We start from the raw sequence: 72,089 nt of genomic DNA, 5'->3' as shown, positions 1-72,089 counted from the left end.
ATCTTCGATTTGAGTCTATTTTATCATCCCTCTTCTCACATCCCCTTCTTCCTCTTCTTCTCCTCCTCCTCCTCCTCCTCCTCCTCCTCCTCCTCCTCCTTTCACTATTTCCCTCTATCATTCCCTTCTGTCACCGTCGCTTCCTCCTTCTCATCTCCTTCTCTATTTCCCATCCCATCTTCCCATATGTCGCTACCTCTTTCTCATACTATTCCTTCTCACATTTCCTTCGCACTTATTTACGGAAAATCGATTAATAAAAACCCATACTATATCTTTTCCATTCAATTCTTGTCATCCTCCTCTTTTACTCTTTATCACATCTTATGTTCCACGTCGCTTTCTCCTTTCAACTCCCACATCACCCTCCCCTTCCTTTGCTCCCCATATTTCCCTTTATACTCCCCCTCAGTGTAACACCCCCATACACCAAGGTGTCTTACCAAGACCACCTAATGTATGAGAGTGCTACCATCTCGGTTGCCCGAGGCCAAGTATATCAAATAGACCATCAAAGAACGTACTTTAGATAATTATTTTAAGTGATTACATTCAAAACCAAACGATAAGTACGATACAGGTGTTCCAATCCAAAAAAACCAACTAAAGTAAATGAAAATGTCTTGACACAATAGCGGAAGATTACTAGTTGACTCGTGGTGACTCATCCCAAGCTAACCCTCGCGCATTCAAGTCATACCTGCTCAATAACTGCTCACCATCCCCGAATGGATTACCACAGTTTTTAAAATAATTAAACGGGGTCACTTACTGCATACACAATATAAGATAATACAACAACAAGTACACTATCACAATTCTATAACACCGTCAGATCACCAATCATCTGACTAGCCTGAAGGTCTAGCTGTAATACTACGGTTTTATGAGTCTATGGGTACTCTATCGAGTGGGCCTTACTCTGTCGAGTAAGGGTGTTTTGCATTTTAAAATAGTTTCTGACCTGTAGGGTACTCGATCGAGTAGCCTTGGTACTCGATCGAGTAGGCGGCACTCGATCGAGTACGTCAGTTACTCGATCGAGTAGCCCGGTTTACGGGGAATGTTTTGTCGGGTTTTGTTAATAATGCGAATTAGTATTTAAACCTTTCCGTCACTTTCATAAAACGCTTTTACAAACCTAATTACATTGAAAAGAGATTGCAACCTACGTACTTCGCATCCTTCGCATTATTGACAAATCCCGGAGCTTGGGAGGTCGAAATTCATCATTCTTTACATTCTTGTGATCCTTGAGTCGAGGGTAAGATCTATGTACTGATTTTATGGTATTTCGTTAAGGTTGTTTAAACCCTAATTTGGGGGTTTGGGGGTTTTGTTGTCTTTTATGATTGTTAGTAATTGTATGATTATATGTTAGGAGGAGGATTCGTAGAGGAGGCCTTTTGATAACAGCTGTTGAGACCATCTGATTGTATTGCATTCCAGGTAGGGTTTCCCTACTCAGTATTAGTCACATGATGTGTTGGTTGTACTTTGTGATTGTTGAATATTATCATACGAGTATTGTGACGGTTGTTGGTTTTGATTTTTGATAGTAGTTGTGGTTGATTGTATCTGTCTGTGTTCTTCGGGGTGCGTCCCTGGCTGAGTGGAGTCACTTGCGGGAGTGGCTTCACGCCCATTATTCGCCTTCTGTGGAACCCGCCACAGAAGGGATGTGCCCATTAATGGATTTGGGTTTATCGCTCGACGGAGATGAGCGGGGCTTAGGTGGGAACGGCTGCGGTCCCCCACTGGCGGCGAGGAGTAACCTGTTGCGATGGGTACTCTGGCAGGACTACACACTTTAGTGTGTAGTCAGTATTGTGGAGTTGATGATGGAGTTCGGAGTATATCTGTGACGATTGAGCTGTGTTGTTTGTTGTCTTGTTGAGTTATATAAATTGTGTGATTAGTACTGACCCCGTTTATTGTTTTAGAAACTGTGGTGATCCATTCGGGGATGGTGAGCAGTTGTTGAGCAGGTATGAGTCGAGATACATGGGATAGCTGGGATGTGTCACCTTCAGATGATAGAGTCTTCCGCTGTAACTTGAGTAGTTTGTCAGACATTTCTTTTAGTTGATTAGACGGTTGTTTTGAGAACTTGTAACCCGTATTTTGGGCAGTTGGTTTTGGATTGTATTTATTCACTAAACTTATACTATTTAAATGTTGTTTCATTATTGTCTTATGATTATCATTGCCTCGGGAAACCGAGATGGTGACATCTTTATACCTGAGTGGTCCTGGTAAGGCACTTGGAGTATGGGGGTGTTATACTAGCCCTGTCAGATTACCAGTCGCAACCAGTAATCCACACCGCCAGTGGAGGGACCGCAGCCTTTCCCTCCTAAGCCCCGCTCATCTTTACCGAGCGAAAACCCATGTTCCTTAATGTGCACATCACCACTTGTGGCGGGTTCCACAAGGGGCGAATCAAGGGCGTGAAGCCACTCCCGCAAGTGACTCTACTCAGCTGAGGGCGCATCTCGCGAACCACAGACAAACAACAGCAACAACCAATTACAATATCAACAATACCTAACCAATTACGATATAATCAAATGCCAACAACCAACAACCAACAACCATCTCATAATCATGTATACAATAACTAAGTAGGAAATCCTACCTGGAATGCAATCACCAATATCGACACAAGCAACGGATCAAAAGCGTTCCTCTACGAAATCACCTCATATAATCAATTAATCATACAATCACAATCTATAATCATTAACAATTCCAATAACCCCCAATTCACTCAATTAGGGTTTAAACAAAACTAACAAATTAACATAAAAACTGTACTAGGATCTTACCCACAATACGACGGTCTCAACGGTATAAAGAACTCTGCAATCCGACGAATCTAGCCCTTGAATTTCATAGTAATGAGAGAAGAAGAATCAACGTTGCTTTGTTTTCTTTGTAAAAAGGTTAGATTTTAGGAAAAAAGGTAAAAAGAAACGACGTAGGCAGTTTATATATCATTTCACGCATTGCTATCAGAACCCGGTAAAACCCGTATAAAACCCGACTTACTCGATCGAGTAACTAAGGTAATCGATCGAGTATACCCTACTCGATCGAGTACCCAACAGGCAGAACACTCTCCAGAACGTAAATCTAACTTACTCGACAGAGTAAGCCTTACTCGATAGAGTATCCAACAGCTCATAAATCCGCAGTATTACAGTCTTCCCTCCTCAAAAACGAACTTCGTCCCCGAAGTTCAAACCCAACCTATAAAATATGAACTCCTAACACTAACTCCACCAACTATACCTACCTCCACAACATGGCTCACGATATCGTATCAACTACATTATAGCCTCTCGACACTAACTCCATACACTATCGAATACTATCCACAAACGTCGCTAGCTCCGTCTCACTAACATATTATCCACTAGAAAATCCAATATCAAGACAATCCACCAAGCGAGATCAACCACCAAACGGAATGTTACACTCAGCCACCATCCATTTCTCCTTCCTTTACTTCTCCCGACCCCTTCCAATCAGTTATCACCTATTTCTGTTTCTCCTTCTTTTCCTATTCCACTTGTCGTCGCCTCACCCTCTCAGAACCTCCTACTCATGCATCCTCATTTTCATCCCTTCCCATTCATCTCATCATCCACACCCTCTTCTTCATCCTCTCCCCCTTTCCTCGCTCCTTAACTTTTCTTGCCCCCTCTCCTCTTCCTCTTCATCAAAGTCTCCTCTATCCCCATCCTCTTCCTCTTCGGTGTTTCCGCCTCCTCCTTTTCATTATCCTCTCCTTTTTCCCTTTCCTCTTCATATATATCTTGTTCTCCTAATTTCTTCAAGTCCCCTCAATCGTCGCTTCCTCCACCTTCTCCTCTTCATCTCACTTCATTTTCCACTCCACTTTCTCTTTCCCCCCTCTCATATCCTTATTCCCTTCCTCTCTTCTTCCCCTTATTTCCCTCTCTCATTCCCCTTCTCCAATGTCCTTAACTCCTTCCCTTCTCTTTTCTCCCTTTCTCATTTGTCATCGCTTCTTTTCCTTCCTCATCCTTCTTGCTTCCCCCGTCGCCTCTTTATCCTTATTCTATTCCCATTCATCATCTCCTCCTCTTTGTGATTTTCATCCCTTTCTATCCACTCCTCCTCCACACCTTTCATTTTCTCCATTTCCTTCTCCTCTGCCTCCTTTACCACTCTTTTTTCTCCTTCACCAACTTTCCTTGGCCCATCCCTTCCTTATCTACTTCTCTTTCCTATTTACTTTTGCATCCTTTGTAACACCCCCATACTCCGAATGCCTTACCAAGACCACTCAGGTATGAAGACATCACCATCTCGGTCGCCCGAGGTATGATAATCAAATAGACAAAACAGAAACAACATTTATTGTAAATAGTTTAATGAATAAATACAATCCTCGAAACCAAACTGAAAGTGCAATACATTATTCCAAACTATCTGTTCTCAACTGAAATGTAAATAAATGCTAAACTACAGCGGAAGACTCTATCGTCATGTCGTGGCCATCCCAGCTATCCCAGTACTCATCTCTATACCTGTTCAATATCTGCTCACCATCCCCGAATGGATCACCGCAGGTTTTACAAAACAACACCGGGGTCAGTACTAATCACACAATCAATATAGATAACAACAATAAGACAAACAGACAATTTGACCTGTCATCACACACACACACACCACCAACTCCCATCATCTCAATATCGACCGTCCCTTTGGACCAGCCCGCCCGATGGGGGACCGCAGCCCGTTCCCACCTAAGCCCCGCTCATCGTACGAGCGATAACCCCGTCCATTAATGTGCACATCCCCTTCCGTGGCGGGTTCCACGAAGGGCGAAACTAGGGCGTGAGATCACTCCCGCAAGTGACCCCACTCAGCCGAGAACGCATCTCGAGAACCATCAACAAACACAACCACAATCACAATCACAATCATCATATCAAACAACTAACTACAAAGACATCACCAATATCCCATTATGGGACTAATACCGAGTAGGAAATCCTACCTGGAAAGCACAACACGCAGACGGTATCTACAATTTGTATCAAAACGGCTCCTCTACGAATTCTCCTCCTATCATACAACACATAGATGCTACTATTCAAATACTACTCATAAAAACCCCCAATTCCTAAATTAGGGTTTCATCAATCTTATCAAAACATTATAGAAATTATATTAAAAGCTTACCCTCGACGCAAGGAATCCAACGACACGAACTACGATACGAACTGACCGTCTGAACTCCGGGAATTGTCAAGAACGCGATTAGGAAGAAGACTAGTTGCTTTCTCTCTTAAACAGGTTTTAGGTTTTGTAAAAAGTGATTTAGAACAATTACGAATATGTTTAAATACCTTAATCGCGTAATTAACAAAACCCGAGAAAACTCCCCGTAAAACCGGACACTCGATCGAGTACCCAAGGTACTCGATCGAGTACTTCCCCTACTCGATCGAGTGCCCCACCTACTCGATCGAGTGCCCAACAGTCGAAACTATTTTGCTTCGCCACTTACCCTTACTCGACAGAGTAAGGCCTACTCGATAGAGTACCCCCAAGACTATAAATACGGAGTATTACAGTCTTCCCTCCTTAAAAGGAACTTCGTCCCCGAAGTTCAAACCACTACTAAAACAAAGGTACTCCAAAACATTCCCGACTCAACAACCAAAACAAAACTCAATCTAAAACACGCTACTTACCCAACTCATCCCGACAACCTACCGACGCAACATATAAAAAGGTGTATAAAACTCTTAGAAACTGCTCGCGATCATCTCCTACCCCCCTAAAAGAAACAAGGTTACGTCCCCGTAACCATACATACCTGATCAAAAAGGAAGGGGTAACGCTCTTTCATGATATCCTCTGCCTCCCATGTAGCTTCCTCGGTCTCGTGGTTAGACCAAAGGATCTTGAGCAAAACTGTCTCACCACTCCTGGTCTTCCTAACCTTTCGGTCTAGGATCTGCTTAGGCACCTCAAGGTATGATAAAGACTCATCCAGCTCTAAGCTCTCTGCCTCCAACACATGTGACGGGTCACTCACATACTTCCGCAGCTGCGATACATGAAACACATTATGTACTCTCTCTCTAACGCAATTTGGTAAAGCCGACGATAAGCAACTTCCCCAACTCGCTCTAAGATCTCATAAGGCCCTATAAACTTCTGGCTTAGCTTGCCTTTCTTCCCAAACCTCATAACCCCACGCATAGGAGACACTTTCAGAAGAACCTTGTCCCCAACCTGAAACTCTATGTCCCGACGGTGTAGATCTGCATAACTCTTCTTCGTCGATCCCGGGTCGCTCTCATCCGTTCCTCGATCATCTTAATCTGTTCCACCATCTCATGTACCATCTCTGGTCCTAAAACCACGCCTCAAAGACTATCGTCCCAACAGATCGGACTCCTACATCTCCTCCCATACAAAGCCTCAAACGGTGCCATACCAATACTTTGGTGTGATAGCGTTGTTGTAAGAAAACTCTATCAAGTCCAACCTCTCGCTCCCGCCTACCACCAAAATCCATCACACAAGCTCGCAACATATCCTCAAGAGTCTTGATTGTTCTCTCGTCTGCCCGTCTGTCGCAGGATGAAATGTGTACTCATCTTGATTTGTCCCCAACGATTCCCCGCAACTCCCTCCAAAACCTCGATATAAACCTCGCATCTCTGTCGGACACTATGTCCTTAGGGACTCCATGTAACTTAAGCACGTTCTTTCGATAGGCCATAGCCAATTGTGCCTTAGTCCATGTATCTTTCATTGGAACAAAGTGAGCTGACTTGGTCAGACGATCCACTATCACCCAAATCATATTGTTACCTTGTTGACTTAGGTAAACCCACAATGAAATCCATGGAAATGGATTCCCACTTCCACTCAGGCACCTCCAAAGACTGAACCTTACCTTGTGGTCTTCTCTGTTCCCCTTTAACTCTCTGGCATGTCAAACAACGGGACACAAACTCAGCTGTCTCTTTCTTCATCCCAGGCCACCAAAACGTTTTCTTCAAATCTTTGTAAAGCTTATCTCCACCGGATGCACCTGAATATGGTGTGCAATGTGCCTCTGTCATGATAGTCTTTTTCAACTCCTCATCATTAGGAACACACCATCTACCATCAAACCTCAAACTACCATCTGTATGAATGGAAAACAGGGACACCGCCCTTTCTCTACCCCCTGACTCTCCACTCCACTATCTTAGGATCCAAAGCCGCTTATCCCGAATATCATCATAAAACTCAAGTCTGATCTTTGTCATATCACCCATGGCATCTCCTTTCTGCATCATATGTATCCCGAACCTTGCTACCTCATCTCTCAGCCTCATCAAAGATAGAGCTGTACACAAAGAATGTACACTCTTCCTACTCAAAGCATCAGCTACAACATTGGCTTTCCCTTCATGGTAGATGATTTCCATGTCATAATCGCCAATCAACTCCATCCACCTCCTCTGTCTCATGTTCAACTCCTTCTGCGTGAAGATGTACTTGAGACTCTTATGATCAGAAAATACCTTAAAGATTGCTCCATAAAGGTAATGTCTCCAAATCTTGAGAGCAAACACCACCGCACCCAACTCCAGATCATGAGTAGGGTAATTCTCCTCATAAGGCTTCAACGCCCTAGAAGCATAGGCAATCACTTTACCATTCTCGCATCAACACACAACCTAGCCCATTCTTCAAGCATCAAGTATAAACCTCAAAATTCTCGCTCCCTTCAGCAATGCGAGGACGGGAGAGCGTGGTCAAACGCTCCTTTAAGGTTTGGAACGCCGTCTCACAACTCTCATCCCAACGAAACCTGTTCTCTTTCCTCATCAACACTGTCATCGGTCTAGCTATCTTGGAGAAATCTTTCACGAACCGCCTGTAGTATCCAGCTAAACCCAAGAAACTCCTAACCTCAAGAACATTCTTGTGCTTCCCACTTTGTCACCGCCTCAATCTTCGCCGGATCCACGGCTACCCCATCTTTAGAGATTACATGCCCCAGAAAAGCAACTTTCTCCAACCAGAACTCACACTTGGGCTTAGCATACAACTCATGATCTCTCAAAGTCTCGCAACACGATCCTCGATGCTCCTCATGCTCCTCCTTAGTCTTAGAGTAGACTAAGATATCATCGATAAACACCACCACGAACTGGTCCAAGAACGTCAAGATCCTATTCATCAAATCCATAAACACCGCCGCGCATTAGACAACCCAAATGGCATCACCACATACTCATAATGGCCATACCTCGACGTGAAAGTTGTCTTCGGTATGTCCACATCTCTAATCTTCACCTGATGGTACCCCGACCTCAAATCAATCTTAGAAAAGAGATGTTGCACCGCTCAATCGATCAAACAGGTCATCTATCCTTGGCAAAGGATACTTGTTCTTTATCGTCACACGGTTCGGCTCCCTGTAATCTATGCACGACCTCAAACTCCCATCTTTCTTCTTCACGAAAAGAACTGGTGCTCCCCAAGGCGATACACTTGGTCTAATGTATCCCTTCTCTATCAAATCATCCAACTGCTTCCTAAGCTCCTCCATCTCCTTAGGACCCATACGGTACGGTGCCTTAGAGATTGGCCCCGTCCCTGGCTTCAACTCAACGGTGAAATCTATCTCCCTCTTCGGTGGCAACCCCGGAATCTCCTCGGAAAACATCCGCAAACTCTCCCACCACCGGTATCTCGTCAACTAGGGCTCTCTATCCGGTCATCTCTCACATGGCACAAAATCAGAGGACATCCCTTCCTCAGATACGACTTCAAGGTGACAGCTGCAATCAACTTAACTTTGGGTTTGACTAGAAACCCACGGTAAGACACACTAACACCCTTAGGACCTCTTTGTAGGGTAATATCCGTATAAAACCCTCTCTTTATAGGATTATAACGCAAATTTTATACATGATTTATAGTCATAAACGAAAAACAATAATGAAACGATAAAGATTAGGATTAACCTTCGGTCCTAGTGCAAATTGGCAATGAGAGATCAAAGTAGATCTCCTCCTAAACGATGCACCCAAGATTGTCCGAGAAATGCCCTTGTGCTAGAAGGAATCCTCTAATTGCCTTGCAATATTGAGAGGATTGTTTTGTGAGTTTTGGTTAGATGAGAGATCTAGAATTTTGAGAGAGACAATTCCCAAAACCCTAATTATTTTTGCAAAATGAATGATTAGGTTAAGCAAGAGAGGAGACTCTCTTTTGTTCTCCTAATCTCGGCCAAACCGAGTGGGTCAAGGGGGAGTGGGCTTCCACTTCCTCTTAGCTTTAACTCGTGGTCCGGTTCATAACTCGCTAAGTGTATATGACGCGGTTTCATTATAAACTGTCATCGGTTATCGGAAATTAAGGCATCAACTAATGATACGGGTTAGTTGAATTATTAATACATGTCCGACAAAACAGTATTGTATAATTATATTCAATATACATTTAATTAAATATAAAACGCTTATATTCAATTTTACGAATTAACCGCTTAATTTGTCTTAGCTATTATTATTTAATCCGTATTAAATAAAATATCTCAACATCACATTTTAACTAATTATTAGTCAAATAACTCAGACTAACTGGTTAGTCAAAATTGGCATCTACATGACTGTATTTTCATACCGTCACATCTCTCAAACGTATCCTATAGGTGTGACTTTTAGGGACCAGTTGATCACCGCCATCTGTATGACAATAACGTCAAACTTATCTAGCAAGCCAACCGTTATTGATAAACGTGGACCAACTGATTATGATACAAAAAAGTATACCCTTTGATCCTTTTAGAGATTTATAAGTCCTTGCACTAACTGTTAAGGACACCAGCCCCAACAAGCTCCCACTTGTCCGTACAAGTGTATGTGCAATGACGTTATCCGCACTAACTGGAGGACACAGCTCCAACAAACTCCCACTTGTCCGTACAAGTGTATGTGCGATAACCGATTCTCATATTCATTTAAAATTTCTCCCACTCAATGTAAAACAATTTGCAGATCTGGATCCACAAAGGTCGTATTTTACAATTGATCCGGATCAAGAGTGGTTTCCCGACTAGAGAGTAACTTAACCGATAAAACGAATCCGTATCCGAGCATGGCCATGCATTTCGATTCTGACTCCTCGAGTGGCCCTGAGAAATATCGAGTACCTGATAAAGGCTGAATATTTCCTTCAACTCGAACTCCTTCCGATCTAAGCACAACATGAAATGACCCAGAAAAAATCTACTTGGCCCCCTGTTACGGATGACCGTGAGAAAGAAACCAAAGTCACCCAAAATCTGCCTTAGTCTCAAGAGACAGTCGATAGTCAAAAGAATCGACTCTTAGGATCACCATGGAAGTCCTATCCACGACCGGGCACCGAATGTTATAAAACATTTAGGACTCCACGTCGATGTCACTATTGTGTCCTACGAGATATCCGTATAAATCGCCTCTGTGATTGGTCAGTCAACCTGTTGACTTATGGCTAGTTGAACCCACCATCAACCAACGTCACAAAATAATTGCCAGAGTTATCAGCTCATGTGGGCAATTAAGGACTGAAAAATATAATGTTCGTTCAGTTCACTTTGTGGTGTTCAAAATTTGTCGTACAAATCCACATGAAAAACAAAATATATAAATATCAAAACGATGATGTTGTATAGAGTACAAAAGCGAATGAATCTAATCCATAAAAGAGTACTACAACTTAGGAACACGTTTAATTCCCATGGAATTAACGTGCCCTTCATGCTTATCTTGTCGTAATGCTTTAGTGAGAGAACCTGCTATGTTATCATCTGTAGCAATCTTTTCTATCACTACTTGCTTTTGAGGGCCTCCATAAGTCAATGCCCAATCTTTAGTCCTCCGTAGGTACTTAAGAATGTTCTTGACAGCCAGCCAATGTGATTCACCTGGATGCTGTTGGAATCGACTTGTCATACTCAATGCATATGCCACGTCCGGACGTGTGCATATCATGGCATACATGATTGATCCTATAGCCGAAGCATAAGGAATCCGTGCCATGCGCTCTTTCTCTTCGGTGTCTCTCGGTGCCCGAGACTTGCTCAAATGCACCCCGGAGACATAGGAAGGAACCCCTTCTTGGAGTTAGTCATGCTGAATCTCTCTAGGACTTTGTCTATGTAAGACTCGATCGAGAGATAGCATCCGTCGTGATCTATCTCGATAGATACGGATGCCTAGAATTCTTTGTGCCTCTCCCGGATCTTTCATCTGGAAATGGTTTTTCAACCATACTTTCACCGAAGTTAAGAGAGGTATGTCATTCCCAATCAGGAGTATGTCGTCAACATACAATATTAGGAAGACAATCTTGCTCCCACTCGACTTGATATATAGACATGGTTCCTCGACCGATCGAGTAAATCCATTTTCTTTTATCACTTGGTCGAAGCGATGATTCCAACTCCTTGATGCTTGCTTAAGTCCATAAATGGAACGCTTAAGCTTGCACACTTTCTTAGGATGTTTAGGATCGATGAAACCTTCGGGTTGTACCATGTACAACTCTTCCTCCAAAAAGCCGTTTAAGAAGGCGGTTTTCACGTCCATCTGCCAAATTTCATAGTCATGAAAGGCGGCAATCGCTAAGATAATCCGAATGGGAACGCAGCATGACTACGGGTGCAAAAATTTCATCGTAGTGCAAACCTGGCACTTGGGTGAAACCTTTAACAACTAGTCGTGCTTTGTAGATATCTTGTTGACCTTCCACAGAATGCTTTATCTTGTAAAGCCATTTGCATTGAAGGGGACGAACCTTAGCAGGTAAGTCAACGAGATCCCATACGTTGTTCTCATACATAGAGTCCATCTCGGATTGCATGGCCTCAAGCCATAGCTTTGAGTCGGAACTAGTCATGGCACCTTTATAGGTTGCGGGTTCACTACTCGTTAAGAGTAGAATGTCATCTATGTCATGTTCCTCGACCATACCAATGTATCTGTCCGGAGGAATAGAGACTCTTCCCGACCTCCTAGGTTCCTCAGGAATGTTAACCGCAGCCGGGATTGAAGGAATAGGTTCCTCCAATAGTTGCTCGGTACTTGGTTCTGGAATCTCCGACAGTTCGAAGGTTCTATCACTCTTTGCATTCTCGAGAAATTCTTTCTCTAAGAATGTCGCACTAGCCGCAACAAAAACACGTTGTTCGGTTGGCGAATAAAAGTAATGACCAAGCGTTCCTTTAGGATAACCTATAAAGTATGTCTTGACCGATCGCGGGCCGAGCTTATCCTCGTGTCTCCACTTGACATAAGCCTCGCAGCCCCAAACCCGTATAAAGGACAAGTTAGGGACCGTTCCCTTCCATAGTTCATATGGAGTCTTGTCATGAGCTTTAGACGGACTTCGGTTAAGTATTAGAGCGGTGACGTAAGAGCATAACCCCACAACGAGTCGGGCAACACGGTGTGACTCATCATGGATCGAACCATATCAAGTAGTGTTCGATTTCTCCGTTCGGACACACCATTCATTTGAGGTGTTCCGGTGGAGTTAATCGTAGGGCAATCCCACGTCTTTGTGGTGTTGATCAAACTCGTGAGAAAGATACTCGCCACCACGATCTGAACGTAGTGTTTTAATCTTCCTACCCAACGGGTTCGTATATTCGGTATTCTTTGAATTTTTCAAAGGATTCACTTTTATGCTTCATTAAGTAGACATAGCCATATCTACTTAAATCATCCGTGAAAGTGATGGAATACCTATAGCCCTCTCGTGCGGTGATTGACATAGGACCACATACATCCGTGTGTATGAGTCCTAATAGGTCAGCAGCGCGCATTCCAACACCTTTGAAGGAAATACGAGTCATCTTACCGATGAGACATGATTCACACGTGCCAAATGATTGAAAATCAAAGGCCGAGATAGCTCCATTCTTGATGAGCTGTTTTACGCGTTTCTCATTAATGTGTCCCATACGGCAGTGCCATAGATACGTTTGATCTTTGTCACCAACCTTTAACTTTTTATTCATTACGTGTAATATTTCGGTGGTCTGATCTAAAACATAAATTCCGTTCATGGAGACTGCCTTGCCATAAATCATATCGTGTAAAGAGAAAATGCAAGTATTATTCTCTATTACAAATGAAAAACCAAGTTTGTCAAGTGCAGAAACTGAAATAATGTTTTTGGAAAGACTAGGTACATAATAGCAGTCATATAACGACAACTCAAATCCGCTAGGAAGCTGGATCACATATGTCCCCTTTGAGATGGCAGCCACTCTTGCTCCATTCCCAACACGCAGGTCCACCTCACCCTTTACGAGGGGTTCGATGTTTCGGAGCCCCTGCACATGATTACACAGATGAGAACCACAACCAGTATCAAGTACCCAAGTTCCGTAACTTGCGTGGTTAATCTCAATCATATGAATAAAAGTAGAAGAGAGAGAAGACATACCAACAGGTTTAACACGACCTGCCTTTAAGTCCTCATGATAAACAGGACATGTACGCCTCCAATGCCCAGTCTTGTGGCAATGATGGCACTCCATGTTTTCATTCTTGCTCTTTGTCACGCCTGATGAGGTGCTCGACTCACCAGGCCCACTCTTACCTGAACCCGACTTCTTGAACTTCGGTTTACCTCTCGCTAGGTTTGCCTGAGCTTTGCCCTTACCTTTCCCCTTGTTTGACACAACGAGAACATCCTGTTTCAAGCTCCCACTGAACTTCATGTCCTTCTCGGTCTGTACGAGAAGGGAGTGCAGTTCATGTGGGGTTTTCTTCAAATCATTCATATAGTAATTCGCTCTAAATTGCGAAAAACCATCGTGGAGTGAATGAAGCATGCGGTCGATAACAATGTTCTCGCTGATGTTACAATCAAAGGTCTCCAGCTTCTCGACATTCTCAATCATGCTGAGAATGTGTGGGCTAACCGGTTGGCCCTTCTGGAGTCTCGCATCAAAGAAGCGAGTGGTATGCTCATAGGTCACGATTCTCGGTGCTTTCGAGAATTCCTTAGTGAGCGTGGTGAAAATCTTGTTTGCACCATGGGCTATGAAGCGTTTCTGCAAATTGGGTTCCATTGCAAAAATGAGTACGTTTTTAATCGCACCGCTTCCATACGAAATCATCAAACTTGGTGATTTCAGCAGACTCTAGCCGTGGGACTGGGTTTGCCGGGAGGGGCTCTAATAGATATTTGAGCTTCCCGCGCCAGCGGCAAAGCATTCCGTAATGCCGCCTCCCAGTCTCCGAAGTTTGATCCATCATTCTTCAGTCGAGTAGACTGATTCATCTGATTCATGAAGATCCGAAGCCAGGACTCACGGTCCAATGTGGCACTTGGCATTGGGTTATCAGTAGAACCAGCCATTTGTTATTAGCAGTTTAAAAGTTCGTGATCTACACTGAAAAAGAAAGAAAAACAAAACGAAATAAGCAACTCATCGAGGTGATTTAACTCTATTTAAAATTCATTTTAACGTGTAGACTCAATGCACCTGCATAATTGATCTCCCTCAAGAATGATACTAGTGATCCCAAGACTCAATTTCTGTAAATTGATAAGCCAACTGTTTAGCTAATTCTTCCGGAAGAACTCTTGGTCGATAGATTTCCGTAAATCCTATCTATAGTCCACCATAGTCACAGGATCGTACGAGTGACCATAGTGTTGAGATAAAATAGGTCAATCGGTTCCAACTTACCCGACGTAGAAGGGGTCATATTATGCCTACCGACGAAGAAGGGACTCATTGGAGTTTGACCTATAAAGACTATTCTCAATTTTTGTTTATACGAGGAAGATCCCATCAACTAAATTATAATTCATATTTAAGTGAACGAATAACTAGCGTCTGCGTGAATGAATTAATTTGGGTGATGGCTTAAATAAAACGTGTGACATGAGAATGTCAAAGAAAACTAACTCGTGACCTCTATATGTGTCAGTTTTCATGCAATAATTAGGTGGTTTGGTTTTTAGGCGAAAAATGATGCATATTATCGTTACGAACATAAATAAAAAGAATGCAATACGTAAATAAAAATTCCTAGTGTGGCCTATCCTAGTAAAAAGAACATAATACAACTTTGGAATCCACCGTTGGACCCGAAAAGCTTGTCTTGATGTTCCATCTTTGTCCATGTAGCGGGAGTGAGCATCCGGTCTCCTTCTTTAGTCTTCTCAAAATTACAATTAAAATTTACAAAATATAAACCTATTTACATTCTAAATAAAAACTGTAATTAAAAGAAATAAAGGAGATACGAGATCTCAAAATACAACCAAGACCGTGTTCCATCATTACGGTAACACGTTCTACTAAGGCCACACTAAGTTACAACCGTTTGCAAAATAAAATAAATACGTAATTAAAAGCATTCAAAGTATTCAAAGACGATAAATAAAATGCATCAACTAAAATTAAATTTATTCGTGACATAATTCCGTAATTATGTTAAATTTATCCAAACCACCAAAGATAATTAAAATTGTATGACAAAACCGCTTTAGTCAAGTTAATTTTAATCCGAGATAATCCGTTACTTTAAATCGTTTTAAAGTAACTTAGTTTTACGTGGGTGAACCGTTTCACTATCAAGCGAGAGCATAAAAACCGTTTTATGCATTAAAAGGGCCGAAAAAGAAAAAAAAACAAACAAATTTTTTTTTTTTTTCTTCTGTACTGCTGTACGTGAACAGTACCAGTAAAAAAATTTTTTTTTTTTTTTTTTTTTATAAAGCTGCTGAACCGTGAGCAGCAAAACAACAACAAAAAAAAAATTGAATTGCTCAAACCGTGAGCAACAACAAACAATGCCGAGACGATTTGACAAAACTCAACTTAACTTTGGGTTTGACTAGAAACCCACGGTAAGACACACTAACACCCTTAGGACCTCTTTGTAGGGTAATATCCGTATAAAACCCTCTCTTTATAGGATTATAACGCAAATTTTATACATGATTTATAGTCATAAACGAAAAACAATAATGAAACGATAAAGATTAGGATTAACCTTCGGTCCTAGTGCAAATTGGCAATGAGAGATCAAAGTAGATCTCCTCCTAAACGATGCACCCAAGATTGTCCGAGAAATGCCCTTGTGCTAGAAGGAATCCTCTAATTGCCTTGCAATATTGAGAGGATTGTTTTGTGAGTTTTGGTTAGATGAGAGATCTAGAATTTTGAGAGAGACAATTCCCAAAACCCTAATTATTTTTGCAAAATGAATGATTAGGTTAAGCAAGAGAGGAGACTCTCTTTTGTTCTCCTAATCTCGGCCAAACCGAGTGGGTCAAGGGGGAGTGGGCTTCCACTTCCTCTTAGCTTTAACTCGTGGTCCGGTTCATAACTCGCTAAGTGTATATGACGCGGTTTCATTATAAACTGTCATCGGTTATCGGAAATTAAGGCATCAACTAATGATACGGGTTAGTTGAATTATTAATACATGTCCGACAAAACAGTATTGTATAATTATATTCAATATACATTTAATTAAATATAAAACGCTTATATTCAATTTTACGAATTAACCGCTTAATTCGTCTTAGCTATTATTATTTAATCCGTATTAAATAAAATATCTCAACATCACATTTTAACTAATTATTAGTCAAATAACTCAGACTAACTGGTTAGTCAAAATTGGCATCTACATGACTGTATTTTCATACCGTCACATCTCTCAAACGTATCCTATAGGTGTGACTTTTAGGGACCAGTTGATCACCGCCATCTGTATGACAATAACGTCAAACTTATCTAGCAAGCCAACCGTTATTGATAAACGTGGACCAACTGATTATGATACAAAAAAGTATACCCTTTGATCCTTTTAGAGATTTATAAGTCCTTGCACTAACTGTTAAGGACACCAGCCCCAACAAGCTCCCACTTGTCCGTACAAGTGTATGTGCAATGACGTTATCCGCACTAACTGGAGGACACAGCTCCAACACTCTTAGGGACACTTTCTTTTGATGACAGTCTATCTTAGCTTTATACTTTCCTAACCAATCCATCCCAACTATCATCTCAAAACCATTAAAAGGGAACTCTAGCAAGTCTACCGGGAAATCGACTTGCCCAACTATCAAAGATACATCTCTAAACAACCTCCCACACGATACAGACTCACCCGAAGGTATGAAAACTTGCTCCCTAACAGACTCATATACTCTCAAACCCAACTGTTTTACATGACTCGAAGACACAAACGACTGAGAAGCCCCCGAATCAAACAAAACAAACGTAGGGATACCATTAACAAGGAATGTACCGGTGATAACGTGCGCATCTTCCTCAGCTGCCTTCTTGTCCATCATGAACAACTTCCATCGGTCTTCCGCCCACCTCCTGGACAAGATCTTGGTCGAAGCGGTCGGCCGAGCACCCGACCCTTGATTGTTGTTGTTGTTGTTCGTCGGTGTCTTCTGATAAGAATTACCGCCGTTGCGGTTGCCTCCACTCGGTAGCTCGACCTCCCGGTTTGGCCATGATCCAGCTGGTCTGTTGCTCGCAAAGCTCTGTGCAGGTCTCTGAAAAGATCCCGGTGCACTCGTGCACTCATGTCTCTTGTGGCCTACGCCACCACAACCAAAGCAGGTCACTCCCCAGCTATTGCTCACACTCCCACGGCCTCGCCCAAAGGAAGTTCCAAAGACTAAACCCGCACCCGAGAAGAAAATCCCTTAGATTGATTGTGGTTGCCTTTCTTGAAATTAGATTGGCCACCACCCTCGCTCTCAGACTTCCTCTTTTCTCCACCTGACCTCTCCTGAGCCATCTCCACTAGTCTCTCGGCTCTCCCAGCCCTCTCATACGCTTCCTTTACATCAGTAAGGACTCCCACGGGTAACTTATCCATAATTTTCGTGGTTAGCCCTCTCTCAAACCTCAAAGCCAGATTCTCCTCACTCAAACCCATATCCTCAAAGATATCTAGATTTCTCATTGAACCGCCCGTAGTACTCAGCCCACGACATCTCAGCCGTCATCTTAAACTTATCGAACTCCTCTCTCAACTTACTCCTCACATGTTCTGGTACGAACTCCTTCCTCACAGCCCTACGAAACTCCTCCCAAGGTATAGCAGGTAACCCTTGGTTGGTATATATCTCCTTGGCACTCACTTTCACGGAATCCCACCACTTGCCACTGCATCCTCGGATAGAATGCAGCCTGATCCACTCTCATCTCATCAGGACAGCGAACTAAATCTAGTATGTTCTCCATCTCCCTCAGCCAACTATCGAGATGGTTAGGCTCCTCAACTCCCTTGTACTCCTTCGGGTTAAACCTCGCAATATAGAGGCTGACTTTAGCATGGTCAACCTCCTTCTCCTTACTCTTATCCTTGTCCTCATTCACCCTCTTCGGGGTCTCGAAGAGCATCCTGGTGTTCCAACATCTTAACGATGTCATCCGTGGTCATAAGCTCTGCTCTCGCGTACAAAGCATTTCTCTTTGGCGGCATCTTGAAACTATACATATATAAGAAAAGGGTAGATATGAACATACGTACTAAACTTCAAAACACGAAAACACGCTGCCCAGAACCTACTCGATCGAGTATCCAAACCCACTCGATCGAGTAACGGGCTACTCGATCGAGTGCCCCCATGTACTCGATCGAGTACCCAAAATCCAGAACCAAACAGACTTTCGATCTCTAACCCACTCGATCGAGTATCTAGGCTACTCGATCGAGTGACCTCCTACTCGATCGAGTACCCCTAGTTACTCGATCGAGTGCCCCAAAACTCGATTCGGACTCAAAATCGCCATAAACCTACCCGATCGAGTCAGCCTCACTCGATCAAGTACCACCAATACGTAAGAGCTTCCCGCATAATACGTCACATACTAACATTGCTAACTTTATAAATCACATTATATCATAACATTCATGCTATTAATTGCCACGTTGTAAAACATTCCATCATGCTATCATTTCATCAACAATGTCTATATATATAACATCACTTTTCTTTCATCTCATCAACTTCCAATTCGAACATCAACACATTCCATCACATTGTTACGCAAGTTACTAAGCACACACATGACTCAACACACATTTCCCCCATGTGACCGGTTCAAAGTTGTAGGGCGATCCCCGCGACTTTAGGACGTCTCCCAAGCCTTTGCACTAGCTCCTACAACTTTTACCCCGGGTTCATTTTAATTGACTCCCTATGTTCATTAAGTTCATTGGTTACAGGTTTCAGGATCGTCGCTCTGATACCATTTGTAACACCCCCATACTCCGAGTGCCTTACCAGGACCACTCAGGTATGAAGACATCACCATCTCGGTCGCCCGAGGTATGATAATCAAATAGACAAAACAGAAAAAACATTTATTGTAAATAGTTTAATGAATAAATACAATCCTCGAAACCAAACTGAAAGTGCAATACATTATTCCAAACTATCTGTTCTCAATTGAAATGTAAATAAATGCTAAACTACAGCGGAAGACTCTATCGTCATGTCGTGGCCATCCCAGCTATCCCAGTACTCATCTCTATACCTGTTCAATATCTGCTCACCATCCCCGAATGGATCACCGCAGGTTTTACAAAACAACACCGGGGTCAGTACTAATCACACAATCAATATAGATAACAACAATAAGACAAACAGACAGCTGAACTGTCACACACACACACACCACCAACTCCCATCATCTCAATATCGATCGTCCCTTGGACCACCGCCGCGATGGGGACCGCACCGTTCCCACCTAAGCCCCGCTCATCGTACGAGCGATAACCCCGTCCATTAATGTGCACATCCCCTTCCGTGGCGGGTTCCACGAAGGGCGAAACTAGGGCGTGAGATCACTCCCGCAAGTGACCCCACTCAACCGAGAACGCATCTCGAGAACCATCAACAAACACAACCACAATCACAATCACAATCATCATATCAAACAACTAACTACAAAGACATCACCAATATCCCATTATGGGACTAATACTGAGTAGGAAATCCTACCTGGAAAGCACAACACGCAGACGGTATCTACAGCTGTATCAAAACGGCTCCTCTACTAATTCTCCTCCTATCATACAACACATAGATGCTACTATTCAAATACTACTCATAAAAACCCCCAATTCCTAAATTAGGGTTTCATCAATCTTATCAAAACATTATAGAAATTATATTAAAAGCTTACCCTCGACGCAAGGAATCCAACGACACGAACTACGATACGAACCGACCGTCTCGAACTCCGGAATTGTCAAGAACGCGATTAGGAAGAAGACTAGTTGCTTTCTCTCTTAAACAGGTTTTAGGTTTTGTAAAAAGTGATTTAGAACAATTACGAATATGTTTAAATACCTTAATCGCGTAATTAACAAAACCCGAGAAAACTCCCCCGTAAAACCGGACACTCGATCGAGTACCCAAGGTACTCGATCGAGTACTCCCCTACTCGATCGAGTGCCCCAGCTACTCGATCGAGTGCCCAACAGGTCAGAAACTATTTTGCTTCGCCACTTACCCTTACTCGACAGAGTAAGGCATACTCGATAGAGTACCCCCAAGACTATAAATACGGAGTATTACATCCTTACCCCATCTTTCCATCTTCCATCAAATTAGCACCAAGAAAACACCAACTTATAAACTACTCCTTCCGATCCAGACAAATGGTAACATAAGTAAAATGGGTTATTTAAGAAAAAAGTGGAAAAGTGAGGGGTAAAGTTGGAAGTTTTGAATAAGGTCACAAGAATATTAATTGGTTTTTAATTGGGTTTAGGTGGCTTAAATGGGTGGTGGCTGAGTGAGCCATAGAATGACAAATTTGTAAATAGGTAATGGAAACAAGAATAAGTTAGACATATTTTTTGCCAAATATAGTATGTTACCATTTGTGTGGATCGTCCATTTTAAGTAAGTGTTACCATTTATCTGGATCGAAGAGAGTATGTTCCTTGCAAAACTTCTTTCAATCGTCCTTTATAGACACTTCCCTTTCTCACATGACACATTGACTTATCAATATCATGTTTTAATCCCTTAACATGACATACTGTTCATCTTCTCGTAGATTTCTTAGGAAAGCCTTTGGGGATGATCGATTACATATACGCAATGGTCAAGTATATTACTCCCTCCGTCCTAGTTAGTTGCCTCTTTACGTGAAGGGAAATTCAAATATAGATAATAATTGACTAAAACGAAGGTAATACTTACATATAACATCTTCTATCCCGATCATTTGCTTACATTTTTATTATTCTGAGTAATTTTTATTTTAATCAAAGATAAATAAATACTGGGACAATAAGGGAGTATAACATAATTAATTCATTTGTATGTTGTAAATATGTAATTTAAAAGGTCCATAGCACATACATTCATAGATACTCTAATCCTCTATTTACTAAATGAATAGGCGAAGCTCCAAATTTTCCCGCCTAAACATATTTCCTAAAATAAAGTTTAGTTATTTTTAGCATATTCTATAAGTATAGTGCACTATAATACACATAATTTTTCAGATTTATATATTTATGTCATTTAGAATTTTACGATTTAGACTTTGATTTTTCAAATTAAAATATAACGATAAGAAACGTAAAAAAGAAAAATTAGCTAATTTATATTTTATAAGTATAATATTTTTAAAAAAGTAAAACTCTATATATACCGTGCATACATTGCACGGGAGCTAAACTAGTTATGCCATTAAAGATAAAGTAAGGAAGTGGAAGCAAATAAGTAAAAACGAGGCTTCACAAGGTGAGATGGATCATTGTTTGTCATTTTAAAATTTTAAGATATTGACTCCATTTTAGTTAAGTGACATTTAATAAATAATTACTCGCTTAAGCAATGCATCTCCTCACATCAGCTGCTGTCCACGACAATTTTAACTTATTGAATCATTTTAACATCACTATCACTAAAAGACACAGCAAAGCGTCTTGCTTGTGACGGGCTAATTCCGTCATAAGCTTGTGACCTCTCACAAAAAGAGAGAGGGGACAAGGTGGGGCACCCCCCATGTGCTTCCCCACTCACCTCTCATGGATATTTTGTGAGAGGAAATGGTATTCGTCACAAGCTTGTGACGGATATCGCCGTCACAAATGAGATTTTGTGAAGACACAGTACTCCACTTGAGACTCCTATACTAACATATATCCATCGTCATATCTTATATGACGGCATAACAAATTCATTCAATTAAAAATAAGCAGGCCAAAAGATAACATAGGAGTTGGGTAATGAAGGCTTGACACACGTTCCAGTAAAAGAGGCCCTCGATTCCATTCTACCCCATGCTAGTGCAACAGCAAACGAGCAAACACTATCACGTAAATGCTTTAAAGAGAACATGAATGACAACTCCGAGATTATATGTAAAGGCAAATACCAACAGGTAAACATTAGTAAAGGAAAATAAGCAATTAATATCCTCTCCATTTCTTTCTCTCCATTTCCTCTCACAAACCATTTAATAATATTTTCCCCTCTACACCCTATTAAACCTTTATTTTCTTGCATAAATCGTGAACCGTTTGATATTAACAAGATGCAATCCGGTCCGTTGATAGGAAATGGCCTCTCCATTTCTTTTTAGGAAATGGAGAGGATCTTGACTCGAAAATAAGTGAGGCGTATCACATTTGATCTCAAGTGGTGTCGTCTCATACATTAATAATATAAATAAAAAATAATAAGACATTACACAGAACATCGACGTCCAACTATGGCTACTGATCTTCACTTAACTCTTGTGCTTTGAAAATGACAAGTTTATCATGAGAATTTGAGTAATTTCGATATTCAATTACCTTTCAAGAACTTTGGGGTATGATGGTAAAAAACAAAATGGTTACTCCCTCCGTTCCGGTCAATTGTTGTCCGTTGATTTTGGCACAAAGACCAAAGAAAGAGGATGAGGCCAATTATTAGAAGACAGGTGGACTAAATTGAGTATGGTAGATCAAATTGCTCATCAAATGCAATCCTAAAATAAAAAGGAAAACAATTGTCTAAGACCCTTCAAAATGGAATAAGATAACAAATGACCGGGACATAGGGAGTATTTGCTAAAAGTAGTACATGATAGGTGGTCATCAAAAATTTTTCCATTCGTTTAGTATGTTACATACACTAACAAATATTACAATTTTTTTATCAATGATAATTACATAGTGGGTTGTCATCAACCCACTTCTTTGTTTCTTAAGCCTACCTGATCCTGTATTCGCTGGATCTGGTTGTTTCTGTCTCTCATCTGTGTACATCTTTACCATCTTTAGGGTTAACAATCTCTGGATTCAACAGGTTATCAACCTAACTTGGGCCAAAATTGAGGCCAATTTGTGAGCCTATTGGGCCATGCTTCTGGGTATCATTTGAAGTACAACGGTCTCGTTCAATAAGATTCTCAAAAGCGCTTTAGCTTTTAGAGTCGGGATTTCGTAGACGAGCTTGAAAATTTGTAGTCATCCTTTTTAGCTCATGACCATGTTTCTGCCAAGCATATTGATTATTCTCACCGGCGCTAGGGGCAGAATAACATTACTTTACTGGCCTGATCTTCACAGTTTGCAGCTCCAACAACTGCCTCAGAATCTGGTTGCGCCGCCCTGCCTGAATATTCTCGCCATAGATCTAATGAGCCAAATTCTCTACAGCCTGAGCGGTCAAGATCACTGAGAATGGGTTCCTTAGAAATTTTGTAGGCTGAAGTCTCCATGTGTTTATTCCTGCTAGTCGGGGTAGAGTTCTTCCTTTATTTTGCCTGACTTCTCAATCACCGTATTGTCATTCACAGTGTTTCTCAACTCTTTGAATTGGTTTCCGCAGCATTAAAGGGCAACCATAGGCGTAATTTTTGAAACATAGTGCCCACCTCGATACTATAGTCGAATTTTCACATGGCCACAGATAACTTCCCCACCTGAATTGTCCTGCAAAAGGAATGAAAAAAGGACGCATGAATCACAAATATGAATGCGAACAAAAGGGCATGCATTTCACTAAAACAATCCAATCCACCTACATCACATCAATATCATCAAAATAACCGCCTGAAGGGAATGAGATCGCCTTATCGATCAATTCAATACCAAAAAATGCCATAGAAAGTTCAACTTGACAACCTGAACCCTATATAAAACAATTGAACATTGTGTTTGCGAATGAAACATATCTGTTAGCAGCTATAGCAAGAAGGCAGAAGCTGCTTCTCCTCTAACCACTCTGGCAGCCTGAAGCTGCAACTTGAGGAGATATACTTGGCTAGAGCAACCTACTCCAAATTACAAGAAACTCACAAGTACAATCTTGTTCCAAGCATTTAAACAAACATGTCCCCGACAATCGATTTCATATTTTCAATATAGCTTAACAACTCAATCTATGAGCTACAGTCAGTGTATGAAATCAAACAATAAAAGGTCGTAAGACTCCTAACTAAGGCAGGTGAATCTAAAAAGTAATCTGTGCAAACTCCTATATAACTTCCATAGCATAAGCTATGGATCATCCTGCCTTTGCGTCAAAAACAGTTTCAGAAACAATTGCTCTATAAAGGATGCCCAGGAAAAAGAATAAGGTACATACAAATGCAACAGTAGTTTATGCATCACGAATAGGGTCAGAGACAACATACTTGTTAACAACCATGTTACAAGGCATACCATCTTTCCTCCACCCTTTGCATACACCATAATCAACAGGGGTGACAACCTCCAAGATTTGATTTGCATTAAAAACACTCACTTGGAAACCAGAGGACCCTGCAAACAAAGTGAGAAATTAAAACAATGTTCAAATAATATAGCAGCTAACTATTCCCAGGATTAAATACTATGAGATGCCGCAAATTCACTTTCAATTCACAGTCTAGGAAATTATAATGGAATATGTCTATACTATACATTTACAGTATACTAAACATATTCATCCTATAGTTATCTGGGAAGGACCATAAGTGTCTTTTGGCAAAACACCTAGGTTAACTCCTTAATGTCTGATTGAAGTGGCAGAGGGTCGACAAACAAAATAAAAAATCGCAATAATAAGAGTTAACCGAATAATCATAATATTCCCTTATCCTCAATCATTTGTTTACCTATCCAAGACCAACCAGCCGCCACCACCACACCACTGAACTTACCCCAACCCCAGTACCGTCCCCTCTTCATTTATAATTTTATATAATGCTTAAAGTAATGGCAATGTTAAGGTAGATAGAACCTACCTTGAGTCAAACTTAAGACATATCAAAGTTGATAATGAAAAGGAATGAAATGCAGCCAAAAGATAGTTCTTACAAGGCTCAAAAGGGAATACAATGAGTCACATTCAGAATTATATTCTCCCCTTGCATTGAGCGGTTCATAAATTACTGCCTCGGTTTTTTTTAAAAAAAAAAAAGACATAAGATGAGAATTTACCTGACTGAAAAGGGAATATCTCTATCTTTTCTGGAGCCACATTCAGAATTTTAACGGATCTAATGGACGCATCACCTCCAAAACCAGGCTTGAATAGGTGCTCAAATACATCTAATGGGTTGTGAGGACTTCATAAGCTTCAGCCAATTCCTCAGACTGAACTAAGAGCCATCAAAAGAAAGATAAATGATGTCAGAATGCAGTAATTCAGAAAAGATTATCACAAGTCCTGAACTCACAACACTCGATTTCTAAAAGGCACTAAAGGCATAGGTAGGAGAAACACGAAATGAGAACTAAGGTAAGGTCATTCAATTGATGACCAAATGATAAAAATTTAGAAATTGAAAAACAAGATCGAATCGCGTGAAACTTGCAAAACAAGGGTTAATCAGTAGAAGCGAGATTACTAAGTTCCCCCAGAATCATAAACCCCAGTAACACGAAGAACAATTTGTGTACATACGAGAACTCCTAAACATACATCCTAAGATCGTTGGAAGAAAGACAACAGCTTTCTTATTTATCGAAGTTTTGTTCACCAAGGTAGAGAGAACCTGAGTACAAGGTAGCGGAGGAGACTGATCCAAAGAAGACCCCGCCACAGCCTGTGAGTGACGAAGTGTACATCTGCAAATGAGAATAAACAAAATGAACAGTTAGTTACCATGCCCAAGATGAATCTACCTCAAACACACAAAAACCCAATAGACTTCTAAGTCTGATGAGTCATCTCCTAGTTTGACGAATTTGTTGATGGGAGTGAAAGTATTGCATCAAGCAATTATTGATTTACTTTTGGACACAATGGTCGAGTGTTGTCGGCCTTCGGAATGAAGTTTTAGCGATGATGTATATGATGCAACCTCAAAGGCCTCTCAGGAGTGTAGTACAAGTACTTCTTCCCTCTTCCCTGCAGCTAGAGACGGAGACTGAAGCGACTGAGCAAATCAAACATCCTTTATTTGAGAGACTTGATACTGAGGTCAGTGTGGCTGTTCAAAGCATGAAGGTAAGCACACGTACAAGTGACACTCAAGTGCTTGAACAAGTTGTTCCTGGACAGCCAACCTGCCCACCTGAGACTTTTGCTGAAGAATTGTCTGAAGAAGCTTCTCTTTGCTCAAAGGTACTCTGTCCTATACACAAGGATTTTTTAAATTTTTTCTTGTGAAAGGGTTGGGGACGAGGCTGTCGAGTAGTGAGGAGGCGACGCCAGTGTCAGTGAGTGCGAGGACGGAATTAGTGGTTTTCACGGAGGATGAGCCTAAGGAGTGGGTTTCTCAGGCTGAGCCTGGTGTGCTTATCACTTTCGTTTCCGTCCCTTAGGTGTGGTAATGATCTCAAGCGCATTCGGTTCAGGCATAATCGCTTTTTTGACGCTGTCCTTTTTCTACAGCAATACCTAATTCACATTGAATTTCCACCATTTCTTTCGTTTTCTTGGAACTGAAATGTCTTTATTGTCCAAATCCAGATGAATATTCCAATATTACCTGAAATTCCAATAATAATCCTACTTACCGAACTTCGTTTCAGTAACCCCCTATTCGAGCTTATATTTTCTTAACAATATATTTCTCAAGTGTTGTGCTAATCAAACTCAAAAATCATTGTGAATGGTAAGGACTATCTGCTTGAGTTCTTGCCTCTTTTTTCTCTAGACTAAATGGCCCGAGCAATCTGAGGAATTGTTAGGGTTAATAGTGAACTCTTTACGAGCTCTGGATGGAGTTGTCCCACAAGGCTGCCCAGAACCAAGACGAAGGCCTCAATCAGCACAAAAGATTACTCTTGTTATGGATAAAGCTCCTAAGCATTTATATCCTGATCTTGTTGCTCTAGTTCCAAAATTAGTTGAGCCTTCAGAGCATCCTCTTGCAGCTGATGATCTTCTTGGTAGACTTCAGAAGGCCGATGCTGAACCGGCATGAAGGATACCTGTAAGACAACAGTCTTAGAATGCTGTAGTTCTTTAATTGTGGCAGAGTATACTTTACTTAGTAGATACTCTCTTACATGTATAGCTTTCAAACACACAAAACCCCAATAGACTAAGAAGTCGCAATACAAAACCAATTGAAAAATTCAATTTACCAAATTGAACAAAAAACACCATTATTATAATTGCTAAACCTGTAGAATACCTCATACTTATTTAAAAAATGAACCCAAACGAAAAACATATCAAAACCCTAATTAAGCGGTCGAAATCAGTAGATGAAAAAAACGGAGATGACTAGATGAAATAACGACCTTTGATTAAGCGCCGCCGATGTGATTATCAATCTTCTTTGATTCATCCCCGAATTTCTTTGTATAACTGCTCATCTGAACAATCAACTAATCAATCAAGCATGAGTCTCCAAAAATCAATCCTTAACATTTCAGTTTATTGAATTTGATATAATTGTGAAAAGAAATGGAGATGGAAATGATGATAATACCGGACATGAAGGAATCAACAAAGGAAGCGACTTAAATAAAAGAACGATATTTGTGCTAGGGAGATCGAACTAATGGTGATCAACTGATGTATGAACTGGTGAAGCGATTTCGAAGAGAGACAGGGAAAATGAGTGAAGAAGAGAACACCGTAGGATTAAATGTGATATGTGTGGCTTAGATGGGAGGAACAAAGGGAATGAGTGGCTCAGATGCAACAAAATCACTATTCCTTACTATTCATAAGAGTGTGTACTGTTCATAAGAGAACCAAAATGTGAAGTTCACACATTTTAGTAGTTAAGGATACTCTTGTATGTGCCATCACAATCAGGAATTTGAAAGATACAAATCTCACGGTAATACCTATGAACACAAGAAACTTTTTTGTTATACTTGTGAGTGAAATACAAAATTCACTTGGGTTCTATTTTCAAACAAATTAAATAGCATTTGGAAATTTTCACTAACCATGACCTTTGATGCAATGTTGAATGTCTCTTCATAAGAATAGATGTGACACAAATTGTCAATTACGACAGCCACCTTTGGTGACCCACCAATCCAGATGGTAAATGTCGGTATTTATTAACAGATTGGAGGCTCTGGAGCTGCTTTTGAAATCGCAAAGGTAAAGGTCCAATAACTTGACGACATCCTTCACTGAAAGTAATCAAGTGCCGGCAGAAATGTCACCGTTACTAATATCAACGACTTGGCTCTCCGGCATCAGGCAGTTCAATTTTAGTACAAGTCGCTATTTCAATCAGACCCCTGAGTTTAAAAGAAACGTTTTAGCTTCTCTTCTCATAAGCTTGAATGTACAACCAAGGTGTTCATTATTTTCACTACATGCACCATATTATAGCCAAACCTCTTCAATAACATCAACACTGATGCAGCAAAAGAAAAAATATACATAATTTTTGTATACAGTCTAACTTTTCAGTTTCATAAGAAAATCGCAGCTATGCGAGAGGAATTCATTCTCCAGTGTTCAGAAAACTACTCAAAAGAAAATTCCAAAGCAAAACAATAGAGTTAATGGTGAGTACCTAAATTTTACTTTTGTTAAAGGGTCTAAACTATCAAACTTCACCATTAAGGGACTAAACTTAACACCGTCAACTAAACTGATCAAACAAACCCATATCAATATATATCATACATACAAATGGCAGGGGTACTGACAGAACCCCAAAAATCAGACCTCACACCAAATCCGAAAGAGAGAAAAATAATAGAAAATCATGCTCTCTCCATTAAAGCACTAGATAACCCAAGAATACCTTCAATTAAGCCGTAATATTGATAGAACATCACTACAAAATTCATCCTTGATTACTGAACAAGATCAAGAACAAGATTCAAGTAAGTGGTTAATTTTTGTTCTAGCTTGGTGATTTATCTCTTTTTATGTTAGGGTTAATAAAATGCCTAATATAATTAATTTTGATTTCAAATAACTTACAGCTAGTTGTATAATTGGTTGCTGGCAGAATTTAACCACTTGCTTGAATCTTGTGACATAAAAAATATAAATCTTGTACTAACTTCAGATTGTTTTTTTCTACAATGATTTTTCGATTTCTATGTTAATGGTTGCGTCTAACTTACAAACTATGGGTTTGTTTTCCAGAATTTGAGTGGTAAAGATCTGTAGCATTTTTTGAGTGGCTGGAAGAAACCAAAAGAGAAAGCACATGGACATGGGTTTGTTTTTGTTGGATTGTGTTTTGGATGAACAATATAACTGGATTATCTCTTTGTGTGTTTCAAAAGCATTATGGGTTGTTGTAATTTGATTTAACGGTAAAGTTAGATAGTTTAGACCCTTAACCGGGGAAAAAAGAAGCAAAGTTTAGGTACTTATTTTACCACCCTTAATCAATACTCTTAAATCACGAGATTTATACTTATGTCATCAATATTGCAAGTTTTTTTTTCTTTCTTTTACAGAAAAAATATTTCTGTGTTTAGAAACTAAAGACAAATGTGTTTCTTTGTCAAATATGCAAAGCATGTCTTGGTCTTACCTAAAAATTTATGCATGATATAAAGATACCGAACTCTAGTCGACCACAACAAAAAAAAAAAAAAAAAAACTTTTTTTTTGTGAAGCGGTTTCGAGTCCCACGAGACACAACTCCCCAACAACTTTAGAAAAAAGAAAGCTAATTACCTTTGTTTAGTGGCTCAAGAGTGAGGTAAGTGTTATGGTTCCCTTCTCCGATGAAAAGCCTCTGAGGATCTACGCAACCCCTCCGCGAGTACAAACTTACGGCATTTCAACTCAGCCCATTGTAGAAGACAAAATAATGCAGCCTTGCGTAAAAGTTAGGAACAAAGCATCACTCTTAAGTCTTAACTCCTAACTGAACTCAACGACTCAAGAACGACATCAAAGGCCAGTAGGACTAGTACAGAATAATCAAATAATCAAATTAGTAAGTCGCCAAATTGGAAACCCAAATCAGAAACCCGGTTTTCTCCAAGTTACAAGCTGTCAAAATAAGATAATGGTGCTCCCCTTCCAACTCCGATACGATAAATTTTGCACCCAGTATAACCAAAAGGACAGAAAAGTAGTGATAAACTACTAGTTGGACGAACTAAAATGAAATACATAATTTACTAGCAGGGAAAGAGGATTACTTAATTACCTGTTGACTTTTGCGGAACAATGTGCCTTAGAGGTTGATCTTACGGTCTAATGTATTTAGACCTGCTCCCTCTTCTTTTACTTTCTTGATCTTCTATTTGATATACCTCAGCATTAACACTGATCATAGTAGACCGCTTCCTCCACTTTCTTCCCCACATATGTCAAAGCTAGCTGTACAAACCTTTTTATTTCATCCATATTACCTTCCACCAAGATTCGCAACTAGAGCGCCAGTAAACTTTGTCCGGTGGTCGAAGAGTAAGGTTAGAGTTGTGGCTCCCCTCTCCAATGAAAAGCCCCAAATGATTGAATTCCCGTAACCCGGGACACAGCCCTGTCAGAGGTTAGAAACACAGCCCTACTCTGACTCCCAACTGAACTCAAGAATGATTTGAAGACCAGTTGGACAAGTAGTAGTGTAGTACGTAATATAAAAAAGAAAAAAGAAAAAAAAAACGATCGAAATAGTTATAAGCCAAATCACAGCATACAGTCACTGACACGGCAGTGACAAGCACCTTCAGCTAGTAAAGAAGTAAAAACAATCTCGTCGAACTTCATTTAAATAAATAAAATAAAAGTATCTAACACAGGGGGACACAAGGTATCAGTCACACACTCATGCCTAGCCATATTTACAAGAAGACCAGCGCAAAACATCAGTGAAACGTATTAAGAGAGCAGAAGGAATTTTATCATAGGACCTAAAAAGGTATGCATGATGCAATGAAGCACACATTCACAGTACTTTGAAGAGTTACAGAAAGGACAGTTTTCAAATATCCAAAAACCGAATTACAAGCAGAAATGATCATCAAGTCATCATTTCGAAACTTCTGGAAAAACTGTGGGTTATCATGCGATAATTGTTAAGGAACAACAAAAGAGTGTAATTATCAGCTTCAAAGCCCTCTTAACCATTATATCACAGTAACATAATGCAGTTTGCAAATCCTCATTGACAATGAATCCTCGGATAATGGTATTGTCAGTGACACTATCGGGAGAGCATCCATTATGCCTCCTTTTGTTTAGGAGCTCTATAGCATCAGTCATAAGACCTTTTTTGTTTACAGAGGCCTTTGATCATGATATTGTATGTTTTAAGATCTGGCACCAAACCCTTGGACAGAAGATCAGAAACTAGGTTATTGGCATCTTTAACCACCACACACACGCCGGAAAATGCATATACCCTCTGAAACCACCATAACCCCATCGGAAAAGGCCTTACACGAAATCACCACCACCCCGCCGGAAAACGCCCCCATACAAACAAATCACTATCATACAACCGGAAAAAGCTCCCCGCCCACTGAGAAAATGCATTTACCCCTGAAACCACCATAACTTCGTCGGAAAAGGTCCCACACTTGCCGAAATCACCACCACCCCACCGAAAAACGCCCCCCATCCATACAAATCACTTCCATACAACCAAAAAAAATCCCCAACCCACCAAAAAAATCACTTCCATACAGTCGAAAAACTCTCTGGTTTATCATGCGATAAATGGTTACGTAACAAAGAAAGAGTGTTAGCATTAGCATCAAATCCCTCGTTAACCATTATATCACGGAAACATAATGCATTTCGCAAATCGCCGTTGAATATGAATCCTCGTATAATTGTATTATAGGTGACATCATCGGGAGGGCATCCCACTTGCTTCATTTGGTTAAGGAGCTCAATAGCTGTATTCATAAGACCTCTTTTGCAATACCCCTTAATCATTGTACTATAAGTTATATGATCGGGTACCATACCCCTTGATAGGAGAACAGAGACAAGGTTTTCAGCATCTTTAACCCGATTGACCTCATATAAACCGCGAATTAGGATAGTGAAGATGACAATATTAGGCGCAACTCCATTAGACTCCATCTCCTTGAGCAATGCCTTCGCTTCATCAAGCTGTGCATTTTTGCATAACCCGTCTAATAAGGAACCATAAGTGCAAACACCTGGCTTAATTCCATATATTTGCATCTCATTGAAGAGCTGACGTGCCACAATCCATCTATGAGTGTGGTATAAGTCACGACATCAGGAGAGCATCCAATTTGCTTCATTTTGTTTAGAAGCTTCATAGCTGTATTCATACGACCTTCTTTGCAATACCCCTTAATCATTGTCGTATAAGTTGTATGACCGGGTACCATACCCCTTGATAGGAGATCAGAGACAAGGATTTCAGCATCTTTAACCTGACCAACCTCACATAAACTGTCAATTAGGATAGTGTAGATGACAATATCAGGAGCAATTCCATTACACTCCATCTCCTTGAGCAATGCCTTTGTTTCATCAAGCTGTGCATTTTTACATAGCCCGTCTAATAAGGAACCATAAGTGCAAACATATGGCTTTATTTCATAGATTTGCATGTCATTGAAGAGCTGACGTGCCATTGGGATCCTACCAGATTTACACAACCCATCTATAAGAGTGCAATAAACCGCTGCATCAGGGGCAATCCCTCGCTCAAACATTTCTTGCAACACGTTGAAGGCCTTGTCAATGCTTTTAAGTTTAACATATCCATTGATCAGAGTACCGTAAGTCACAACGTTAGGTTGGCAGTGGGTTTGAATCATTAAATCAAATACCTCTCTTGCCTTGTCCATTTGGCCACACAAGCAGTAGCCATGCAATAAAGTATTATAAGTAAATACATTAGGAGCCACACCTTGTTTAGTCATTATCTGTATAAGGGCTTGTGCTTCATCAATCATATTGTTTTTACATTGCATGTGAATCAACATGTTATAAGTATAAACATCGGGTGCAATGTTGTTCTCAATCATCTCACGCAACATTTCCTTAGCCTCAGTAAAGAGTTTATCTTTGCCGAGACTATGGATAATAGTGTTGTACATGATGAGGCGAGGCTTACAACCCGAGGGGCTAGAATTCAGTTGGCGGAGCAAGTGGAGAGCGCCGGCATTGTCTCCAATCCCGCAAAGACCTTTCACAATGGTATCATAGGTAACTATATCTGGCTGAATGCCTAGCTTAACGACAACTACGTCAAACAACTCAACAGCTTGTGGAAATTGGTTATTGTGCACAAGGCCTTTGATTAAGGTGGTGAATAAAACTAAATTAGACTCAAAGGGATAACCAAGCTTAAGGGACTTGGCAAGGAGAGAATACCCAAAATCAACACGGCCTAAGTGGCAGTAACAATTAGCGAGGATGCTAATGGAATACAAATCGGGTCGGGTACCGGATAACTCGAGATGCGAATTGAGAGAAATGACGGTTGTGTGAGGATATATTCGTTTGATTTTGAGCATGGCGGCAAATAGCCTGCTAAAATGGATAATCGAAGGTCGCCGCACCAGAGACATCATTTGGTGAAATATATTAAGGGGAAAATAGAGATTAGTAAAACCTAATTGACATTGTTCTCTAACATAATCCAGAAAGATTCGAGAATCATCAATAGGAGTAGCCTTAAAATGAGCAGAATTGCAGAAATAACGGCAATTAAATTGCAAATGAGGTCGAAATCGAAACCCTAATTTAGAAAAAGGGGAAGACATTTTTTTCCAGAAAAGGGAGAAAGAGAAGAAGAAATAAATACTAGAAAACTAGAAGCTCACCAAATGATTCAAGAAAATTACCAGAATGCAATCGTTGAAGGAAATGGCGAGCGATTAGCAGATCTGGAACTGGATAGCGATGATAACGATGATGATAGTGAGTAATCGGGTATAGCGATGATAGTGAAAGTGTGAGCCTAAGACCATCACACTTTAGTATTAGGGAGGCTGATAAAGGTAAAGGTCGTGGCATTAAAGATTTGGCCCGTGGTTTTAGGGCCTCCCTATTAGAGGAGTATATACTTTTTTTTTTTGAGGGGAAAATGCCAGCTTTATTTATTCAAGAAAGATATCCGAGTTTGACTCGGAAGCAACGAGTTCAGCCAGAGATTCCGGCACCATACTTACCCATACTCTAGTAGTGTAAAGTAAGGGAAGTAAATGAGCTATACAATGGGCTACTCTATTTCCGTCTCTACGTACAAAACTAAATTCAATAACGTTAAAATGAGAAGCTAAATTCTGAATCGATCTTCCAATATTACCCAAGTAACTTGACGGCATGTTTCCGATTTCAAAGCATGTTCACCGAGTTTTGCAGTCCGATTCCGCGATGATTCTCACAATACCCATCTGTAAAGCCATTCTTAACCCATACTCCATTGCTTTTGCTTCAGCAATCTCCGCCTCCCATCTCTCTCGTGTTTGCTGAACTCCTGCTCTCTCAACATGGCCTTCGTGGTCTCGAATAACCACTCCCAAACCACAACCCATCGCACCCAAAACCGCAGCATCAACATTTAACTTAAAGAAACCCTCCCTATGTGGCTTCCATCTCTCCATACTCTCATCCGTCCTTCCCTGTTTCCTCCTCTCCTCTCCCTGTGCTCCATTCCACGCCTGCCAGTACCCCCAGGCCGCTTCAACCACACGTCCCGGATCCCACACTTCTCCTCCATGGAACACTTTATTTCGTTGGTTCCAAATTGCCCTGACGCAGGATGATTAACTTGCTTTGTTCCATCCCTGTTGTTGGTAATTATCATCTCAATTAGGTCCAGTAACAATAGTATTCGATCCCGTGTCTCATTCACTTCAACTCCAGCTTTTCCCCACACCGACCGAGCATATGGGCACCAAACAAGCGCATGTGACTCACTCTCCAACTGTCCCCGGCATCGAAAGCGAGGTTGGGTCCGCGTCATCAACCCTCCGGTGAATATTCATGGCACAAGGCAAAGCTCCTCGATCGCCCGCCATATGAAACTCTTCACTTTTGGTGGGACATGTAGCCTCCATAAATTGCCCCATAATTTCGATCCCTCACTCGCATCTCCCCTTCCTTCCATTTGTTCTTTCTCCCAGGATAAAGTGGTAACCCGTCTTGACTGTGTACTTACCCGACTTCTCATAATGCCATATCAGTTTGTCCTCCACATCTCCGTCACACAGAGGTATTTTAACGACGTCGTGCACCTCAAAGTCAAGGAGGTTTTGCTGCAATTTGTCTACATTCCACCTCCTCGGTCCTTCCATCATCCACTCCGCCACTTTGCTTCCCACTTCACCTCGAGCTGGTGAGATTAGTCTGAGAGGGTGTCCCCTATTCATCCAAGGATCCGTCCAGAATCTGACCTTATTTCCGTCACCAATTAACCATCTACTTCCCTCCTTAATCACCCACATAGCCTCCATCAAACTCCTCCAGATGAACGATGGGTGATGTCCCAACACAGCAGTGGTGATGTCGCCATTAGGATGATACCGTGCAGCTAATAGCCGAGCAACCAGTGAGTTGGGGTTGTCATGAAGCCTCCACACTTGTTTTGCAAGCATAGCAACATTAAAGGATTCGAAGTGCCTATACCCCAGCCCCCCGTCCCGCTTAGACTTACACATTTTGTCCCAGGCCACCCAATGTATTCGATGTTTCTCCTCTCCATGCCCCCACCAAAATCTCGCCAAGCTTCCTTCAATTTCCGAGCAGAGCTTCAATGGAAATTTAAAAAGACCCATTTGGTAGGTAGGGATCGATTGGGCCACCGCCTTAATGAGGACCTCTCTACCCGCAAATGAGAGCAATTTCTCTTTCCATCCTTTAAGCTTTTTCCATATTCGTTCTTTCAGTGGAGTAAACGCCCGAGTTCTATTCTTTCCTATAGTGGCAGGAATATCGAGGTATTTTGATGGTACTTGGACCACATTAGCATCCAACACTTCTTGCACTTCATTTCTCGCTTCTTCCGGGGTATTAGGGCTGTAAAAGATCTCAGATTTTTGCATATTAAGTCTTTGCCCTGACGCTTCTTGATAAACATCAATAATCGATCTGATGGTTTCTGCATTCTTCTTATTTGCACGGCTTAAGACAAGAGTATCCTCTGCAAAGAAGAGATGGGTCAACACCGGCGCCTGTCTGCAAATTCGAATTCCATCAAGGCTTCTCCTCTCTACCTCCTTTGAAATTAACCGAGAAAAAACATTCGCACATAGGATAAATAAGTAAGGCGATAGCGGGTCGCCTTGTCTCAGTCCCCGTCGAGGATAAAAAGCTGCCGTTGGTGAGCCGTTTATAAGCACAGCCGATCTTACTGTCCTAACGCATCTCATTACCATGTCAATCCACTTGGCCGCGAATCCCATTCTAACCATAATCCGTTCTAAGAATGGCCACTCAACTCGGTCGTAGGCTTTGCTCATATCAAGTTTGAATGCCATATATCCCTGCTTCCCTTGATGGTATGATTTTATATAATGGAAAGCTTCAAATGCTATAATAGCATTATCCGTTATTAGTCTTCCCGGGACAAAAGCGCTTTGTTCGCTGTCCACCAAAACATCCAGATAAGGTTTTAGCCTGTTGACGATTACCTTGGCAGCCAACTTATATAGCACATTGCAAAGCGATATGGGTCGGAAATCCTTCATATGACAAACCTGCTTCACTTTTGGGATTAAAACAATAAAAGTATTGTTTATGCTAGCTATATCCTCCTCTCCTTCAAGACATTTGATTACCAGATCAGCTACTTCACCACCAATAATGTGCCAATATGTTTGGAAAAAATTAGCATTGAACCCATCCGGACCTGGGGCCTTAGATGGCTTCATCTGACTAAGAGCCTGAAAAACTTCATCCCTCCTGAACGGTCTTGTGAAGTCTGCGTTCATCTCGCCTGTCACATTCGGTGTGAGACATTGTACCACTTCGTCCATTCTCGTTGGGTTCGATGATGAGAAAAGATCACTAAAATATTCCGTCGCCAAATTCCCGAGCCCTTCCTCATCAGTGACCCAATTATCCTCTTCGTTTTTCAATCGGTCGATTCTATTCCGTCTCTTTCTATTCGAAGCCCGTAGATGAAAAAACGCAGTATTCCTATCCCCCTCTTCGAGGTAATTAACCCGGGAGCGCTGCCTCCAGTATCCTTCCTCAGCCATTAGAAGATCATCCAATTTCAAGCACACCGTTTTCCTTTCCTCCACCACATCAATTGAGGGTGCACAATTGTCTAGAAAAATTAATCGCTTCCGTGTCTCCTCAATCTGCTTCCGTAGGTTTCCAAATCTGTTTTTGCTCCACTCCATAAGCTTCAATTTGCATTGGTTCAGTTTGGCAAGGGCCTCCATCCTACCCCCACCATACGGTTCCCCCATCCACGCTTCCTGAATCACCCCTGCACATTCTTCATCTTTCGACCACATGTCCTCAAAACGAAACTTTTTGGCCTTTGTGTTTCTTGGTGGTTTATATAGGGCAAGTTTGATAGGGGTATGATCAGACTTATCAAAATCCAAGTGTTGTAGCATGATAGTAGGGCAGGTTTCAACAAAGGATGTCGAGGCAAGGGCACGGTCAAGTCTTTCATAAACCGCCTCTGGATCTCCTCTTTTGTTCCACCACGTATAAGGCTTTCCCACATAGCCTATGTCCATCAGTCCGCATTCGTCCATTGCCTCCCTAAAACTGTCCATATCCGCTTGCTCCCTAATAGCACCTCCCAATTTCTCATGTTCGAACAAAATTTCGTTAAAATCACCTATCACCATCCAAGGAAGTTCCGACATCACTTTAAGCTCTCTCAACAGTTGCCATGAACGCCATTTATCTTCATGTCTTGACCACCCATAGAACCCGGTCAATCTCCACTCATCAACTCCAAACAGACCGCTTATAGACACATCGATATGGTGAGCTGTGGTTGAGATAACATTCACCTCAATCCCCTCCTTCCATAGAATAGCTACCCCGGCCGAACGGCCTATTGAATCAGCAGCCACACCATGAAAACCCCCTATTCTCGTAATAACACTTTGCATCTCAATAGCACTCAGTTTTGTTTCCATCAGAACAACAACATCCACATCCTCCCTCCGTAGCAACCCCCTCAACCTAACAACTGCCGGGTCGTTGCCTAGCCCCCGACAGTTGTAACATAAGAGACTCATTGGGCCCGGCGGGGTTGAGCACCCTCAACCTCCGCCTCAGGTGGCAATACACCCATAGATAGTTTGATTTTTTTCTGAGCCTCACCAGTCTCCATGTCATTTTGTCTTCTCTTTTTGTCCTTCCCTTGAATCCCTATCTCCTGTATTGTCCCTTCTTTTGACACCCTCTCCAGCTTCTTCCACTTAGCTGGTTCCTTTTCTCCTCCTCGCCCCACACTATCCACCACCATCTCAGCCTCTCTTTCCCTTGTTAACACTTCCTTCGACATCCCATGCTTAATCCCTCCAATTCCATGAACCCCTTGTGCTGCTCCTCCTGATTCTATACGTCCCACACCTTCCTCCCTCCCAATACCCCTTCGTGCGGTAATGTCCTCACCCCTTCCCTCCCCTCTGCTCATCTGGCCATCCACCATCCCACCCTGCTGCCTTGCCTCCTCGCCCTTTTTCCCCCTAAACTTGATTGATATTGCTTGTAGTTTATCAATCATCCCCGCTACCGCTTCCTCTTCTTTACGCCTATGCTCTTCATCAAACTCCCTACTTAACGATCTCGACCCTTTCAGGTGTCCTTCAGTCACAGTTTTGATGACCTTCCACGGCGATGCTCGGAGTGTCTCATCATATTTTAGCTCCCCCTCCTCGTACGGACCCTCTTCGCAATCCTTCTCCCCATGCCCTAGGATCCCGCACCCATAGCAAAATGTTGGTAGTCGTTCATACTTAACCCCAAATTCCACCAGATTTCCCGAAGGCATTCGAATGCCCACTGTTGCTTTCAAAGCCTTCCTCACATCATGCACAATACGTATCCTAACTGCCCTCTCCATTTCCGGGAACGGTGATTCATCAACACTTATAAATCTACCTAACTGTGACCCTAGCCGACGCATATTTGCTTCATTCGATCTGCCTTGTATTGGTAAATCATACACCCTCGCCCATATTGGTACATGAAAAAGCGGCGTGTCAGAAAGTTTACCCTCCACACAAGGGTCATTGAAACACCATACAAACTTATCGAAGTGCCAAGGCTGTCCTTCGATAACTTTCAACTTATCCTTTTCATGCTTGAATTTGAAAACGAAAATTTTATTCTTAACATCAACCAAATTACCTATCACGCTGTCCTTCGTGTTCCAAAGTTTTGCCATGGATTCAATGGCGGCTTTGGCATTTATGGCCTTCGATGTCCAGATTTTGCCTACTAGTAGCCATCCTGCTTTGTCCGCTTCTTTCGTATTTCCTTCGGCCTCCCAGACGAAGGGATCATCATCCTCTCCTGGCCATCTCTCCTTCTCCTGCCTGTGGCTGCTTTGTTCACCCATAACCGTGGAAAAACGCAGTAAAAACAAAGAAGCCCTAAAGTAGTTTTGAATGAGATGATAAAGATTAAGAGAACCCCCCTTCCACGATCAGATCGTGGAGGTCGCCTTCAAAATCGAAATACGGGTCGGGTTAAAATCGAAATACGGGGCAAAAATAATTTCTAACACCTTTTTTTAACGATTTTTTGATCAATTTTTTTTCATAAGGTAAAACATATTTAAAATCAATATTTAATCATATTCAATGTTTACATTAACTATATTGAGTCATTGACATAATTATTAAAACAAAACTTGTTTAATAATTATTTTATTATTAAATATTACTCATTCCGCATAAAAGTGTTTGCCCCATTTCTCTAATATATATGAGGAGTATTTTACTGAAATGGAGCAAACATATGTGTTAGGAGGGAGTATAAAAGTTATATAAAATTGACTTTTTAATCATGTTTGTATTTTAAAGTAATAAAAAATTAATTTTTTTAACTATTTTTTCAAATATAATATATAAATATTAATATTTTAATAAAATTCTTGATTTACCTTTGACCCAACGGGTAGACCCGTTCGGGTTGAGGTCTCGACCCTAAAATAACGGGTTATTTTGGGTTCGGGTCAAATGGGTCGTTAGGTCGAAATTTTCCGATTTTGGCCCTGAAAAAATAGGCGGATCGGGTCAGGTTTACGGGCCAGGTCAGAATTTGACAGCTCTAGTTGGTACTAGGCTTAGGTTAGATTATTAGATAGGGTATATGATAGAGTTTTCTGAAATCCGATTTGATTAGAAATCTCGTATTTAGGTGAATCATGATCCACCTCGAAATTAAAATATTATTCTGTAATTAAAAATGATCATATTTAACCGATTTGATAAGACATATGTGAGTAGTGTTTCTAGGATCCCCGTAAAGGAGGTTCAAGTTTACATAGAAATTTTTGTACCCAAAAAAAGGTTAAAAACCATCATCTATCTATTACAATATAATTAAAAGGCTACCTAAAACATCTTATAAATGTGACGTGACAAATTTAGTATGACATGGACATCCAAATAAATGTAACGTGACAAATTTAATGTGACATGACAATATTATTATCCACATATTTTCAATTTATTGTTAGATTTAATTTACTCATCTATAAATATAATAAAAAGGCAAGACAATTAACCACATTGCATCATTCCTTTTTTTATGAGAGTTTTAAAATGTGTTTTTTTAATTATTAAAGCAAATTGAATATGAGAATAAATTTTATATTTTAGGTTTCTTTTAAAAAAAGTTATATAAGACAAATAAAAAATAAGTCACATTATTCTAATTTTTTTACTTCATTTGTAAATCTTATATACCCCCTCAATTCAATACATTGGAATATTGGATACATAAAGAGATCATAAAAAGAAAGCAACTTATTTGTCCATATATAGTAAATCCTATTGCAAGATAATAGCGTATCCGAAAGGAACTCACCTAAACCACGTTATCCTAAAAAAATGTAATGCGATGAAAAAAAAAAAAAAAAGGCGACGAAAAAAACATGTTAGAAGTTTTTTTTTTGGTGTGAAAAACACATGCTATAAGCCTATAAGTAAAAACAAAGAAAAGCGCAACAAAAAGAATGGTCAAATGAAAAAACTCATTGCGGTGAGATAATATGGCACCAGAAACATCTCGGCCATCTCTGATGATTTTTACACTCATTATCGACTGAATCTTATGTTCACGGATTCTTATACCGATGCTTTTCAGGGATACGACATGTATCGAGTGAATCTTGAGCCATGTCTACATGATACACCTAAACATCAGAGTGAATTTGTATGCGGCACTTCTGTATTCAACAGTATTTGCTATGTCAAAAGGGCAAAATGCGTTAAAGTTCATACAAAATCTTCAAAAGGACGGTTTCCCAATAATTTAGTTTGAGTTAACACTCATACAACGGTGTCGTTCCGTAGTCATTACAGCTGACATTGAGTGCGTAAAATTACAACAAATGACTAGTGGAGCTGGTAATCTGAGAACAAAAATGAGTAATGAGCCGCTCCAATGAGTGAATACCTCCTGAAAGATTTTCGATTCAACGTTGGCAACCTCAGGTTTTCCTCGAGAATAAATGAGGAATAACGAACTCATCTTAATTTTTGAGAGGGGCCTTCTTTTGTCTGTCAGAAATTCTTGCCGGGGCATCTGAGTGCGACTTGAATCGCCCTCTCCCCCCTTCATCTATCTCCTGGGAAACATAAATTACGATTTAATTACACAACTACAGAGTAATCAATAAGCAATGCTGGGTTCCATAGGTGAGTTTTTTTACTTGCAACAGAAAAAATGCTACTGCAGAAAATGACACTTCATTTTAGGGCAGAAATATCCAGAAATATAAATTTTAGAAAGGCAGTGTGCAACAAATTTGCATCCTGGATTTGCAGCCAAATCGCATTTAATATATGCTAAAACTTTTGACTGAAATGAAGAAAGCACACTAACCTTCTTTTTAACAATTTGGACAACATCCTCATCCCCAAGGGGATGAGAGAGTCCACAGTGCTGAGGATAATGTCTCGCACTAATGCCCCAAACCAGTGCATACTTCAGATCTTTCACCAGCGTTCTGTGTATATGGTTACAGAAGTCCTCGACCGTGCAGCCACCCCGATCCTAGAGGCGAATAAGAAAGAAGTATCAAATAAATTAGAAAAATGTCGGCTGTGTGACCAACAGTAATGTTACAAGATAGATCAACAGCCCACACATGGAAAATGGCAGCATAAGCTATAAAGTGTGAACCCTAAACTCCGAATGTGAGATTGAGTGAGTCTTGTATGAGATAGTCTCACGTGAGAGCGTGAAACAACTCAGACCCTAATGTACTCATTTAGTTATAGGATTAAGGGGTTAGGTTGGTCAGATCTAAGACCGCCTCAGAAGATTTGTGATAAGACATACCATTGAAAGAACCACAGGTTCAGAGAAATCTGGTTGCTGGCCTTGAGGCTTTGTATAAACTCTAACTAGTCCCATCTCCTCCCACATCTTTGCCAGTAGTCTATCCAAATTCAGCTGTTCACAAAAAAAAAAGGAATTGAACGTCAGTGTCAATCAAAACATAATGTTGTCACAAAGTGCACAAGTCTATGCACGACCAAATAACCGAACTCGTATTTTACCCAAACCCGAAATAACCGAACCCGTAACCCGCCCGTTTGACCCGTTTGACAGGTCTATGCACAACCAAATAACCAATCAACTGTAACAATATATGGACTCTAGGCCTCTAGGGCAAATTCAAATTACTATGTTTGATACTTGAATTGAAGAAGCTTTTCAGAATGGTACCCTCATATTGGCACTAATGACGATAGAATTTGGCTGTCTGGCTAGCCTGTCAACATCATCGATACCAACAACATCTATCTTGTTGTATACATATACACATTTTATATATTTACGGTTCCCTTCAATCACATCAATGAGATCATCAACTGATGCATCCTCACGGAACAACACCTGGAGCAAGAAGCAAGAAACAAACATTAACTGAATAGGTAAGAAAATTTTGATGTTCTATAAGGCTAGAAAATTCGATATCAACACACGCACAAATCACTGCGCACATCTGAGGGCTCTAGAAATAACATGATTAAGGTAAGAAAATTTCGATGTTCTATAAGGTTGAAAAGTAATGAATGTGCTTACGCTCCTTGACTAATTCTTGAACATCAATATAAGAATCACTGTTGGCACGTTGCTTATATTCCATGTTAAAAGGCAGTAGTAGCAAGTTATAACAGCCTCTTACCAGTTGCATAGGTGGCTTGCCTCTACGAGAATCCACGCCGACGAGTTCTCCCCCCACCCTCCCATAGAGCATGACGCCCTTTGGCCCTTCTAAAGGTAAGGGTTTGCTTGGGATGCCGGTTAATGTTATGAGGGAATAAAGCTTATAACAAACAGAAAGAGGAACAAGTGGTGGTAGTGGATGGTGAAAAGTGGGGGTGATGGGTGGTCTATCTATGTTGGGGTAATGCATTACCCCATTAGCACGGAGGGAGATGGGTTAGTATGACCACTCTTTATGGGGTAACTATTTTCCTCCCTTCATCAATTTCACCCTCTGCCACCACTATTCTCCATTTTCTTGTTTAGAGGGTCTATAACTCACATAACAATTACCTTCATCCCGAGCAGTCCCTAAGGAAACACGATCTATTTAGAAACCTGGCTTTTGTAGAAGAGCCGAATTCGATAGAAGTTCTTGAAACGCCAATAGTCCTAGCTGACCTTAGGGTATTGTTAAGGAACAAATGCACCAATGATAAGTTTCTTATTAGAGCAATAGCTTCACGTCTCCGACGGAACCTATACAAGGGTCCTTACAAGAAATATACCGCAGAAAGAGATATATATATACCATGAAGGAAGGCTAGTGAGAAGATATTTCCTTTCACTAAATTTTACATCAGAAAAGAAACAAAGCTTAATCATAAATCTATAGCAAAGGAGTTGGTTTTTATTCAAGAGGTCACGGTAGAGTTTAAGATAATACCTCTGCATTATGGATCTTATATTCGTGGAGAATCTGGTAGCAAAGCTTCTCATCAACATGGGTCAAAGGCATTGTGCTGTTAAATGAAATACCCCCAGTCTTTTTCTTTTTGAAGTAAATCTGACAATGAACCACAAGTTAGCACGACGAGCAAGAATTTAGTTGAACACATACTTCCTCGTATCAAGTTGAGGTCAATTAAAAAAAAACAATAACATATTTTCATTGGAACGAGTGATGAATACATCTCGGTCTCATATGTAAACAGCACGAAGCACCAACAGCTACATGTGCGAGAACCAATTGACTGAAGCAAGAACTAATATATCAGCATGCACTAGAAAAGAACCCAGTGCTGTGTAGCCCAAAGAAAATGATGAAATATTCTTCTTTATGACTCACTCTTACAAAAAACCTAGATGAATCATACAGAAAATGCCAGGGAAAATCTTTATGTATTGGCAGTAGTATCCAAACATGGCTGAGTAAATTGACTTGGAATTCACTTAGCAAAATATGAAAAAAGAGAGTATTACGTTAGGGGGCTTCTTGTTGAGACGCAGTCCCACAGCTTCCAGTTCCCTTGTCAATATCTGTCGATGTCCCTCACTCTAAAGCAAACACGACAGAATAGATAAATAAACAATTGTATCAAAAACCATCAACTGACGACTAGTGAACAAAATACCAAAAATACAAAAGCCTCATTTTATGGGGGCGGAAGAATCTCATACATTGACATAGTGAGTGGTAAAGGCACTGCCTAAAATCACTCTATCAGGTACAAGGCGCACTAAAGGAGCTCACTTTTATGTTTCTGAAAAATTCGCTCAAATTGATAGACCAAATACTTAAACAAGCATCCACAGTATCAGTAACTTACTTTTGAAGCATCAAGAACCATAAGTACAAGATCAGATGATTTGGCCACAGCAATAACCTAAAATAAGAAAAATTGTCAAATATCTAAAAGTTACCAAAAGGGGTAATATTGACAAGAACCAGCCATGCAGTTTTTAGTAAAACAATATCATGTATCTCATAGTGATTTCGGTGATCGTTGAGTTCCCGGTTAATGGGATCAAGTTACCATCTATACACTAAAAGATACATGTAGTAGCACTAGAGCTGTTTCATTCACCTGCCTTCCACGTCCCTTCCCTTCAGAAGCACCCTCAATAATTCCAGGCAAATCAAGCAGCTGAATTTTGGTGTCGTTGTAGTGAATAATCCCAGGAATGCATGTAAGTGTTGTAAATTCATAAGAGGCGGCTTCAGAATGGGTTCCAGTCAACGTGGTTAGGAGTGTAGATTTTCCCACACTGCAGAAAGAAAGAGAATGTCAGGAACATGTGTAATAGTTTCCTTCATCTAAGTCTTCACCACATGTGAATACAACAAAAGAATCTAGGAATCACTAATCACAATTTTAAGTGACATCATTTTAATCGAATATATTCTTCCAGATAGATACCTCGGAAAACCAATAAGTGCGACACGCCCATGTCCAAACTTTGTAACTTCAAAACCATCTCCTCCTCCACTGGATCCCTAATCGAAAGTTCAACGAGCAATTAGAAACAAGGATGAAAAAATCCCCGGATCAAAGGACGTGAGGCATTGAAAAGGGAGAGTATGTTGTTATAGAGAAAGACAACATTGATAAGAACATACTTTAGGAGGCTCTAACAGTTGGGTTCTCAGCTTTGCTATCTTTGCTTTGAGTTGACCCAAATGATATTCTGCAAGGAATATTATAAGAACCTTAAGCATAAGGAAGTAAAAAGAACAAATAAAATATGTGTATCACAGACAGACATAACCCAACTAAATAAACCTTATAGTGACTATTACAGCCTGAACTCTAAGAACAGTATTTAAAAAAAAAAAAAAAAAACTGAAGAGCGCTTTATAAGGCAGAGAAGAAGAAAAGGTACTAGCAATACTAGACTAAGGCAAGATGACAAAGGATGTCAAACATATTGTATTTCTGTTTTACTTCCATGTATTATAACAAGAAGTTGCAACTCAGTCCAAAATAAAGACAACCCAATAAAAAAGAGCGAGCAGCATCAATCCTGCAAGATCCCCATCATGAAATACACACCTGTGGCTTTATTTTTCTGTGTCCGAGCCATTTCGGCTTCAATTTCCTTGATCCTTTCTATGATCCCCATTGTTCCTGGATTTCAAATAGATCAACGGCTTCTAATGCTGAAAATTAGTGAATTATTAGAGTTATATGCTGAGGAAAGTATATTATTAACAAACACTGAACAGAATGTCGCTTCCATTTGCTCTTGTTGCTACTACAAAGAGTCACCGAGACACAATAGAAGTTTATATTTCTAACCAAACACACCTACATCAAGACTTTGCTTGATAGAAAATTATGAGGGATGGAGGAGAGGGCGATGGAGGGTGGGCAGGGGGGGGAGAGCATGGATGTTTTACTTACAAATCTGTCCTTCGTTGATTCAGCTTGGAGAAAGAAATATGGATCCCCCATTTCCCTCAACCCAACTAGCTAAACAAAGAGAAAATTGCCCCCTGTGTCCCCCACCAAATCCCTCCATCTAAAAGGGTAACCGGTTAAGAAGCCTTAATACTGCTCACCAAAGAGTCAAAGACACAATACAAGCTTCAAACATGCCCGCGATACACAGAAGTTTGCTCTCCACAAACTTGTAACTGCCCGCTCAAAAGACCAGTTTATGCACCACAAGAGCATAATCCCTTGGGTCTTGTTACCAGCTTCAAATTCCACACAATATAGACAGAATCAAATACATACTCTCATATTATACTTACATAGAACATCAACAGGAAAAAAACGAAAGCTAGGGTCTTTCCCACAAGCGAAAGATAAAACCAGGTGATTGTGCAGGCGAATCAACATTGATATCGGTCTAAATAGTAGGATTATACATTATCAATCTCAAACCAACCGAATATCTCATCCACTCGATCTAAAGGAATCGGATTTCTAATTAAACTCAAGAACATCAATCAGCATTCAGACTTTCAGAGCAATTACACAGAAATACACTCAAGTTACGATTTTTCTCTTCGAAAAAAGGCGCAACAATCAACAATCATTCCAACGACAAATCACCTTAAACTAATCCTACATCTTTACTGCTCCACTATGTCAGTACGATTGAAAATAAAGCAATTATTACAATCAACAGTAATTTCAAAAAAAAATCAGCTTATCAAACATTGAAACTCATTAAACATACAATCAAGAGCACTAGTTGATCAAAAAAGACATGAATTAGGGATTTACGAGGCTTGATGTTGCAGGAATTTAAGAGAGTGTTTAATCGAAATCGAACCGAAACCGAAACGAAAAAGAAAAGAGAGGATTAAAGAGATTAAAACCTGAAGATTAGAGTAATCCAATCCAAGTGCAATGAAGATGACTGGGGAAGTATGGATGAGGGTTTGGGAATTTGCGGAAATTAGGTTTTACACCAATTCTATGTTGTTTTTTTTTTTTTTTTAATACCCATAAAGAATCTAGTTTTAACTAAAAAAATAAAAATATTTTCCTAGAAGATGAGAAATTTTTTTTTTTTGAAAGTCGGATATACTTATAAAGACTCAATTTTAAGTATAATAAATTCTTGTTTATGATAGAAGTATCGTACTTAAGCCTGATGTAATACTACGGTTTTCTGTGTCTTTGGGTACTCTATCGAGTGGGGTTTACTCTGTCGAGTAAGTAAGTTGTTTTACAAAACAATGTTTTGTCTGATGTGTACTCGATCGAGTAAGTGTGACACTCGATCGAGTAAGGGTCACTCGATCGAGTAAGTGACTTACTCGATCGAGTAAGTGCGTATTACGGGTTGTTTTAGCCGAATTTTGCTAATAACGCAAGATTAATATAAAAGGCTTCCGTCATTATTCTTAATCATTTTTACTTCTTAAAACCTTTCAAGAGAAGACAAAAGAGTTACGTAGTTCGCATTCGTCACGTTATTAACAAACCCCAAAGGCTAAGGTGGTTGGATCGTCGTGTTCTTTACGCCGTTGTAATCGTTGTGTCAAGGGTAAGCTTGTTGTAGAATTTTAATAGTATTTCGTTGAGTTTGGTTAAAACCCTAATTGGGTAGATTTGGGGGGGTTTGGGTGTATTGGGTGGATTGGGTGATAATTATATGAATATGTGTTATAGGAGGAGGATTCGTAGAGGGACATTTCTGTTTAGCTGCTGTGACGGTCTTGTGGTTGCTATTCCAGGAAGGGTTTCCCTATTCAGTATTGTTTACATGGCATTGTTGATTGTTGGTGATTGTTTTATTGTTGGTGATTGATTATTATAAAGGAATTGGTATTTGGTGATTGTGATTGTATAAGTTGATTGTTGTATAACTGTCTGTGGTTCTCGGGGTGCGTCCTTGGCTGAGTGGAGTCACTTGCGGGAGTGGCTTCATGCCCTTGATTCGCCCTCTGTGGAACCCGCCAACCCGCCACAGAGGGAATGTGCACATTAAGGAACATGAGTTTATCGCTCGGATGAGATGAGCGGGGCTTAGGTGGGAACGGCTGCGGTCCTTTTCTTGCGATGTGGAATACTTGTTGCGATGAGTATTCTGGCAGGACTACACACTTTAGTGTGTAGTTAGGTGTGTGATGTAACACCCCCTCATACCAAGGTGCCTTATCAGGACCACCCTACCATGAAAGAGTGTTACCATCTTGGTTACCCGAGGCTAGTATATATCAAAAGCGTCTGTCCTAACACATTTATTAGAAGTACTGTAAAGTATAAATGTTTACAATTATTCAAATCCAAATCCAAAACCAATAAAATGAATCCAATAGATGACAACTACAAACCATAACTAAGACTCGTCACTGTGAGACTACAACTGGTGAAGACGACTCCCCCATGACCGCCCAAGCTCACCAAATGCAATACCTGTCAAGCCTGCTCACCATCCCCGAATGGATCACAGCAGATTCCACAACAATAACAACGGGGTCAGTACCGTTCAATCAATGTAAGACAAACAAACAATGTAACCGGCTGATCATCCTCCACAGTAACTGACTACACACCGAAGTGCGTAGCCCTGCCGGATTACCCATCGCAACAGGTAATCCACTCCGCCGGTGGGGGATCGCAGCCCATCCCCACCAAGTCCAGCTCATCAACGAGCGACAATCCCTGTCCCTTAATGTGCACATCCCCTCCCGTGACGGGTTCCACAAAGGGCTAACTAGGGTGTAGAGCCACTCCCGCAAGTGACTCCACCACAATCAACACCATCATCACCACACCACAGCATCACAGCTGTCACAACACCACAACCATCACAACACAACCACATCACCACCGTCACCACAACACCCATACTCCGATGATCAGCAGATAACAACAATTACAAAACAAACACAATCTTAAATCAATTAACAGTAATTGAGTAGGGAAACCATACCTTAGCAACAACAGCAATACGGAAATCAGGCAACTAGAATGGCTCCTCTACGAAGTCTTCGCCTATACAATAACCACATAACACAATTACACATTGCACAATTCACAATTCCCTTTCCCCCAATTCATACATAAAGCAACCCTTAGAATAAAGCATCAATGACATGGGGATAAGGACTTACCGACGATGGAACGAGAGATTGAATGCAAGAGCTACGATGAACACACACACACAGTGAGAGATTTGGGAGTGATTAGGTTATCGTAAAAGTGATTAGGTTTGCAAATGACGTTTTTAGAAACTGATTATCGAATATATAATCCCTAATTACTCCCGAACCTAACCGCTGAAATAATACTCGTCAGACCGGATACTCGGTCGAGTATGGAGTATACTTGGCCGAGTATCCTCTACTCGGTCGAGTATTCATCATACTCGGCCGAGTATTCCTCGGCAGAAGCCAAACAGAACACACTTTTGACACTACTCGACCGAGTAGGCTCTACTCGGTCGAGTACTTAGCTTATGAAAATCCGTAGTATTACATGTGATGATGTGACGGAGTTGGTGGATTGGTTTGGTTTGTAATGTTGTTTTATTGCAGCTGTTTGTTTTGTGTAATCAGTACTGACCCCGTTTAAATGTTTTAAAAACTGTGATGATCTATTCGGGGGTGGTGAGCAGTTATCTAGCAGATAAATAAACAAAAGTTGCCACGAGTCTGATAGTAGTCTTCCGCTGTGTTGTCTTTATACTTTTGTTACTTCAGCTGTAATTGGTTTTAGAACAATTGTACTTTACTTTACAGTTGGTTTTGTTATGTAATCACTTAAACTTATTTATTAAAATACGTTCTTTTATGGTCTATTTGATATACATTGCTTCGGGTAACCGAGATGGTAGCATTCTCATGCTTTAAGTGGTCCTGGTAAGGCACTTGGAGTATGGGGGTGTTACAAAGTGGTATCAGAGAGACGATTTTGGAACCTGTAACTAATGAACCCAATGAACTGAGGGAGTCAAAATAAAATGAACCCGGGTATGAGTTGTTAGGAGCTAATGCAAAGACTTGGGAGACGTCCTAAAGTCGCGAACTCGCCCTACAACTTTAAACCGGTCACTCTGGGGTGTCATGGGATCGCTATGTGTTTATTAATGTTTCATTGCGTATGTTGGATGATGTGTTGTATAGAAATGTTGGAAAATGATGAAGTGGATATATAATAAAGTGTTGTGAATAAGCATGTTGTATGATAGTTGGTTTAAAATGTTGTTTGGAATTGTTGGAAAAGTATATGAGAAGGATGAATGATGTGGTAGAAAAGGGAAGTAGTACATATATGATAATATGTGATGAATAATGATGTTGCAGGATGGATGATTTATAATATGATTATGCTATTAACATGTGATTAAGGGGATGTGATATGACTATGCATAATTTTGTTTGCGTAAAGTTATATAATAAGTTCATATACTTCTCCACTGTTGTATCATATGCACTTGTTTGATGAAGAATGTGGTTGACATGGATGAATTGATTGGAAAAGATGGGTGGCAATTGCATGAGAATATGAATTTCGTGATTATGAATATGTTTAGGTGACGAAGTGGATTTGTAATATTGTTGTATTAGTAACATGGAAATAAGATTTGTAATGTATGAGTATGTCTTGTTTTACGAAAAGTTATAAAGTTAAAGCATGCGGGTAGTACATGATTGGTAAGTTGAATGTTATATGAGCATGATAGATGTTATTGTTTGGCTTTTGGTAGGTAGTAACATGTGGTTAGGGATAGTGGTTTTACAAGTATCGAGTCGCTTTTGTTCACTTGGTTGATGTTTAAGTTGTTTGAAAGAGAAGATCAAATAGTTATGTTGTTCGATTATAGAGAGGTTGTATTTAAAATGTTATAACTTGAGATATATGTATGATTTTGATGTGATTCCAATTGGAGGTGATAGCTTGTTCTTTTACAATTCTAACGATAGGTCACACGCCCAAAATGACCAAGAAACGAGCGAGATATGACCGTTTTACGAAAATTGGACAATGCTGAGAAATGCGTAGGATACTCGATCGAGTGACCCTCACTCGATCGAGTGCATCCCTTGTTACTCGATCGAGTAACCCTTACTCGATTGAGTAGCCCTGGTAATTTCTTATACGTGATTCTGACCTTCGCTTATTCGATCGAGTAGGCTGTACTCGATCTAGTGACCCCTGTTTTGGGTCATATGCTTATCTTTTGACTTCGTTGCATATTATGTTTAATTCAAAGGTGTTATTTTGCTTCTTTATGCATTGTTTTACGTGTGTTTCAGTCTTGATGCGTAAGTTACCCAATCTTATGATGTAGTGAGTGGCATCTTATGGTGGGTATGAGTTCGGTGGGGAGGACATGAGTTATATGTGGTTGTGATGGAAAGTGGAAAAAGAAAAGGAACTTTGATGAGCTGATTGAGGCATGGTGCAAGTTTCGTGAGACGTGGTGAGTGATATAATTGCAAATTTGAGTAATGTAAAGATAAGTGTATATGAGTAAGGAGTGATGTAAGTGTAAGGAACGTGAGAATGAAAAGGTTGAAAGGAAGGATGTGGGTAGTAGAAACTTGAGAAGTGTAAGGAATTATGGACGGATATGGTTAGATTATGTTGGTTAAGAATATATTTAATGAAAGGTAGTTGTAGGAGGACGGAGAAGAGTGGTATATAGTGAACTTAGATGGAGACATGTCGCGACATGGAATTGTAGATAGTGAGTGAGTTTGGGAGATTTGGTTTATTAAGAGGTAAAACTAATGTGTGCTTTTCTTGGGCAATTAACGCTATGAAACGAGTTTTGGTTTGTGAGTGATAGCATGAAGAGAAAAGATCCATGGTAAGAAAGATTGAAATGATACTGATATGAAATAATGGAATTTGAGTTTTGGTGTAACGAAAAGATAACTGGATTACTAGAGAGTTAGGTACAAGGAGTAAGGAGATGAACTATTAATTGATATTGTTGAGTGTAAAGAGAAAAGAAGGATAAAAGTAAGATGAGAAAAATATTGACCGGAGTTATGTGATATAGAAGTAAGGAATCGTCGAGATGCACGATACTATCATGAGGATGTGAGTTAATGGTTATATAGGAGTTTCAGGACAACATGATTAGTCATGAGTTTCGAGGAATTAAGGGAGTAAGAAGTTGGTAGAGTATCTGCACGATATGAGATTTTGGTGGAGAGTTAGATGACGATACAATTAAGGATAGTATTGGGAAGAATGTTGAGGTAGATTTTGTTGGTGGATTTGATATCGTTATTTGGAATGCTAACCGAAGATAAGAAATGAATTGTTATATTTAGAGGTGAGTGTAAGAGATTTATTACACGAGCAGTGGTGGTATTGTGGTGTTGTCACTAGTGGTTAAGAGTGATGATAAATAGTAAAGATAGCCATTTTAAAGAGGTTGATTTTATAGAGGCCGAAATGATATGTATGGTTGTGAGAGAGTATAAGTTGTGGTTATAGGAGGTGGTTACTAGTAGTTGAGTATTAGCGGCATGGTTATATTTGGCAGGAGGTGATGGTTATGAAGGAAATGTAGATTCATATACATACAAACATATTCATATATGTCGAAATTAATTTGTCATAAAAATAAATGCGGATTTTATGCATGCAAACAATATAATAAAATAGAGAAGAAATCATATCCTTACATTGAAATTTCGGTTCAAATGGGCACAAAAGAAATCTCCTTTTCTTTTGTTCTTGAGCTTTCCTTTAATGGAAGAACAAGATCCAAGTGTAGGATCTCTCCTTAGGAATAATACCCAAAGCTAACCCTGAATCTAATTAATATTATTTGATCTAGTATAATATTAATCTTGTGAAAAATTAAACCAAAAATGTTTGGTTTTTAGCTCCTAAAACCGGGTAGAGGAGAAGGAATTTTGGAGTATTTTATCTCTCTAATTTATCATTAAAATGTAGAGAGAAAATTTTATTTCTTACACTAGAAATTATGAATGTGAATGAATGAATAATTTAGAGGAGAAAAACTCTCTAAATGCTCTAGGAAAAACCGGTGGGGGGAGGAGCTTTAGGGGAGCCAATGCATGCCCATATTTGTCTTCACAAAGTAAATAGGGTTGCATGGCTACTCTAGCTATTTAATCATTATGTTTTCTATTTAAAATATAAACACAATTTTAGCCTAATACTCCTCTAATATTTCGGCACTTTTAGTTAATATGGATTCCATATTATTTTTGTCAATTGTCAATATGTCACATGTCACATGTCACATAAATTTGTTATGTATTTTTAACATATTAAAAATCAACGTATTAATAAAAATACGTCACATACAAAAATCGACTTAGTAATTTCATAATTACTTGTGCCAAAATATTTTACCAATTTATAAATCACAACAGATTGTATTTATAATAATTCATTCAATTCCGATTGTTTCTTTAAACAATAATTTCATCCGAGTAATGATACAATTCAATTACTCAGACCGTATCTCATTTAATCACATTTCAATTTGATACGTAAATTTTACTTCCAAAATCGTCCATCAATTTTTCAAGTAATTTAATTAACTCGTAACATTATACGATTAATTAAATGATCAATTAAGAGTATTGCCCTATAGGTATGACCTAGGGGTCAATCGATCACCACCGTCACACGACAGTAATGTCAAACTCTAGTCAGCCAATCATTACCGATATATGTTGACCAGTTGACAGTAACAAAATTACTTCCCAATTGTATTCTTTAAAATGAGATTTAATAATGATATTTAAATCACATGATCGCACTATTGTTGAGGACACATTTCCCAACAGGTTATGCGAATGGGAGAATGTGTAATGAGGGGCATACGAGTTAAGCTCGGGAGAGAGGTAACATTTATCAAGTGGTAACTTACGTGTTCAGGATTGACTAGTTGGATGTGATTACGGGTCTATCATGTGTATAAGTGTTTGTGTGAGGTTCTGACCTCACGAGTAGTGGTATGGTGTGATAGTTATAAAGTTGTTATCTGATTGTTCTGTAATATATGTTGGGTACGGTAACCTGATGGGATGGTATTCAAAAGTGATAATCTGGGTGATCCACCATTTTTCTTTTTTCATTTAATAATATTATTAATTCATTATAAACGTGACATTTGTTTTCTTTTTTTAGAGCTTTTTGTGTATTTGTTTTTGTTTAAAATAAAAGTAACTACATAGAAATGAGAAAACATAGAAAATAATAGCATATATAATATTGAGAATAAAATTTGTCATTACAAAAGGCTTATATGAGTATCAACTCAATTAATTAACATCTAATTAAAAGATAATGTAAGCCTAACTTGATACCATCCAAAAATCAAAATACATTTTAGACCAAGTTATCCAATTAACATATATCATTCAATCAGGCGCCTATACCCTTGTTCAGGAGCAATAACATGAGCTTGGTATCGATCAGCTTCACTAATGAGTTTCCGCACATTGTCCGTGGAAAGATGCTTGTCAAATTGCAACCTTTTTAGAGCAGCTGGAAGCTCCATAAATTTTGTCATCACCTGGCCGACTGTAGAGGCAAAAATATTAGCATAAAGATTAGAAGCAATTTAGAAAAGCTCTTTCTGCCAAAGGAAAACGGTAGTTTAGCAATGTTATAGCCATAAATTAAACATCAATATACACTCCATCGAGATGCTCTTTAAAGATCTAGTCGAACCCACGACAAATTTTTCATGATCATGTACAACTTTCCCTGCATCAATAAAGAACAATATAAGAGAAACCAGAATCATCTATCAACTATCGCATGTACAGGAGCAGATATGTTGACTCGTAATATTCTTGGTGCATAACCATCTATAACCTAACCGGACAAACACATTGAATATGTTTCACCAAGTCCTATAACAGACAAGAAAATCGTGGACAAATATTAGAAACCTACTGATATCAACTCCCCAAAGCATCAGTGACGTCCATGTAGGGCTAGCTATTACTCCCAAGACCCTCCATCAAAAAACATGTCCCTCCTAAATGAAGAGATGACCCAACGATCTAAACCAACAGACCTTAAACATTCCTACTACCAGTAGAATATAAAAACAAGAAAAGATAAGAGAAACCACAAAAATACTTACTCTAGCATATGTAGCTACATACCTTCCAAGGCGGCTTAAATCTGTTTCTATATCAATAATGGTTTTGATGATGAGAGATTGAAGGTTAAGATCCGATTTGAGGACGCTTTCTACATGCTGAAATATTGAAGATCCATAAAAAGTGGAGAGTTTTTAAGATTAGGCTTGTTATATTTAACTCTTTTGGAAAAAACTTTTGAAATCATCTTGGCTAAGAATTTTGAACCCATTCTATTAGGCATATGCTTGTCCTCTTGGCTAGGGATAGAACTCCATAAACCTCGCTCTTTGCATCGAGCAACCATCATATCAACACTTTTATTAATATCTGCTTGAGAGCGATTCACAACACCAACCCAAGGAAACTGCAGCTTGTATGATAGACCTTCCAAAATCTAGTGAAAGGCAAAAAAAAATAGGTGACGCTTTACACAAGTATCAAACAGAAAACAGAGTACCTCAAGGTTTCTAATTATATTTATCAATTTTGTGAATGGACACATAATACGGCGACAAACACTCTTAATGCAAAAAAAGGAGAAAACATATGATACTCTTAAAGTGATATGACATCTCCTCATTAACAATTCATTCCCCCATCAAAAACATAAACAAACATATAAGTATCAAAAAAAAATTAAAAGTATGCCAAATTTAAACGGATTTACACCATAATTTGTGGAAGGACATGGTTTCAAAATAAACTAGTAAGTTTCTCTTAAGACGGTTATATCCATCGTAAGATTAAAACGAGTCAAATATACACCCACTTACATACATAGGACGAACATTTTGTTATCCCCTACGCATGATTCTTTTACCTCATCTATATTACTTAACTCGTCTTAAGCGTAAGACAGATAATGCCGTCTTAAATAAGATATTGTGTAAACAGAGTCATCTCATTGTTAATTGAGTTAGTGTAGTTAAATACTGCTAGACAGGAAGACAAGTATCAATCACGGCGCCAAATTTGATGTGGCTAAAGTCGTATTACCAAATCAAAGTAAAACTATCTCAGGACTAACAAGAATAGCTAGTGATAAGACAGGTATCGAATCCACAGGGAGGCGGTAAAAGCTAAGTCTAAGAGTATTTAAGCTGTCTAGAAGTAACCGATTTCTGGGGGTTTGTTTGTTTTGATTCTATTAAACTAACTGCAAGTAATTAAATGAAGGTTTAACAATATTATTAAAAGTCTAGGAATTAGGTTCACTAGGTCAATCAGTCGGGGATTATCAATCAATTACTAAATCTATCAAGTTGTTTAAGGTCATAAGATCGATCGACTCCATTATGCCCTTTAGATTGATTCTAACATGCGGTCACTATGATTAGATACTCTCTATTTGATTATCGCAGCCTATATCAATTCTAACCCGGTCGGCGATAGGATCGATTCGCTACACTAATTAAAAACTCAGGCCTTAAGTTGATTAATTAGAAGAATTACAATAATCAAACAACAACTTTAATGATATCAATAGCAACTAATTGATTTTCCCTTTTTAATTAACCTAGATCCCCTTCATCCTAGATGAGGGGATTAGCTACTCATAATCGTAATAACAACAACAAATATGATTAAAGATGAAAACATGATTGAAAGCATGAAAGAATAATTGAAGAACATAAAACAATGATGATTAATTAATGAGGAAAGATTAGTACCATACAAGGGAAAGATTAGGGTTCTAAGAGAGTTTCCAGCAGTATTCAGGCAAAATATAACGTAGTCTAACCATAAAACACGAGTCTTTAATTTATAACAAAAGATTAACGTTTTAGGAAATTCCGCAAATAAGCCCGCCAGAGAGGATCCTCGATCGAGTCAGAGGTGACTCGATCGAGGACAGCTGCTCGATCGAGTCAGAGGTGACTCGATCGAGGAACTTGCTTCATAGACCATTTCTTCTCTTCTTTCTCTTCTAGCCCTCGTGATTCCTCGTTTCCCGTGCCATGCTTCGTGTATTCTTTTATGCCATCTCCGCCATGCTAATATTAGCTTGATCATACTCATAACGAGTCATTTCTGCATCAAAACACAAAATAGCGGCAGTATCGACAATTCATTGAAATAAAGCATATAAAAGGTATATTAGGCACGAAACGGTATGTAAAATGGTATAAAGGGAGCTATAAAAGTGTATATGAAAGTGATACATCAGGAAGACAAGTATCAATGCTCGTGCTTCTACTCTACTGTGTCCATCCTTTACCTCTCTTGTTTTCCTCCGTTGAAAGGTAACTAGTATAAAATACATGGGTAATTTACAAAGGGCACATCAAAACGTGGACTCAAGAATTTGAGTATTTAGTCTCAAATGTAACCAATTAAGTAATATGCAAATGATAATTGAGTCCACATTTAGGAGTTAACTAGCGCTACCACATGGATACTTGAAACTACAATCTACGCTAAAGAATGCAACTAAGACTTTGGTCTCGGTTTACAGTCTCGCTACACTACAAGCTTTATGAAGTACTTCGTATATTTCTAAAGTAACTAAGATAAGCTTTTAAAATTTTCAGGAGAGTCCTAAGCATGGCCTTTGAAATTCTCATATATTCTACACAAGGTTGTCAGATGATACTGACCTTGTAGACCTCAAACAAACACTTAGATACACGAAATGTTGAAGTAGAAAAATAGGACATGTCAAATATATCGACCATTGGACTCGATTTATAGGGTTCTCAGGTGATACTGAGACAATTAGGAAATTGGACACATCCTAAACAAATCCATACATCTCTCGCCATTACTAATACCAAACTAGCATTAGGAAAACAGGAAAAATTAAATAATCATCACCTGCCGTCCTTTCCCTCTTTCTTGCAACTTTGCAACTACCTGATGTAGCCAATCATCATCAAAATGAAAACAAGGTCAAACTATGGTGTAAATTCAAGACTAAAAAAAACTAACAAGTATAAAACAAATTAAACCACTCCAAAAAAAACGAAAAAATTAACTAGGAGTGAAATGAAATCTAATAAATTGACAAAACATCACAAAAATGTTAAAATCGGTTAGATCCGAAAATAGATGGCATTTGATTGATGATTAAAAAAGAGGAAGATAAGAAAAGAAGAACAAACCTGTGAATGAAAGATCCGATCATCTGAATTCTGAAGTTAGGGTTTATGATGCATTTCAATATTTGGGAGGAATAAGGTTATTTTAGAGTTTTATGTTTTTTTGAAAGGGGTGAGCATTGTGAATGAAATAAATTAGATGAAAATAATGAGCGGTAAATAGTTTGTATGCGCGCGCGGAACCAATTATAGGGTAGGGCGACGTTTACATCATTTGTCAAATTAAATGCCACTTAAGTATAACAAAGGTGACATTTGTATTTTTTGCCACTAAATAAATGCCATTAAAAATATGTATTGTTGTAGTGTGGCATGGTTAGTTATACTGGTATGTGTATTCGTGATATATGTTTATTCCGTGAAATGGTAGGGATGATGTTCAAGAGGTTCTTATCTGTTTATTCCGTGTAATATGTTGCGTTGTGATCTAGTAAAGCGGTTTTGAGTAAGTTTTCTTGTCCGGGAAGTTGTCTTGAGTCAGTGTTTATTGGGAATTGTATAATTTGTGATGTCTATCGATGTGGTTATTGTGCCTCGCGTAGTGATCCGGGCATGATACTTCGTGTTGTGATGCGAGTATTTTCGCGCTGCGGTGCGGTTGTTGGTGGCGGTGTTGCGATGCCGTCATCGGTTGTGGTGGAGTAGGCGGGATGATTATGATATGAGTTTTTGAAAGTGCATACCAGTTATATAGATTGTTGTTTTGTTTACGGCTGTTTCTTGTAAGTTTCGTTTGGACATATAAACTGTTGTTTTGTTTATTGATGTCTCTTGCTAGTTTTGGCTTGGGAGTGAGGGTAACGTATGATATGGAAGAGAGTTGCACATGTGGTTGTGGTTGTCATGGTATAGTAATATTTTGTCGATGGGACACAATTGTGAGAGGTGGTTAGAATACTTTTGATCTTGTATTAGATGAGGCATTGGTGGACATAGTTGTGGCAAGAGTTTTGTGGAACATGTGTTGTACTGATCTGGAAGCTACAGGTAGTTCATAATCTTTTATAGAGACAGTGAACATAGGGTGTTGGGAATTAATATCATGTTAAGTTATGAATGAGTTTTGCGGTAATGGAGGAAAGAAACTCGAGGATCTAGTGTCAGGGTGGGTAATAATTGTGGATCACGAGTTATTAGTATGGATATAAGTGCATGTATAGAGGACTATGTCATTTCGGCGGTATTAGGGAACAATTGGAGTATTGGTTATGCTAAGGATCTTGTGGTATAGGTTAGGTGGTGTGCCGAAGAAATTGAGGTAAGAGAACTGTTTAAGTAAGAGAGCCTTGGAAATATGGATGGTTATAGGTGTTGAGGTCATAGGCGGTTATCTTTGACATGTTGTGGTGATGAGGATAATGAGAAGATATAGCTAAAGATTTAGTATTAGTGAGTTACGAGGACGTAACATTTATCTTAAGAGGAGTAGGATACGATAAAAGAGAGTTTGATGGTTGTGCATGTTGTAGCATAATTGGAAGTAGAGTGTTGGTGTAGCATAAAGGATGGAGCTTTGTTGTGATTGATTTTATTAAAGGTCATGGCCGTGCTTGTAGTAGTGTGATGTCTAGGAGTGTAAGAAGTCTTCGATAATGTTGACAGTTGGGTTAGGATGCTTATGAATTCGATAGTGTTTAACAGTTGGATGATGATGTTATGAGTGGGAGAAAACTTCGAGGACGAAGTTCCCTTTAAGGGTGGTAGAATGTAACATTCCGTTTGATGTTTATGAGTGTCTTGATATTGGATTTTGTAGTGGATGATATGTAGTGAGACGAAGCAAGCGACGTTGGTGGATGGCATTTGGAAGTGTATGGAGTTAGTGTCGACGGACTATAATGTAGTTGATACCATATCGTGAGTCGTATTGTGGAGGTAGGCATAGTTGGTGTTAAGAGTTCATGTTTTATAGGTTGGGGTTTTGTTTTGAGTTCTTAGTTGCGTGGTTGTGTCTTGATCGAGTTAGTATGTTTGTTTTGAGTATGAGTTGAACTTCGGGGACGGAGTTATTTCTAAGGAGGGAAGAATGTAATACTACGGCTTTCTGAGTAGAGCCCCTGTCGAGTAAGTAAGTTGTTTTACGAAACAGTGTTCTGTCTGATGGGTACTCGATCGAGTAAGTGTGACACTCGATTGTAAGTGACTTACTCGATCGAGTAAGTGCGTATTACGGGTTGTTTTAGCCGAGTTTTGTTAATAACGCGAGATTAATATAAAAAGCTTCCGTCATTATTCTTAATCATGTTTACTTCTTAAAACCTTTCAAGAGAACAGAAAAGAGTTATGTACTTCGCATTCGTCACGTTATTAACAAATCCCAAAGGCTAAGGTGGTCGGATCATCGTGTTCTTTACGCCGTTGTGATCGTTGTGTCAAGGGTAAGCTTCTTGTATAATTTTTATAGTATTTCGTTGAGTTTGGTTAAAACCCTAATTGAGTAGATTTGGGGGTTTTAGGTGTATTGTATGGATTGGGTGATAATTATATGAATATGTGTTATAGGAGGAGGATTCGTAGAGGGACATTTCTGTTTAGCTGCTCTGACGGTCTTGTGGTTGTTATTCCAGGTAGGGTTTCCCTACTCAGTATTGTTTACATGGCATTGTTGATTGTTGGTGATTGTTTTATTGTTGTTGATTGATTATTATAAAGGAATTGGTATTTGGTGATTGTGATTGTATAAGTTGATTGTTGTATAACTGTCCGTGGTTCTCGGGGTGCGTCCTTGGCAGAGTGGAGTCACTTGCGGGAGTGGCTTCATGCCCTTGATTCGCCCTCTGTGGAACCCGCCACATAGGGGATGTGCACATTAAGGAATATGGGTTTATCGCTCGGATGAGATGAGCGGGGCTTAGGTAGGAACGGCTGCGGTCCTCCACTGGCGATGTGGAATACTTGTTGCGATGAGTATTCTGGCAGGACTACACACTTTAGTGTGTAGTCAGGTGTGTGGTATTGTGACGGAGTTGGTGGATTGGTTTGGTTTGTAATGTTGTTTTATTGCAGCTGTTTGTTTTATGTAATCAGTACTGACCCCGTTTAAATGTTTTAAAAACTGTGGTGATCCATTCAGGGGTGGTGAGCAGTTATCTAGCAGGTATACTATGGATGCGCGCGGGATTAGCGGGGGATGGATTTGCCACGATTCTGATAGTAGTCTTCCGCTGTGTTGTCTTTATACTTTTGTTACTTCAGCGGTAGTTTGTTTTTGAACAATTGTACTTTACTTTACAGTTGGTTTTGTTATGTAATCACTTAAACTTATTTATTAAAGTACGTTCTTTTATGGTCTATTTGATATACATTGCTTTGGGTAACCGAGATGGTAGATTCTCATGCTTTAAGTGGTCCTGGTAAGGCACTTGGAGTATGGGGGTGTTACACCTAAAATCAAATATATTAGATGAGACAAAAGTAAAATGTTTAGGGACTAACAAAATATTTATCTCATCCATACAAGTGGGATATTATTTGACCCGTTTCAACCTGGACTGGCCCTGTAGGTGTGCAACTTGGACAGCCGTACATGGCCTCCCAAAAAATAGGTGTTAGAACACATTGTGTTGTTTGCTCTTAGTTGAAATGATTAGTGATTGAAGCAATCAAATGGACTTTCAACAATGATTCAAGATGATCAAGATAATCAAGAAAGTCAAGTCAATGATATTTTCTAAGCCTTAGTCGAAAAATGTAAGAGTAAGTGCAACATTCTCATTTAAGTCAAGTTATGGCAAAACCATGCAACAGTACGTTGTATTGTGGTTTCTGGTACTACCGTACGGAGGAGGAATTTCGACCAAAATATTTTAAGTATTAAAACTTTGCAAATTTCAAACCTTAAACATTTGAATTTTCAAAAGCTTAAAAATAATCTGAAATTTTGGAGTCACAAACTCACTTGACTAAGCCTCTAGATTTGTGCAAACACCTTTTACTAAAATGGCAAAGAAGACTTGTCAAACTTCTAAAGTAAGAAAAGCTTTTTGCCATTTTGGTAAAAGGTCACATGTTGAGTGTAGTAGTTTAAGTTTTCTGATTTCTTAAGCCCCAAGCCTATAGTCTAACACTTACCATCACTCAAGGCTAATATTTTAATATTGGATTTAATTTTCCTAAGTTGTACTTACCTAAGACTAAATCCACTATAAATAGAGTGTCTTAATCACATTTATTTCTTAAGACTTCCAAAGCATTTATTGTAAAACTTTGCAAATCATTTGTGCATTTAAAGCTTTGTTTTTCAAGTGTTTGCAAAAAGTTTTTTCAGATTTTAAAGTCTTCAATTGTTTTCGAAAAAAGCTGTAAAACCTCCAAATATCAGTTCGCTGTACTGTGACATAATGAGTTTGTTCCATGATTCTCGTGTTAGATCTTAATTGTGATCTCCATGTTCATTTAGTGAACTCTTGAGATTCAAGATTCTTTAACACCTTGAGATAGAACCCATAAACTCTTGAAGCGGAGTAGCTTTAAGTTTGAGTGCAACCGGAGTAGGTTGGCGAGTTATTTTCATTGTAAGGGGTTTAGTAAGTTTGAGTAAATTTCTAAACAAGCAATAAAATAACGGTTGGACGTAGGCCTCGGAGTAAAGGCTGAACCAATTTTTAAAATGTCGTTTGTTTGTTCATTTACTTTTACGTTCTTCCACTTTGCTATTTCTCGCATGTACCTAATCAAGTTCTGTGTCACAGTCACCTATATTGTGACATAGAACTGCTATACCTTCTTGTGAACTTACATTCAATTAAGTTTCTCAACTCTTGTACTTCAATATTCTTCACTTAAGTTAATTAATTAACCAAGTGAAGGATAAAATTTTTAAAAGGTACACCTAATTCATCTCCCCCCTCTTAGGTGTTTATCGTTCTTAACTATTCAATTGGTATCAGAGCCTCGTGCTCTTGATATTGGTTAAATCCAAAGAGTTGATCCTATAGTTATGGACGATTCAAAACACACTAAGTATCCCATTTTCAAGGGAGAAAACTATGCCTGGTGGAAACATCGCATGGAGCACTATGTCAAAAGTGCGGACTATGAATGTTGGTTAATCATTCAAAAGGGTCCCCTCAAAATCGAAGTGACTAATGATGATGACACTAGTACCTTGAAAAGTGAGGATAAGTATGTTGAGGCCGACTATAAGAAAATCGAGAAAAACTCTAAGGCCATGTCCATTCTTCAATATGGGATCGGTGACCAAGAGATTAATCGTATATCTGGATGTGCTTCGGCCAAAGAGATTTGGGACACCCTAAGCCTTGCTTATGAGGGAACGTCACAAGTCAAAAAATACCGTATTGATCTTCTCATGCAACAATATGAGATGTTCAATATGGAAAGAGACGAGTCAATTAATAGTTTGTCCTCACGTTTTTCATGTATTGTCAACGACCTTAAGTGTTTAGGTAGAAGTTTTCAATCCGAGGATCTAGTCCGTAAAATTCTTCGTAGCTTAACTGAAAAGTGGCAACCGAAGGTTACGGCTATTGAGGAAGCTAAGGACCTTTCATTGCTCACCCTTGATGAACTTATGGGCTCACTTATGGCTCATGAGTTAACTCTCATGAAACGCTCTAGTGAAAGATTTAAAGGGAAAGGACTCGCTCTTAATGCTCTCTCAAGTGACGAGGAGGATGAAGATGACGAGTTTGCAATGTTCACTAAAAACATTGTTGGCATGATAAATGGTCGAAACTCTCAAAGGTATAGCAATAATTTTAGCAAACGTCTTTTTCCTAGGAGAAGGTCTAATTCCACTGTTGGTTGCTTTAAATGTGGTGACAAAGGTCACCAAATTAAATAATGCCCAAAGTGGAACGATATCAAATCCAAAGAAAAACGTGATTCCGCTAAACGTGGGTACAAAAACAAAGTAATGACTGCTATTTGGGGCATGTCTGATTCTGAAGAGGACGATGTCCTCGAGGATGAATTAGACGCCAAACTTAGCATCTCGTCTAGTTCCTAAAAAAAAGCTTCCAAATCCTCAAAGAAAGAAGACATGATCAAGTGTCTTATGGCTCACTCCGCAGATTCAGACTCTGATTCAGACCATGAGGTAATTAAGCTCAAGAAAAAGGTTCGATCTTTCTCTAAAGACAAAGTTTGTCTCCTACTAGATCAATTTATTGATAAATGTCGTGTCCAAACTAATAAGTTGGAAGCTATGCAAATAGAAATTGAGGACATAGCTGAGGAAAATGTCATCTTAAAAGAAAGTCTAAATGAGAATGATCAACCTAGTTCCATGTTGAGTCTTAAGAAAGAAATAAAAAAACTTCGAAAACAAAATCTGTTTTTAGCCAACAAGGTCGATGAAACGGGTGCAACAGATCCCTGCACTGTTGCATCCAGTTCTAACAAAGGAAATGTGTCGTCACTAACTCAAGAATGCGACCAACTTTTGATTGACTTAGCTACTCGTAACAATGAAAAAGATGATCTTGTTAAGATTGCTGAAATGTTGAATGATGAGTCTAGTCATGTCAAAAGTGCCTTAGAACGAGCTCAAAAATCAAATGATGACCTTCTTGTTCAAATTGAGATGTTAAAAAGGGCTGAACAGACTCATGCCACATAGGTCTCTACTGTGGCATCCGAGTCAAGAAAAGAAATAGATACTCTCACTAAATTAGTATCTTCCTTTACTAAGGAACGTGACACTCTTATAGCTGACCTCACATTGTGTCAAAGGGATAATAAACAATTCGAAAAATTGGGATGTTACTTAGTGATAAAGCAAGACTTGCAAAACAAGCTTTCGACAATTTAGGTAAATTGAATCTTAATCATCTTGCTAAAATCGAAACATTGACTAAAGAGCTAGATGAGGCTAAGATGTTCTACTTAAAATGGGAAGGAAGTCAGAATGTTTTGGAGTTTCTCTTGAAACAATCACAATAATATGAAAAATTTGCAAAGAAAGCTGGACTTGGTTTCAAATGCAACAGTAGCACACACTGTTGCACTCGAAACCAGGATCCAAGCCAAACTGACTTCCGAAGAAGAAAGTATGTTGGTCTTCCTGAGTACATCATCTGTAACTATTGTGGCCAAATAGGTCATGAGTTTAATGGTTGTGAAAAAAGAGTCCATGACTTAGAAAGAAACACTAAAAATGCTAAACAAGTGTGGATCAAGAAAGAGGAAGTAAAAAAGGTCGTTGTCAAGAAGGAGCCCAAACTTGTTTGGGTTTCTAAACTAAATGTTTGATTTCTTATAGGCATTAGTGAGGGGCAGCAGCAATTGGTACTTAGACAGTGGATGCTCTCGTCACATGACGGGAGATGAAAACCAATTTCTCTCGCTAGAAGCCTACGATGGTGGCATGGTGACTTTTGGCGACAACAAGAAAGGTGAAATCATTAGTATTGGAAAAGTTGGTAAGTCAAAGTCATTATGCGTGGACAAAGTGTTGCTTGTCAAAGGTTTGAAACACAATCTCTTGAGCATTTCACAACTATGTGATCGAGGTAATATTGTTGAATTTCTTGCTAGTGAATGTAGAATCATCCATGGAAAAACTAGAGAATTCATACTTGAAGGTAAACGTGTCAAAGATGTCTACATGACTAATTTATATTCATTGTCGGGTCAATCACTATCATGCATGAGTGTTCAAAAGAACGACCCTTGGCTTTGGCACAAACGACTTGGTCATGTAAATGCTAAGACACTTAACACCCTCAAGATACTTGATCTAGTTGACGGCATTCCTAACATTAAGTTTGAGTTTAAGTCACTTTGTGATGATTGTGTTAAAGGAAAACAAGTTAAATGCTCTTTTAAATCCAAAAAGGTTGTTAGCACTTCCTTACCTCTTGAACTCATTCATATTGATTTATGTGGTCCCATGCGCATTGTGAGTAGAGGTGGAAGTCGTTATATTTGTGTCATTGTAGATGACTTCACAAGATTTGTTTGGCTTCTCTTCCTAAGTTCTAAAGACCAAACATTTGATGAGTTCTTAATTTGGGTCAAAAAGGTTCAAAACAAATTTGGTTATAAACTTGTCTCATTGAGATCCGACCATGGAACCGAGTTTGAGAACTTGTCATTTGAGTCTTATTGTAATGAGAATGGTGTTAGTCATAACTTTTAGTCCGCAAGAACCCCGCAACAAAATGGGGTTGTGGAACGAATGAATCGAACTCTTGAAAATATGGCTAGGACCATGCTCATTATCTCTAAAGTTCTTAAGAATTTTTGGGCCGAAGCCGTAAACACATCTTGTTATATTTACAACCGTGTCATGATTAGAAAAATCATTGAGAAAACTCCTTATGAACTACTACGAGGAAGAAAACCTAATCTTTCACATTTAAAATGCTTTGGTAGTAAATGCTTTGTGCACAATAATGGAAAAGATAACCTTGGCAAATTTGATGCTCGTAGTGATGAAGGAGTTTTTGTTAGTTATTCCGATCATAGTAAAGCTTATAAGGTTTATAACAAAAGGACTATGAAAATGGAAGAAAGCGTTCATGTAATATTTGACGAATCTAGTCTTTTTGTGTCAAACACACAAGTTGATGATGAGGATGATGAATATGATGATGATTTTGAGATTGGTATGACACGACATGATATGGATCAAGTAGTGGAAGAGGCTGAGCAACAGTGGAGCCATTGTTGCATGAGGAGGATGTCCAAAATTCAGGGGGAACTAATCGTCCTCCTACACAAGATGATGCTAGATCATCCAGGGGGAACAAGGATGGTGAAGAACAGCCAAATCAAATCATAAACGAACCACAATCACCTCCTTCAAACAATCCTCATGCAACAGTCCCCTCTACTGTTGCAGACGAACAAACCGAATCCTTTAACTCACTTATCCCCAAAAAATGGAAACATCAAAGCTCACTTTCTCTATCAAACTTAACCAGTGACCTAACCTCTGGAATAAAAACCAGATCTTCGCTTCAAAATTTCTGTGCACACAATGCTTTCATCTCACAAATCGAACCAGACCATGTCATAGTAGCCCTGACTGATGAATGCTGGGTGGTTGTAATGCAAGAGGAATTGGAGCAATTCGAAAGGAACAAGGTATGACATCTTGTCCCTAGGCCCTCCCAACGTACTGTAATTGGTACACGGTGGGTCTTTCGCAACAAGCTAGATGATGTTGGATAAATCGTAAGGAATAAAGCTAGACTAGTGGTGGAAGGCTTTAACCAACAAAAAGGAATTGATTATGATGAAACCTTTGCACCGGTAGCTAGGCTTGAAGCCATACGAATGCTTGTAGCTTTTTCGTCTTTTCAAGGTATGAAGCTTTTTCAAATGGATGTCAAAACCGCATTTTTAAATGGATACCTTGATGAAGAAGTGTTTGTTGAACAACCTCCGGGTTTTTTAAACAACGAGTTTCCCAACCACGTTTTTAAACTTGATAAAGCACTTTATGGTTTAAAACAGGCTCCTAGGGCCTGGTATGATAGGCTTTCAAAATTTCTATTAGAAAATGGTTTCTTACGTGGGTCCATGGATAAAACGTTGTTTATCAAGTGACAAGGAGATGAACTGTTGCTTGTGCAAGTATATGTCGATGACATTATTTTTGGAGCAACTAATAATGTTCTTTATACGTACTTTTCTGATTTAATGACCTCCGAATTTGAAATGAGTATGATGGGAGAACTTGGATTTTTTCTTGGTCTTCAAATCAAACAATGTGAAAATGGAACAATGATTCATCAACAAAAGTACTTAAAAGAAATGCTAAGTAAGTTTGGGTTGACTAATTCTAATCCTATGCCTACACCAATGGTGCCTAAAGTCAAGCTTGACAAGGACGAAAATGGTAAGAGCATTAGTGAAAAGGTATATCGAGGTATGATCGGTTCCTTACTCTACTTAACCGCTAGTCGACCCGACATACAATTTAGTGTGTGTGCTTGTGCCCGTTTCCAAGCAAATCCTAAGGAATCACATTTCAAAGCCGTTAAACGGATTTTTAGGTATTTGATTGGAATACAAGGGCTATATCTTTGGTACCCAACTCACTACGAACTTGATCTTGTAGGATTTTCGGATGCGGATTATGCCGGTGATACATTGGATAGGAAAAGCACTTCGGGCATTGCTACCTTCCTAGGACCGTGTCTCAGTTCATGGGCTTCTAAGAAGCAAAACACCGTTGCATTATCCACGGCCGAAAGTGAATATGTGAGTGCCGCTCTATGTTGTGCACAAATTCTTTGGGTACGTCAACAATTGCATGATTATGGCCTTATTTTTGAGACTACCCCTATATTTTGTGACAATACTAGTGCGATTAATATATCAAAGAATCCTATACAACACTCACGAACTAAACACATCGACATACAACATCATTTCTTACGTGATCAAGTTGAAAAGGGTAATATATGTCTAAGCTTTTGTAAAACGGAAAATCAAATTGCGGACATTTTCACAAAACCGTTGGAAAGAGAACAATTCGTAAGACTTCGGTCGGAAATTGGTTTACTAGGTGACATGTAGCTAAAATAAATTATTTTCTTCAATGATTGACTAGAGGTTGGAATTAATGTGTTAATTAGCAAAATAAACATCATATGCATGCAAATATGAACCGTGCATTTTAAATAAAAATCTTTTAGTTGCATTTAAGCTTTTTCCTTTTGCATTGAGCCACTCCCACTTTATGTCCCATCAATCACAATTAAACGCTCCACCTACCTCTCATTAACCGTGCCCCTCACAAAACCACATTAAACTCCCTCTTTTACCCCACCGTACACATCATTACCTTTCATACCAATACACAAATAATTCCTTTTATCCACCAAACAATAAAGATCCTTTTCAAAACTTTCTTTATTCTCAAAAACCGTCCAAATCAATCCCTTTATACTCAAAGATGCCTCCAAAACCTCGACTGTCCAGAGAACTTGTAAACCTTAGAAACACCTTTAATCCAAAGTTCATTGCGAAGCAAAAAATGGCTCCCAAAACCGCTGCAGAAACTATTCCCATCACGACCAAAACCACCAAAGACACCACCTCTACTACAGTTAAGCCTACTGTTACACGAAAGAAAACAACTGCAAAACGAGGCGGTGGGCGTGGCAGAGGCGGTCGTGGGAGGAGACCTCACATCTCACTTCATTTAGGTCAAGAAGCAGATATTGAGTCTGATGAGGAAGAAGACACCGACATGCAAGACTGTGGAGGTGTGAAATCAAAGGCAAAAGATGGCACCTCGAAAGAAAAGGAGGGGGAAAATGATGAAAACAAACAAGAAAAAGGTGATGATTTAAATAGTATTGAGAAATAAAAGAGTGAAGATGATGTTGAAAAGGAGAGTAAAATACAGAAAGGAAAGAAGAGTGGAGAAAAATCAGAAAAATAAGGAAAAATCAATGAGAAAAATGAAAAAGAAGAAAAAGAGAATGATGAAAAATCAGAAGAAGAGAGTGAGATAAATGAGAAAAAGGAAAAAGAAAAGAGAGAAGAAAAATCAAGTGAGGAAAAGAAGGATTATGGTATTGATGAAATTTTAAAAGACTTAGTGAATGAAAGAATGGAGGAAGATGTGCCAGCTGAGATTGATGCAACAAAGGCATCCACTGTTGAAGAGGTGATCAATGTTGATGATTGCGATGTTGGGAAGGAAGTTGATGATGGGCTTGATCCACTTTTCCCAAAAAGGTCCTCTCGGACACGATCCAAGAGAAAGATGATCGAAATATTTGGTGATGATGACGATGTAACACCAGAAACATCCTCACCTAAACCCAAAGTCACTCAAAGAAGGAAGGGATCCGGTTCAAGAACTAAGGCACCCAAACGACCTCGGTATCATCGGGATCTGCCAAGTTTGGACACAATTGATGAAGATGAGATTATTGAGGAGAAGATTCCCCTCAATACATGCATGGATTTGATTGTTGCACCTCATTCCGATCAATTCAAAATTGTTGTCTTAAATCAACTTAACTCCATTGACCTTCCCGGAGAAACATTGAAGCTGTGTCACGGTATTCTGCACTGTTGCTTTCATAGTGGCAGACGATACAAAATATCCTGGTATGACTCTTCACCCGCCTTTAAGTACTTCAAAGAGGCCATGGTAACTCAGGGTTGGATAAATCTTTTGGACAAATATAGCCATATTTACTTGTCCGAGATTATTCAATTCTATGCTACTGTCAAAGTTAACGTTGCATCTGGTACCCTCTCAGCCTACATCAATCAAAAACCCCATGTTCTCATAACTAAACAACTTGCGGCCCATTTAGAGATTAATGATGTTGGGCTAACCACCTTTCCAAAACGTGATTGGGGTGAGGTTGAGGAAGTCACATCTACCGAGGTTATGAAGGTTCTTAGACCTCATGAGGAACATGGTCCTACAAATGTCTATGCCCTTGAACTCCCGACCCCAATTCGATTTATCTTCAATCTTGTCTTTAGGATTCTCGTACCTAGCAATAACAGTCGAGGGAGGTGCTCTCTCCTCGACATACTCCTCATTCACCATATTGTCAAACACATTCCCATTAATATTCCTCGTCTCATGCTCCACCGCATTAATGAGATAGCTGCCGAATTTCAAGACGGGAATTATGATAAGAATATAGTGGTTCCATATGGGATATGGCTTTCTCTAATTTTCGAGAAGGAAGGTTTAGTGTTGAAAGGGAGTCTCGCTGTTGAGAAGCTAAGTGATGAGATAACTCCGGGTCTCCTTTCCCGAATGAATATGGAAATTAAAAACGGGAAATTGACAAAGAAAAATCTGGAGAAAGGTGATGCCACAGTTCAAGCTTCTGTTGATCTTGGAATTGTGCTTAGTAAGTTGGATCAACTCTTGGGAATGGTTAATCGCTTGGTCAAGGAGAATGCTAAGCTACGGGATGAGATGAGTGATTTACGTACCATGAATG

General features: G+C 39.5%; 2 protein-coding genes and 1 long non-coding RNA gene across 5 annotated transcripts; all 3 read right to left on the bottom strand.

The window, feature by feature from the left end:
* Positions 1-23,337: 23,337 nt before the first annotated feature.
* On the bottom strand, positions 23,338-26,212 carry LOC141633629 (uncharacterized). Its single transcript, XR_012538412.1, has 4 exons — positions 26,045-26,212; positions 25,488-25,648; positions 24,729-24,827; positions 23,338-23,996 (listed from the first exon to the last, which is right to left on the bottom strand). It is a non-coding gene; the product is annotated as an uncharacterized LOC141633629 (long non-coding RNA).
* A 6,209-nt stretch (positions 26,213-32,421) lies between these two features.
* LOC141633628 (uncharacterized) lies at positions 32,422-34,402 on the bottom strand. The gene is made up of 2 exons (XM_074446063.1): positions 34,227-34,402; positions 32,422-33,565 (listed from the first exon to the last, which is right to left on the bottom strand). The coding sequence occupies exons 1-2, from the start codon at positions 34,396-34,398 to the stop codon at positions 32,535-32,537; spliced, it is 1,203 nt and encodes a 400-aa protein (XP_074302164.1). The 5' UTR covers positions 34,399-34,402; the 3' UTR covers positions 32,422-32,534.
* Positions 34,403-41,803: 7,401 nt separating this feature from the next.
* Positions 41,804-47,991, bottom strand: LOC141633625 (developmentally-regulated G-protein 2). Of its 3 annotated transcripts, none has more exons than XM_074446060.1 (12): positions 47,861-47,991; positions 46,584-46,690; positions 46,151-46,218; positions 45,951-46,027; positions 45,618-45,798; positions 45,360-45,416; positions 45,013-45,087; positions 44,477-44,596; positions 43,267-43,437; positions 42,877-42,990; positions 42,418-42,588; positions 41,804-42,160 (listed from the first exon to the last, which is right to left on the bottom strand). In XM_074446060.1, the coding sequence occupies exons 2-12, from the start codon at positions 46,651-46,653 to the stop codon at positions 42,065-42,067; spliced, it is 1,200 nt and encodes a 399-aa protein (XP_074302161.1). In that variant the 5' UTR covers positions 46,654-46,690; positions 47,861-47,991; the 3' UTR covers positions 41,804-42,064. The 3 variants fall into 3 exon arrangements, with proteins under 3 accessions (XP_074302161.1, XP_074302163.1, XP_074302162.1); XM_074446062.1 differs by having other exon boundaries at positions 46,584-46,658; positions 47,861-47,952; XM_074446061.1 differs by having other exon boundaries at positions 47,766-47,862.
* Positions 47,992-72,089: the final 24,098 nt, after the last annotated feature.

This window comes from Silene latifolia, chromosome Y, assembly GCF_048544455.1.
Source record: "Silene latifolia isolate original U9 population chromosome Y, ASM4854445v1, whole genome shotgun sequence".
NCBI lineage: Eukaryota > Viridiplantae > Streptophyta > Magnoliopsida > Caryophyllales > Caryophyllaceae > Silene > Silene latifolia.
This window is presented reverse-complemented; position numbering and strand designations above follow the sequence as displayed.

Coding starts and splice junctions, on each gene's coding strand:
- LOC141633628 (XM_074446063.1), bottom strand. CDS start 34,398: ATGCCACGACCTTTACCTTTATCAGCCTCCCTAATACTAAAGTGTGAT. Junction 33,566..34,226: donor CCTTCAACGATTGCATTCTG/GTAATTTTCTTG, acceptor CCATTGTGAAAG/GTCTTTGCGGGATTGGAGAC.
- LOC141633625 (XM_074446060.1), bottom strand. CDS start 46,653: ATGGGGATCATAGAAAGGATCAAGGAAATTGAAGCCGAAATGGCTCGG. Junction 46,219..46,583: donor ACAGAAAAATAAAGCCACAG/GTGTGTATTTCA, acceptor TATTCCTTGCAG/AATATCATTTGGGTCAACTC. Junction 46,028..46,150: donor AACTGTTAGAGCCTCCTAAA/GTATGTTCTTAT, acceptor ACTTTCGATTAG/GGATCCAGTGGAGGAGGAGA.